The sequence below is a fragment of the Lathyrus oleraceus genome, chromosome 5 (genome assembly GCF_024323335.1).
Source record: "Lathyrus oleraceus cultivar Zhongwan6 chromosome 5, CAAS_Psat_ZW6_1.0, whole genome shotgun sequence".
NCBI lineage: Eukaryota > Viridiplantae > Streptophyta > Magnoliopsida > Fabales > Fabaceae > Lathyrus > Lathyrus oleraceus.
This window is the reverse complement of record NC_066583.1, coordinates 326,596,142-326,668,230: the sequence shown is the minus strand read 5'-3', so window position 1 is coordinate 326,668,230 and position 72,089 is coordinate 326,596,142. Positions and strand designations below refer to the sequence as shown.

The following is a 72,089-nucleotide window of genomic DNA, read 5'->3' as shown; positions in this document are numbered from 1 at the left end:
ATCGAGACGGTTGAAGGGAGACATGGATGTGAATGATGCGTCGAGGAAAGGTTGGAAAGATTGATGGGGTGTTTGGTAGAGATAGGGTTGTTGGAGGTTTCGGTTTTGTGAGGTTTGGGCTTCTTGGCTATGGTAGGAGGAGGGACGATTGGTATTGAATGATCGTTGTGTATTTTGGCTAAGGCGACTTTGGTAGGGTGATATGTTGGATGCGAAGCGATGTTGGGTCTCTGGTTGATGATCAATTTGTTGGTGGTGGTATGTGGTATGCTCTTGGTATTATGGTTGGGTGTATGGCATGTTTGGGTTGTATGTTTGTGTGTTTGTGGAACAAAAAGTTTGACGGACAGGGGGTTGTGTGTATCCGGTCTGACAATGTTGTTAGGGGTTAGATGTTGAGGCGTCTGGTGTGTAAGTTTGCTGGCGTGAGTCGTACAAGTACATATCCTCGGCGATAAACTGAAAACCAACCGATATGTACCAAGCCATATAAGTACGACTTGGTTTTTCTTCATTTGGCATCACTGCGTCAGTTAAGACATGGTCATGGCGGTGCTTCCATTTGCGACACTCAGATCTTGCGAAGCTTTGCCATGGATTGAAGTTCCATTGGTCGTTAACTTTGTGTAGATGCCATTCTCCTAGGCTTGTTGGGGGATCTGGGATGTGATGAAGCATACTGAACTGCAACTTCACACGATCACTATTGTGCATCTCCACAGTTGTGAATCTTATTATCGGTGTGCCTGCAGTCCATACGGCTGCGTCTTCTTCGTTGACTTCATGGTCATGATCCAAATTTAGGTATGGACGACAAATGAACTGAAATTTGAAAGTAACTTGGATTATAAACTTGGTAGAAGAAGTTAACAAATTATAACGAAATAATGAGGTTATTATCCATACGTCTGTCGGTCGAAGGTGATCCAAGAGATTGCGATACTGGGTAATACAGTGTCTAGGACATTTGTTATAACTCATACCATGTGTCGACCATCTGCACCAAAAAGGTAAAAATATTAGTTATAGATAATAATCGTTAAAGTAAGTAAATATATAACATTTTAAACAACTTACTTTTGTGCATACGTGAATGTGAAAGGGTTGTTGTTGACGGGCACTAGGGACGGTAGTCTTGACCAACCCCATGCTTGGAGCAAAACAACACATCCAGAAAAGGTAGATGTGTCTTTGTGTGAATTTTTACACAAAGAACTATAAAGATAGGCTAGACAAGCGGATCCCCAACTATAACTTCGTATTCTATCTACATGTCTTAGTAAAGGTAAATACATAACATGCATACTAGAACCACTACCTTCGAGAAATAAAAAAGAACAAATTAAAAGCATAATGTAACACCTAGTTTTTATTATTCAAGCCTCTTCGGAAGAATGCTCATCTAAATGTAAACTGTTATAATATGACTTAAGGCGTGAAAGGAGTATACCTTGACCTCTTGAGTTATCATCTAACAATTCAGTATCCAAAAGGTCCATGTAAATTGAATTCGCATAGTTGGTTTTACTATTTACAGCTTTACCTTCAATAGGCAGCCCCAAAAGCATGTAGACGTCTTCTAACGTCACGGTACACTCACCGGTTGGAAACCAAAATGTGTATGTCTCGGGACGCCATCTTTCGCATAAAGCAAGAATGAATTTATTATCCACCAACCAAGACATAATTTTGCTTATATGTCCAAAACCGACGAGTTCAACATAAGGTTGAATCATCGGGTCCATGTGGACATATTCGTGGACCCGAGTACGGAACCTTGAAACATCCTATAAAAGAAACAAGAAAATACTTTGCTAAGTTGATATGTTATTAAAAGGTACTCTATTAGAAGGTACTCTAGACAAATAACAAAAGAATAAAATGCTTACATAAGTTGTTATGTTTGCAACTGTTCCTCTGTGTGATTCGCTCATTGACAAACATGGATCTGCATGACGATGAAACATCCAACAGTGTTTTCTACAACCTGTATCCACGATCAGAAGGCGAGTTAAAGATGGGAGACATGTTCCGCACTAATGAAGAATGTGTGCGAGCTATCAAAAAATTCCACATGAACAACTCTGCTGGTTTTACAATGAAACACACTGATTCGAGAAGGTATGTCATCAAATGTCGTAACATCCTTTGTAAGTTTCGGTTGGTTGCGTCTTACAAAAAGAAAAAATACTCTTGGGAGATAGCTTCAATATACCCATTTCACAGTTGCATTGCAACTAACGTTGAACAAGATCACTGTAAATTAAGCGCTGCATTGATATGTCGAGACATTCTGTCGCTTGTTAACAAAGACCCATCAGTGAAGGTGAGTATAATTATATCACATATCAGAATAAGATATAATTATACTCCATCTTACAAGAAAGTGTGGATTGCGAGGACAAAGGCTGTTGAACAAGGATTCGGCAACTGGGAGGATTCATACAAAGAATTATCACGGTTTTTATGGGCACTAAAAACATATCTCCCAGGAACTGTGGCAATTATGGAGACATTGCCAACAATGACGCCAGGCGGAACCTGTGTTACAGGTAATAGAATCTTTTACCGTCTCTTTTGGGCGTTTGACCCATACATCAAAGGTTTTGCATTCTGCAAACCTATTATTCAAATTGATGACACTTGGCTATACGGCAAATACAAGGGTACTTTGCTTATGGAGGTTGCATAAGACGGCAACAACAATGTATTTCCCATTGCATTTTCTCTGGTTGAAGGTGAAACGGCTGGTGGATGGGGTTCCTTTCTTCGACATCTCAGAACACATGTGGCTCCACAAGCGAATCTCTGTTTGATTTCTGATAGACATGCTGCCATTGAGAGTGCCTATAACAACCATGACAACGGATGAAATGATCCTCCTTCTACCCATGTCTATTGCATTAGACATATTGCACAAAACTTCATGCGTGCAATAAAAGATAAGAATCTTTGCAAGAAGGTGGTGAATGTTGGGTATGCTCTAACTCAGTCGTCATTTCAATATTATCGTGATGAAATTAGACTGTCTAATGAAGACGCAAGAAGATGGCTGAATAACATACCAGTAGAGCAGTGGACAAGGGCATTTGACGGAGGTTGTCGATGGGGCCACATGACAACAAACCTTGTGGAATGCATGAACGGGGTATTCAAAGGCATTAGAAATCTGCCAATAACCGTCTTGGTCAGATCAACCTATTATAGGTTGGTTTCTATGTTCACAACCAGAGGTGAAAGATGGAGTGCGCTGTTAATATCTGGGCAAGTATTCAGTGTGTGTTGCATGAAAGTCATGAAAGAGGAGAGCATCAAAGCTATCACATACGCTGTAATAGTCTTTGACCGTCATGGGCAAAATTTTAGCGTCTAGGAAATAATGGATCACAACGAGGGGAGACCAAATTTAGCCTATGCTGTCATACTAAACAGAAGTTGGTGCGACTGTGGAAAATTCCAGGACTTCCGCATTCCTTGCTCCTATGTCATTGCAGCATGCACATATACTCGCCAAGACGCTTACAGCCATTTATCTGATGTGTACAAGGCCATCACTGTCATGAATGTATATAATAAAAGCTTCTCGGTGCTACCAATGGAGGAATACTGGCCTCCATACGAAGGTGACATAGTTTGGCACAACGACGAGATGCGCAGAAAGAAAAAAGGAAGACCAAACAACACACGTATCAGGACAGAAATGGATACGACAGATAAAATGATAAGACTATGTAGTATCTGTCGTCAACCAGGACACAACAAGAACAATTGTCCCAATCGAGAAGCATCATCTGGGTCATAATCTTTTTGTAACATTGTATTTTTGTAACCTTCAATTTTTATATATCATTAAGTTTCTGTTACAACGAGGTTCACAACAAACATCACTACAACATAAGCAAACTGAAAACAAAATATTTCTAACTGATCACAACAATCAAAGTGATGTCATCTCGTTCGAACATCATTTCCCTAACATCCTTATCAGTTTTCATTCGCACCCAACCAAAGATATTGTCGAGTCTCTCAATACTTCTAATTTTTGTCCTTTCTGGTATTTTCCCATCTAACCAACGAACCAGCTCCCTCTTCAGTTGATCGAAAGTAGTGATGTTCCAGAAGAGCATCAATTGAGGTTTGTCTCTCGCATAAATCACCTTTCCATAGCGGCGACGAACACCAAGCATGATTGCCAAATGATGAAATGAGATATGAAAAAATGATTCACACAACACCTCTATTTATAACAAAAAAATTTGCAAAATAGACTGAGGTGTCAATTCAATCGGCGCCTCCTTTGGAAAAATACACATGGACGCTAATTGAATTGGCTGCACCATGTGCCCTAGCCAATCCAATTGGCGTCTGCACTCTATTTTTAAAAGGAGTCGTCAATTGGATTGACGCATCCTCCTAAAAGTGGGGTACTTTGGGAATGTTTTTGAAAACGAGGTTATTTTGGGAATTTTCTTGAAAAATGAGTTATTTTAGTAAAATTTATTTTAAAAATTAAAACGGTACAATATTTTTTATAATAAATATGTGATCTTAAGGTTTGATTTGGAAATTACAATGCAACAAAATTTAATATTACATGATATATTTATAATTTTCTTACCTATAGATCACATCTCCGAGATTTAACTCATTACAATAGTTTATCCTTATTTATGTTTGCCACATTACAATTATTCTTATGTGGTACATTAAAATTCATTTTCGTTTTTCAATAGAACTAAGAACATGCTATTCTTTTGTTGATTTCATGAGTTCGAACCTAGGCAAAAGAAAAAATATATTAACATAATAATTATTTTGTAATTTTGAAATATACTATTTTCTTAAACTTTATTTTACATTATTTATTTATTTTGAAATAAATTTTAGATTATATATATAAAAAAAAAAAGAAAATAAACTTTGATATATTTTTTCAATATAATATCTTTAAAATAATTTTGGTTAATTTTTATTTTAAAATTTATAACGGTATGGTATTTTTTACCATACAACTTACAACAAAGAATATTACTATGATAAATAAACGTTTGATTTTGAAATCATAATGCAAAAATATTTAATATTATATGATACGTTTATAATTTCTTTTGCATATAGATGACATGTCCGAGATTCACCCTATTCCAGTAGTTTATGCTTATTTTAAGAAATATTTTAAAGAAGATAAATTCAATATCAATTTTGAATAACATAATCTAAGAACTCAACAATTACTCCAAAATAGTATATTCTTTTAATAAAAGTTGAAATCATAGCAAATGTAAAGTTGAAACAAATGTCTATAGTGAGAAATTAGCTTTGCACAAATTCTAAAATTATTTCTATAGTTTTAATGTTAAATATTTTATGTAAAGTTATTTTTTTAAAAATGTATCATATATATTTTACCCCTAATAAAAATAAAGTGTACTATATAATGTATAATGTATAATGTATTTTATACTTGACTCCCTAATAAAAAAAATATACTATATACATGATATTATAACTTTTGTTAATAATATTACTTAAAATTATATATATTATCTGACCTCTCAAAACTCATCTTCACGTTACAAAAAGGTCAAAACACATACTATTCTTTTGTTGAGATCATGAGTTTGAACCTTGACAAAAGCAAAATATATTAACACAACAATTATTTTATAATTTTTAAATATACTATTTACTTAAACCATATATCATATTATTATTTATTTTGAAATAAATTTTAAAATTATAAAACAAGAGAAAAGAAACTTTGATATATTTTTTACAATATAATATCTCTAAAATAATTTTATTAATTTTAATTTTAAAAACTTAAATGGTACAATATTTTTTTATCATACTACTTACAACAAAGAATACTATTATGACAAATAAATGGTTGATTTTAGCGTTTGACTTTAAAATCATAATGTAAAAAAATTTAATATCAATTTTAAATAAAATAATCTAAGAATCCAACAATTACTCTAAAATAGTATATTCACTTAATAAAATTTGAAATCATAGCAAAGATAAAGTTGAAAAACACACACATATAGGGAGAAATTAATTTTGCACAAATTTTATAATTATTTCTATAATTTAATCTTAAATATTTTATGTAAAGTACTTTTTCAAAAAATGTATTATATATTTGACCCCATAATAAAAAAAGTATATTATATATATATATATATATATATATATATATATATATATATATATATATATATATATATATATATATATATATATATATATATATATATATATATATATATATATATATATATATATATATATTATATATATATATATATATATATATATATATATATATATATATATATATATATATATATTAACTTTTATTAACTACGTACCTTACCTAAGTTTATATATACTACATGACTTACCGAGAGGTAGAATAAACAAAAATTAATATAGTAAGTAAAGGTAAAGATCCAATATCCATTTTTAAAATGTACGAGCTTTACAAAAATGTTTCTCATCTCCCAAAGTAAAAAAAATAAACTTGATTGGAACAACCATGGATAATACCAAATTTTTAGGGCTTAATATTTAGCATCCATCTCGACCACAAAAGCCACGCGTAAAATCCTCATTGGTATCTATTATCCACAACCATGGGTAATACCTTTTTAGCATAGTGAATCTTAGATTTAATATTTAGCATCAAATCTCGACATCAGCCAGCGTTGACTCTCAACATCAAAACTACTAGTTTCAGAAAATTTTACCTTGTACTCCTACGGTTAGTCCCATACCCTTATAAAATTTTAAAAATTCTCATTCTACCCTTAATTGGTTTTAACCAATTTACCATTTTATTTTTATCATTCAGTTGAAAATTTCAGAAATTACACTTTCACACCCCTCACATCGGAACTCCTGCAAAATGACTTCCGGTATGTATTTTTCCCAAACCGGAAGACTTAAAGAATGACTTCCGAAACACACAAAGAAGCAAACCGGAACACTTCATGAAAGAGTTCCGGTTCAATTAAAAAAAATTACAAAACCGGAACACTTCTTGAAAGAGTTCCGATGAACAAATTTTACATACCGGAACTCTTTGGAAAAGTGTTCCGGTATGTATTATATGTGTTCCGGAAGTCTTTCAAGAAGTCTTCCGGTTCGCTATTTTTTATTTTTTTTTTAAATTTTTTTTTAAATTTTTTAAATTTTTATTTTTATTTTGTAGGAATGGAAAATCTTCCCCAAATATGTGTAGATACTACTGATGCGTTTATGACGACGGAAAGATTTGGTACACGAGAAGAGGTTATCAGATGGATTAAAGAGGTTGGAATCAACAATAAAGTAACTGTTATTATCAGTCGTTCAGATACTGAAACGGGGAAGAGAGGGAGAAGTAACAAAATAATATTTGGTTGTGATAAAGGTGGGAAACACAAGATTAGTGATAGTGGTACCCAAAGTGCGTCGAAGAAATGTGGATGTCCATTTAAAATCAGGTCGACTCCGGCGAAAGATGGATCTGGTTGGAAGATTGATGTAAAATGTGGGTTACATAATCATGGTTTACCGGATAGATTAGAAGGTCATTCGTTTATTGGTAGGTTGACCACAGATGAGAAGCAACATGTCGCTGATTTGGCAAAGAGACATGTAGCACCTAGAAACATATTGCTTTCCTTGCAAGACAATTATCCTGAGAATGTCACTCGGATTACGCAAGTATACAAGCATAAGAGTGTGATACAAAAAGAGATAAGAGGTCCTAGGAGTGAGATACAACATCTGTTTAAGCTTATTGAGGATGCAGGATATGTGTATTGGAGTAGAAAAAAGGATGACTCGAAAGTGGTGAGAGAGATATTTTGGGCACATCCTGATTCAGTTAAGTTGTTGAATATATTTTCGATTGTGTTAGTTATGGATAGCACCTACAAGACAAACAAATATAGACAACCTTTGTTTGAAATTGTTGGCATGACATCGACCGAGTTGACTTTTGCTGTTGGATTTGCGTATATGGAGTCTGAGCAAACAGAGAATTTTTGCTGGGTATTGGAGAAATTAAAAGAGTTGTTTGTGAAGAAAGACATGTGTCCACAAGTGATTTTGACAGATAGAGATCTTGCTTTCATGAAAGCAATTGAAGTTGTGTTTCCCAGCTCGATTAATTTGCTATGTAGATTTCACATTAACAAAAACGTTGGTGCCAAATGCAAACAACATGTGGTGAATGACCTGCAAAAGACGATAGACACATTATGGATGGAAGTTGTCTGGGCTAGTGATGAGGTTGAGTATGGTCAGCGGTTGCATCAACTTGAGCAAGCATGTGTTGATTATAGTGGATTTATTAATTATGTGAAAGACACATGGTTGACTCCACATAGACATATATTTGTTGGAGCATGGATTAATCGAGTGCTACATTTGGGTAACACAACGACTAATCGGTACGTCTTATAATTTTGTATGTGTTATTTTTATATCTGATATTATTTCTATGTCTTTTTATGTGTTATTTTCAATATTTTTAGGGTTGAATCTGCTCATTGGAAGTTAAAGCAGATGTTAGGAAACAGTATAGGTGACATGGTCAAATGTTGGGAAGCAATGAATAACAACTTGAGGTTACAACTGGGAAACATTAGAGCTTCTTTTCAAAAGAGTTTTTACGAAGTTGAGCACGCGCACGTAAGTCCCTTTTATTGTTATTTGCGTGGTTCCGTATCTCGAGCTGCTTTGAGACGTATTGCTGAAGAGTTATTGAGAGTTGATTATGTTGGAACTAACAGACAAATATGTGGTTGTACTCTTAGAACATCTTATGGGTTACCTTGTGCTTGTGAGTTAGGAAGATACAGAGTAGGTGGTATACCGATACCCATTGATGCTGTTCATGTTCATTGGAGGAAACTAACTATGGAAGTTGAGTTAGAGGTAGGTGAAGACGATGGATCAGAGGTGGATATGACTTCTGCAATGGATAAGTTGTGGAGACGATTTAGGTCATTAGATGTTATTGGGAAAAGGGCATTAAAGAGTAGGGTATGTGAACTAGCATACCCAACAATGACAACATTGTGTCCACCACCTGAGAAAATAAAAACCAAAGGAGGAGTGAAGAAGAAAGGGAAAAACCAGCAGATTATGATGTTTATAGGGATCCTTCGTATCATGAGTATGTTGATAAGGCATCTCAATCTTCACAAAGGCAATCTCAATCTTCACAAAGGCAATCTCAACCATCATAGACTTCGAAGAAGATCAAATTATCAAAGAAGCAACCACAATTCATTCTTCAATTTCCTAATCATATTAGGTCATACATTGAAGATGTAGTTAATGTTGAATCAGATGGTAATTGTGGATTTAGAGTCATTGCATCATTGCATGGATATGGTGAGGATGGTTGGCCAATGGTTCGTAGAGAGTTGGGGTTGGAATTAATAGACAAGGATAGATCAACTCTGTATGACAAGTTATTTTCTAATCGGTTGTCAGTAGTAAGAGAATCTTTGATGATAGAAACCTTTGGGTCACGGCCACCTGAAAAATGGATGAGTCTACCAGATATGGGTTACTTGATAGCGAATCGCTATAATGTTGTACTTGTCTGTTTAGGCAATCCGTGCATGACTTTCTTTCCGATGACAAGTTCACATTCACCAAATGTCTTTATTTATTGCATTGGTTTTGTTAACCGCAATCATTGGGTTCAGGTACGTATTTATATTCCTAAATACAAACATTATTTTAGTTAATATTTTATGTTATATGACTTAATCTTTTAATTATTTTACTTTATCAGATTAACATGAAAGAGGGGTTTCCATTGCCACCGGTCACATTAGATTGGAAGAAATTCCGTTCTCATATAGCAACTACTTGGATGTTAAGATTTGCAGGACGTATGCAACATTGACAATTACTTACACCTGCATTAGCATGATTATGTACTCAAAACATAAATATGTAATCAAAACATGAATTTTATATTAATATGTCTATTATATTCAAAGCTTAATACATAAAATCAATGTGAACGAGAAATATGCAAAGCTTCAAATAAATCAGAAAACTGTGGATCTTCCTCTTCGGCATTAACCTGTCTCAGATAGCGATGAATCAATGTAGATACACGAGCCCAATCAGGATCAGATGGCCCAACGTCATATACAGGAACTGGTACCTCTCTAGGAGCGTCACGATGGGGAGGGACCAACCGTGGATGGGAAACACAATAATACCACTCCAGATAACCGTCTACTGCATCAGATGGAATGGTGGCCACGGTAGATGAACCGATCACAGCGATAACACTCTGATGGTAACTGATCCAATCAACATCAATATCCGTCGCCATCATACAATCCAGAGGTGGGGATGGAACATACTGCCTATACCCGAACTGACGTAAACATCTATCAGGCAAGTATGGGACAACTGTTTCACCCCACTTCAAACAGCCCCTGTAAAGACATATCTCATCAAATACACACCATGCTCTATGATCCTCGAATGGTCGCCATATGACGTCGGCAGGTGTGACTCCCTGCCTATACGACCATCTCATCGCTCGGGGAAGACCACAGTCATCAGCAGGTTTCCAATTCTCCCCTCTTTTTCCAACTGTTGGAAAGTACTCGTGAATCCAACACTGTTACAAAATACAAACATAATAAATAAAACAAATTAAGTTAACATATTTTATAAAATGAATCCAACACTTAATTAACATAATCAAATTATATACCTGTAGGAGAGTAGGATATCCACCGAGCTGTTTGCAACTGTACATGGACGCATCTCCAAGATATCGGTAGAGGGTAACTAGTGCAGCTGCTCCCCAACTATATCCTGAACATCCATCCAAGTCCCTAAACAGGAGGAGGTATCGTGCCTCTACAAGTGTAAAGGTCTTATCAGCAAATATTGTGGAACCCACCAACATCAATAGATATGCTCTAGTCGCATATGCCCAGCTGGAAGCAGCTCTATGATGTACGAATAAATCATATAACCACTCCAACTTGTAATACGACCCCCTACAACTACGAACATGTGACTGTGCCTGACCCTGTGACACTCCTAGGTAGTCAACAGCAAGTTCAACAGCTAGCTCTTCAGTCACATCCTGAGGACTCCAGAAGATACCCCTGATGGGCAAGTGAAGTAGACATGCGACATCATCTAAAGTAATGCTCATTTCACCAAACGGCATGTGAAATGAAGATGTCTCTAGATGCCATCTTTCCACAAATGCAGAGACAAGATTTGTGTCTATCTTGTTCAGACTCGTTCTCTGCAGTGAAGATAAACCGGATCTAGATACCCAACTCTCCATCTGTGGTGGAAGAGCCAATGGAACCCTAGAAGTCAACTTCAGTCCATGTCCGGCAACCTTCAACTCTTTCCTTGGACCTCTTTCCTAAAAACAATTAAAACACATATTAGAAAACAAATTATAAAATATTCAAATATTATTCAATTTCAAATATACGTTGTTTATTTACCTCACCGAACCATATATGTCGAGCAACATGATGCTCGTACTTCACCAAAAGAGACGTATCGTACGACCCTCCTGGATATCCAGCCGGCTCAGCTGCAGCTGCAGATGAAGATGCACCCCGGTCTAACGTGCGGACTGGAATCCGGCCATCTGCACCTCGTCTTCGAACCACTGCAAAAAAAAAAGTTAAAAAAAATAATTAAAAAAAAAAAATTACGTACCGGAACACTTTCTTAAAGAGTTCCGATATACATCACCCAAACCGGAAGTCTTTAAGAAAGACTTCCGGTATACAACTATACAAACCGGAAGACTTTCTAAAAGACTTCCGGTTCAGTGCCCCTTAAAGGCAACAAACCGGAACTCTTTAGAGAAGTGTTCCGGTATACAATCAATGAACCAGAAGAGTTACTCTGAGTGTTCCGGTTTACAATGCAAAAAAACCAAATTTTTCTCTTCTCCGGAAGTCTTCAGCGAAAATGGTAAAAAAAAATTGAAATGGAAAATATACCCTATTTATATGAGGGCATTTTGGTCAAAAAAATTTAAATGTAGGGGTATGGGTACAATTGTAGGGGTACAGGGTAAAATTTTCTTGTTTTTATTTTATTTTTCTAAAAAGTATTATCTCGGCCCAACCATCATTATGCATTCAATTTTCAAACATTATGTTAAAATAATAATAAATAAACTATTCCAATATGTATCATCAATTAAATTTAATGCCACAAATTTTTACTAGTCACAATAACAATAAATATCTCATGTGAGATTTAAATTTTAAAAATAAATCATAAATTCATATATATTATTGCAAAAAAATTGACTTTTATTGAACCAAAAAACATAGATAAATATTTATTTATCTTATGTATGGTGAAAAAAAACATATTCATAATCCACCATATTTATGGATTTTTACATCACTATAGGCAAGAGTTAAATATTTTTAAATTATGGTATAAAATATTTAATGATTTTTTTTATCAGAATAACCCAATTTTCAAACAAATTCTCAAAATAACTCTGTTTTAAAAAAAATCACAAATTATCCCACTTTTAGGCGGGGGCGCCAATCCAATTGGCGACTCCTCTTAAAAATAGAGTGCAGACGTCAATTGGATTGGCTAGGGCACATGGTGCAGCCAATTCAATTGGCGCCCCATGTGTATTTTTCCAAAGGAGGCGCTGATTGGATTGACACCTCAGTGTATTTTGTAAATTTTTTTGTTATAAATAGAGGTGTTGTGTGAATCATTTTTCCACATCTCATTTCATCATTTGGCAATCATGTTTGGTGTTCTTCGCCGCTATGGAAAGGTGATTTATGCGAGAGACAAACCTCAGATGTTGATGCTCTTCTGGAACATCACTACTTTCGATCAACTGAAGAGGGAGTTGGTTTGTTGGTTAGATGGGAAAATACCATAAGGGAAAAAAATTAGAAGTATTGAGAGACTCGACAGTATCTTTGGTTGGATGCGAATGAAAACTGATAAGGATGCTAGGGAAATGATGTTCGGACGAGATGACATCACTTTGATTGTTGTAATCAGTTAGAAATATTTTGTTTTCAGTTTGCTTATGTTGTAGTGACATCACTTATGTTTTCAGTTATAAATATTCTGTAATCGGTAACAAAAACTTAATGATATATAAAAATTGAAGGTTACAAAAATCCAATGTTACAAAAAGATTATGACCCAGATGATGCTCCTCGATTGGGACAGTTGTTCTTATTGTGTCCAGGTTGACGACAGATACTACATAGTCTTATCATTTTATTTGTCGTATCCATTTCTGTCCTGATACATGTGTTATTTGGCCGTCCTTTTTTCTTTCTACGCATCTCGTCGTTGTGCCAAACTATGTCACCTTCGTATAGAGGTCAATATTCCTCCATTGGTAGCACCGAGAATCTTTTATTATAGACATTCATGATGATGGCTTTGTACATATCAGATAGATGGTTGTAAGCATCCTGTCGAGTATGTGCGCATGCTGCAATGACATGGGAGTAAGGAATGCGGAAGGCCTAAAATTTTCCACAGTCGCACCAACTCCTGTTTAGTTTGATAGCATATGCTAAATTTGGTCTCCCCTCGTTGTGGTCCATTGTTTCCTGGACGATGAAATTTTTCCTATGACGGTCAAAGACTGTTACAGCATGTGTGCTAGCTTTGATGCTCTCCTCTTTTATGACTTTCATGCAACACTCAATGAATACATGCCCAGACATTAACACCGCACTCAATCTTTCATCTCTAGTTACGAACGTAGAAGCCAACCTATAATAGGTTGATATGACCAAGGTGGTTATTGGCAGATTTCTAATGCCTTTGAATACGCCGTTCATGCATTCCACGAGGTTTATTATCCTGTGGCCCCATCGACAGCCTCCGTCAAATGCCCTTGTCCACTGCTCTACTGGTATGCTATTCATCCATCTTCCTGCATCTTCATTAGATAGTCTAATCTCATCACAGTAATATTTAAATGACGGTTGTGTTAGAGCATACCCAACATTCACCACCTTCTTGCAAAATTCTTATCTTTTATTGCACGCATGAAGTTTTGTGCAATATGTCTAATGCAATAGACATGGGTAGAAGGAGGATCATGCCATCCGTTGTCATGGCTATTGTAGGCACTCTCAATGGCAACATGTCTATCAAAAATCAAATAGAGATTGTCTTGTGGAGCCACATGCGTTCTGAGATGTCGAAGAAAGAAACCCCAATCACCAGCAGTTTCACTTCTACTTCTACTTCTGGGTCGATGTCATCTGAGTATTGTGAATAGACATCATCAAATTCATCCTGACTAGTTATTTGAGATTACTGAGATGGTATACATGGCTGAAGAGTAATATACAACTCAATACAATTGCAGCCAGAATGTTCATGACTAACAAACATGTATTCAACATCTTCATGATCCTGTACCTTAAGCGGGAAAAACTTGCATTGACTGTTCTAAAAAAATATTGGATTTTGATACGTGATCTTTGACACAATACCAGATCCTATGCAGGATTGTATTCTTTTTTTCAAATGCAAGAAATTTGCATTTCTCTTGATCGTAAGTCGAATGGTATCAGTGTTTCGAAAACAAAATCTGTATAACTCAGACTCTTATGTCTCACCATTGTAGTGAACATTGACACTATATTTCGGTGAAGATGATATTGTAATATTTCTGGTGCAGATGAAAATTAATTTCTTGCTACAGATAAATGTGTGTCATGCATGAGCCTGTGGAGGCGCCAATTTGAATGGCGACACCATGTAAGAAATGCACATGGGCGCCAATTCATTTGGCTACCACATGCAAACACATTTTTCTATGCTCCACACTTTTGCCTATAAATAGGAAGGTAACTCTAACACTTCTTCCACACCATCACTCACTACTTCCTCTACAACATCAAATCTTTCATCTATAACAACCTCTTTCATTTACATCAACCTCTTTCATCTCCGACAAGATGTCTATCCTCACAATGGGCAAATCACACAGAGGAACAGTTGCAAATATAGCAACTTATGTAAGCGTTTTATTCTTTTGTTATTTGTCTAGAGTACCTTTTAATAACATATCAACTTAGTAAGGTACTTTCTTGTTTCTTTTATTGGATGTTTCAATGTTCCGTACTCGGGTCCAAGAATATGTCCACATGGACCCGATGATTCAACCGTATGTCGAACTCACCGGTTTTGGACATATAAGAAAAATTATGTCTTGGTCGGTGGATAATAAATTCATTCTTGCGTTATATGAAAGATGGCGTCCCGAGACACACACATTTTGGTTTCCAACTGGTGAGTGTACCGTGACGTTAGAAGATGTCTACATGCTATTGGGACTGCCTATTGAAGGTAAAGTTGTAAATGGTAAAACCAACTATGCGAATTCAATTTGCATGGACCTCTTGGATACTGGTTTGTTAGATGATAACTCAAGAGGTCAAGGTATACTCCTTTCACGCCTTAAGTCATATTATAACAGTTTACATTTAGATGAGCATTCTACCGAAGAGGCTCAAATAATAAAAACTAGGTGTTACATTATGCTTTTAATTGGTTCTTTTTTATTTCCCGAAGGTAGTGGTTCTAGTATGCATATTATGTATTTACCTTTACTAAGACATGTAGATAGATTAAGAAGTTATAGTTGGGAATCTGCTTGTCTGGCCTATCTTTATATCTCTTTGTGTAAAAATTCACACAAAGACACATCTACATTTTTTGGATGTGCTGTTTTGCTCCAAGCATGGGGTTGGTCAAGACTACCGTCCCTAGCGTCCGTCAACAACAACCCTTTCACATTCCCGTATGCACAAAAGTAAGTTGTTTAAAATGTTATATACTTACTTACTTTAACGTTTATTATCTCTAACTAATATTTTTACCGTTATGGTGCAGATGGTCGGCACGTGGTATGAGTTATAGCAGATGTCCTAGACATTGTATTACCGAGTATCACAATCTCTTGGATCACCTTCGACCGAAAGACATATGAATAATAACCTCATTATTTCGTTATAATTTATTAACTTCTTCTACCAAGTTTATAATCCAAGCTACTTTCACATTTCAGTTCATTTGACTTCCATACCTAAATTTGGATCATGACCATGAAGTCAACGAAGAAGACGCAACCGTATGGACTGCATGCACACCGATAATAAGATTCACAACTGTGGAGATGCACAACAATGATCGTATGAAGTTGCAGTTTGGTATGCTTCAACACATCCCAGATCCCCCAGCAAGCCTAGGAGAATGGCATTTGCGCAAAGTTAACGACAAATGGAACTTCAATCCATGGCAAAGCTTCGCAAGATCTTAGTGTCGCAAATGGAAGCAACGCCATGACCATGTCTTAACTGACGCAGTGATGCCAAATGAAGAAAAACCAAGTCGTACTTATATGGCTTGGTACAGATCGATTGGTTTTGAGTTCATCGCCGAGGATATCTACCTATACGACCCACACCAACAAACTTACACACCAGACACCTCAACATCTAACCCCTAACAACATTGTCAGACCGGATACACACAACACCCTGTCCGTCAAACTTTCTGTTCCACAAACACACAAACATACAACCCAGACATGCCATACACCCAATCACAATACAAAGAGCATACCCCATACCACCACCAACAAATTAATCATCAACCAGAGACCCAACATCACTTCGTACCCAACACACCACCCTACCAAAGCCGCCTTAGCCAGAACACTCAACGATCATTCAACACCAACTGTCCCTGTTGGTGTAAGCCCTAGAGGCCAATACTTTTGGTACTTGTATCGAATTATTTATTAATAATAAAAGCCTTTTTCTTTATTATGTTTGTCTAATAAAGTCCCTATAATAGATAGTCCGTTTAATGTATCAAGTGTGACTTAATCATGAGATCCCATTAAACATAAGGACACTATTCTTAAAATATCCGTAGTCGATCTTTGTTGTGAAGTGGGATAACATGAAAGCATTAAGACTATTATGTGTGTAGACTGACGATCACATCTCTTGGATCATGGATAAGGAGTTATCAAGTCTTAAACATAGGTATGAATATTAGGAGTAATATTTATACTGGATTGACCCACTATGAGAATACCATATAGAATGTTATGCAAAGTGTCATAAGTTATTCTCATGGTGATAGTCGTGTATACCACCCTTCGACCTGAAACCACTATGGACCCTAGATGTATAGTCGAGTGCTTTATTGCTGATCAAATATTGTCCGTAACTGAATGACCATAAAGACAGTTGATGGGTACTCCACGAAGCATGCTGAGGGACATGAGTGACCTAGATGGAATTTGCCCATCCTGCGTAACAGAATAAATGTCTACAGGCCCAATATTAAACTTGACAAGGATGACACGGTTTGTGCCTTGTGTTCAATAGAGATATAGGATCAAAAGGGTAATTATACACATAAGTATTATTACAAAAGGATTTGTCATATCACATGATATTTTCGTGTCTTGGGTAGCAGTGATGTGTTTCTAGATACTGCTCACTGTTTATTATGTTAAATATGTGATTTAATATAATTACTAATGTCGCGAAAACCTACAGGGTCACACACAAAAGGACGGATTGATAAGAGGTAGAGTAAATAAGGAACACTGTAAGGTACAATGCACTTAAGTGAATTATAGAACATTGTAAGGTACAATGCACTTAAGTAGAATATGAAATATGGTAAGGTACCACACGCTTAAGTGATTTTGGCATATCATAAGATATGGGCCACATACACTTAAGTGGGATTTTTAGCTTGCAACCCACGCAAGTGGTTCTATAAATAGAACCCTTGTGCAGAAGCATTTGTGCAGTTGAAATTTCGTCTCTCTCTCTCTCTCTCTCTCTCTCTCTCACTCACTCAAAGCCTTCATTCGTAGCAGCTAACACTGAGATTGAAGGAATCCGTTCGCGTGGACTGAGTAGAGGTGTTGTTACCATTTAACGTTCATGATCACTCCCTAGATCTGCATCAAAGGTTTCAATCGCCACAAGAGGTAATGATTCTATCACTGATCATGGCCATTCGTAAGGATCACTAAAGGAGAAAATTTTAATTTCCTCTGCATTTTGGATTATATTCTCCTTTGGTGGTATCAGAGCCACTTACGAAACCATGCATCTGATAACTGTTTATTTTCTATATTTTCTGTATTAATACGATTAAAAGACAGAATGAATCAAAGAATAAACGAGTAATTAAATTTGGCATCATGTGTGTACGATTTGGATTATTGATGTTGACTATGCTTTGGAATCCAATGTTAGTATGGTGAAGCAACGATACATCGATCGTCCATAGGCTACACAATTGAGATCGATCAAGTTATATATATGATATAAGTAATTCTGATGCAAAATACGGTATATATGATATATTGTTTCTCTTTCGTTCATTCAAACACTTAATGGTTGTTTTCCTTTGAGCGATCAATGGTCATTTGCTTCGAAATCCGACGAAAGTATGATGAAGCAATGATGTGTTGATCAATCATACTGAATTAACAATCGATGTGTGTTTGACGGTATGAAATTGGTGTATTAGGGTCCATGACGGTATAAGGGTTGTGCTATCAAAGAGTTATGCGATTAGGGTTGTGACTGCGCAAGAGTTGTGCTTTAAAGTATCAAGTGTTTATACAAAAATCAATGTCGATTTCAAATGAATTGTTCATTAAAATTTTGCGTCGAAGCGCTTTCCCAGTGATCGCTGTATTCGCAAGTGCACGAATCGCGTCAGAGTAATATAAAAGAATATTGATCCCACAGAGACCAAATCGTCAATCTATCGATTACTATTATTACGATGTTTATCTAAGGCGGTACAAATGAGATATTGATGTCACAAAATAATAGTAAATAAAGAAAATGATAAATACCGTGCAGATAAAGATAGGCTTAAATGTATTTCACGTCAGTTAAACGATGCTTTGATTGTCTAAATAGAACTACTTATGGGGCAATATTTTCTACTCTTGAAAAGAATCCATTTAACAGGAACTGTCGCTTCCGCGTATTCAGAACCGAGTTTACCCTTAAATTAAGACATTTTATTGTCACTTATAAAAGGTGCGGAGAACGCTAGTAAACCTATTTTTAAGAAATAAGACTCGTAAGCTTAGTTGAAAAGTGATTTTGATTCGAAAAGTTTTACCTAAGGAGTTTCCTAATTTTAAATCTATCAACGCGTCCGAAAACAGTTTCAAAAATCATTTTTCCTTAAAGTGATAAAAAATTCCTAGTTACTAAGCCAGGGTGCTTTCGCACTCTTTGAGTAATTAAAATTAACCAAGTTTGTTTTAGAAAACTTGAATTAAGAATCAAAACAGCCCCTAAAGAATTTCTACAGATGCAATATGTGAAACATCTCTTTAACCGCGATCCTTACATTCCAACCTTTGAAAGATTTAGCCAGACATGGTAATACAAACAAACACAACGATATTGATCATGATAAAAAGTTATTTAGAATGTAAGGCGTAAAGAACAAGTAAAGTGTGTAAAATAATTAAAATGAGCAATAAAGATAATGGCGAGAAATTAAATAAAGTAAAGACAATGACGAGAATTAAATAAAGTAAAGCATGGTAAGAAATTAAACAAAGTAAAGAATAACAAGGAATTAAATAAAGTAAAACATGCCAAGGAATTAAATAAAGTAAAGCATGGCAAGTAGAATAAAAAGGCGATTAAATTAGAACCTGCTCCAAACGGAGGCTTTAAATCTGGTACAAGGAAGTAAATAAACCTTTGACTTTGAAAATAAAGACGACAGCAAAATTAAAGTGCTCCAACTCAATCTCACTAAGATGCGATAAACCCTCGATGTGACGGATTACCGCTTTTACAGATGATAATATAGTCTTAGTGTTGTAAACTAAGTTGGATGATTTGGAAATGAACTAGAACGACCTATTTATAGAGGAACTCAACAACATGCAAATACTAGGATGCCCTTCAACTTCCCTTTAGTGGGAACGTGAAATGCAAAGGTGGCGCCAGCCACCCCTCTATGGCGCCCACCATATGAGTAAATGGGGAAGTTCATAGGATCGTGGCAGTTTCCTCCTGGTTGAGGGATGATGTGTCATGGCTTCTCCTATAGCGGCCGCCATGTAGAACGCCATGAGTACAATTTTTGCCGAAAACCCTAGTTTCATGGTCTTTTTGCTTCGTTTCTTCTAAAAAGGTTCTGAAAGAGCTAAACACTTGAAAACAACACAAAAGAAAGCATAACACAAGCACAATGATAATAAAGACCTAAAAAACATGTGAAATCCGAGTCAAATACATGGTGTGATTCAGTGTGATCAAATTCTCCCACACTTAAACCTTTGCTTGTCCTCAAGCAAAACTTTTTATAGCTCATGCAAGAAAAACAATATCAACCAGAGTTAATTCAAGGCAAAAAGGCTTATAAGTTCATTCAAGGAATGTATCGATAGGTACTAACGAATCGAACTAAGGATATTGTAGTGACACTTCCCGCAAATGCAGTCATAGGCTTCGTTCCTATACAAATCAATCCATATCACCCCACCATACCTAGGCCTTATTTTCATCTTCTTCAAGTCCTTTTCATTCAGGTGCAATCACATTAAGCCCGTTATCCGTACATACTCAAGTAAGGTGACCGATTAGTGACTATGATCTTAAGCATGAGGCTCTGGTACATAAGTTGGTGTAACCCCTTTATTCAACCCGATTGTAGTTGTGGGGGATTGGATCTTAATCCACCCTACCAAGTCCAGCACCAGATACCTCTGAACCAACCAACAATAGGCATATTATTATATATTTTTTATTTTTCTTCTGCATGTTTCGCAAATCTTTTTATTTTGCTGGGTTAAATGACTGTGTGAGAGTCACCTAGCCCGGAATTTTCATACAACCAGAGAACAAAGCAAAAAAATTTATGATCATTCACTTATTTTCATCGATCCCCTACGTAAAGCATGCTTAAGCCGAAGCTGACTGCAAGGATAAACTACTTAAGGACTTATTTAGAACAAAAGTCAGGGCCACAACATATAGGGTATCAGGATCGACTCTCATAATCATGAAGCCTACGGTGTCAAGACGATATTGATTTTTAGAAAAAGTTTTCCCAAGTCTTCTACATCCTGTCAGAAACCTGTCTTATAGCCTGAATATTCAAAATACACTGTTTTCTTTGCTTACAAAATTTTTGGTAAGGCTAAAGAAATGGGAGAAGTACGGACACACCACACAAATGACTCATCAAACACATGTTATTTTATTGAAAGAAAAGCAAACAACTAAAACACACAAAACATACTAAAAATAAAACATACTAAAAATAAAGGAAAGCGATAAAAATCTCCTCCCACACTTAAACCGAACATTGTCCTCAATGTTTCAAAATGAGACAGGGTAGGAGTAACCTGAAAGAGAGAACCATGGTTGATCACCGGTACCATCACCGCCCTGGTCAGGATGCCTGGGTCGACGACTCCTGCTACCATTACTAAGACCTTTCTGCAGTTGCCTAGAGTGACCTAAGAGAGACCCCTGGTTGGCCTCGATAAGTGCGAAGTGACGCTCAGTAACCTGTCGCTGGCGATGCTGCTCATTAGTGATCGCAAGCAAGGGCTCAATGATAATCTAATGTGCTTTCTCACTACGCTAATGGGAGGTTACCATAAAACTCATATTATCAGTCAATTGTTGGTTTATGGTATTCAGAAGGGCGTCACGCCTTTCCTCCCGAGCCAGGTGCTCGCGCTACATCTCCTCAGTGATGTAAAAACCGGGAGCGGTACCTGCAAAATGGTCAGAAGAAGAAGGTGCAGTGTGTACAGGTGATGCAGAGTATGTAGGAATATCATGAGCAGGGGACTGGTCGTGTCGGTCATACTCATCATCGGTTCCTTGCCCATCATCCATAGGGACATTAGGTGGCAAAGGACCGATAAAAGGTGGAGCATCGAGATCATACATCCAGTTCCTTGCATGTCGCACATATGCACGTTGAGAGCAAGGTAAAACAACACTTGGTATAGCTACACCATGGATCATGAGGTTATCACCACCCGCTCTCCGCACTTTGCATAATTTCATATCCTTCAAAAATTTCAAGTTAATGGTGCGGTGAGGGAGCGGTTCTAAGGTAGCTAACTCAGCGTTGAGATTAAGAGATCTAGCAGTAGAAGTAATTAATTCACCAAAAGAAATGGTTCCTCCTTTAAAAAGGAGTGGTTCGTCCCAATAGAAATGTCTTACATCTTTAAAGAACTTCTTCTTTTGTTGATAATTGAGGTCAGGTGGTATGATATCAGCGACTAGATAATTCACAAAATCAGCATACCATGGTACTCTACTAATCTCTAAAACGGTTCCAAAGTTGTCTCTATCAGGTTCAAGGGGAACGATATCTAACTTAGCTATCAATCTGTCATAAGCGAAATCATCATTTATAGGTAAATGACCTGGCTTCAAATGCTCTAGTCTGGAAAGATGGTCAGCAACTACGTTTTTTGTTCCTTTTTTGTCTCGGATATCTAAGTCGAACTCTTGTAGAAAAAGGATCCATTTGAGTAACATGGGTTTCGCATCATTTTTGCTTATAAGGTAACGGATAGTTGCATGCTCTGTATAGACTATAATCTTATATCCGACAAGATAAGACCTAAATTTATCAATTGCAAAAACTACAGCTAGGAGTTCCTTCTCTGTTGTCGTATAATTAAGTTGAGCAGCATCTAGGGTTCTACTAGCGTAATATATCACATGTAATTTCTTATTTTCTCTTTGTCCTAAAACAGCTCCTATAGCAAAATCGCTAGCATCACACATTATTTCAAATGGTTGAGTCCAATCCGGAGTTTGTAAAATGGGCGCTGAAATTAACGCTTATTTTAAATGATTAAAGGCTTCGATACATTTTTCATCAAAAATGAATTCAACGTCTTTCATCAGAAGGCCGGTCAGGGGTTTTGTTATTTAAGAGGAATCTTTGATAAAGCGTCGGTAAAAACCGGCGTGTCCAAGAAAACTTCGGATTTCTCTAACAGTCTTAGAAGGGTTAAGGTTTTCTATCACTTCTATCTTTGCTTTGTCGACCTCAATGCCTCTCTCAGATATTATATGTCCTAACACTATGCCTTCTTTAACCATAAAGTGGCACTTCTCCCAGTTTAATACAAGGTTAACTTCTACGCATCTTTCTAGGATTTTCTCAAGATTAACGAGGCAATTCTCAAAGTCAAACCCACATACCGAGAAATCATCCATGAATACTTCCATAATTTCGTCGAGATAATCTGCGAAGATTGACATCATACAACACTGGAAAGTAGCTGGCGCATTGCAGAGTCCAAATGGCATTCGCCTGTAGGTAAACATTCCGTAAGGACAGGTGAAGGTTGTTTTCTCTTGATCCTCGGGGTGTATGGGTGTTTGGAAAAATCCAGAATATGCATCCAGATAACAAAAGTAAGAGTGTCTGGCAAGACACTCAAGCATTTGATTTATGAATGGAAGGGGGAAATGGTCTTTCTTAGTTGCCTTATTGAGTTTCCTATAGTCTATGCACATACGCCCTCCTCCTTCTATACGTTTAGCCACATGCTCGCCCTTCTCGTTCTGCACGACTGTGATGCCTCCCTTTTTGGGTACCACATGTACAAGACTTACCCATTTACTATCGGAGATCTGATAGATTATACCAGCTTCTAGAAGTTTAAGGACTTCCTTCTTTACCACCTCACTCATTACAGGGTTGATTCTTCTCTGATGTTCTCTGGAAGGTTTTGAATCCTCCTCTAGCGAGATCATGTGCATGCACACATATGGGCTTATACCTTTTAAATCAGAGATGTTGTATCCTAAGGCAGAGGGGTATCTTCGTAAAACATTCAGGAGTTGGTTTGTCTCGTCTTGGTTTAAGGTGGCACTAACTATTACTAGGTGTAGCGGGAAATTCATGATCATCAAGCTATTGACAAGCTAGAGATCAATTAACAAGAGTCGCCACCACGCTTTTATTATTTCCAAGGGAAAAGGGAAAAAGTACGAACAAAACCCAAAAAGTAAGAAGATTTCAAATAAAAACTAATAAAAGTCAGAGATCACAGGTAAGAGGGTTGGTTACATAGAGGGAAGGTCTTAACACCCAAAGTGTCCTAGGTACTCATAGGGAGCCCTTTTTGTGTGCATATGTATTTTGTACAAAGTGATGTTTACAAACAAATAGAATGGGGGGATGAGAAAAGAATTCATTAATTGTATTTTTGCGTTTGACAAGACCTTCGGACTTGTGCCTACGTACCAACATAAAAATGAGGGATCAAAACCTCGTAGTTCTTGATACAAATTTCAAAATGGATGTGTTGATTTTAACAAAATTTAAGTTTGAAAGGCATTAAAGGCCTAAAAATGGTTTGAATGAGTTAGTTCTTTTTGGATTTTAGAAATTTTAAGTCAAGTATAGTTATGTTTATTTACAAGTTTGATTTAAGAAAAAGAAGTTTAAAAATGCAATGGCATAAGGCCAAAGTTTCTATCTTTTTGCAAAAGTGGTCAAAGTTTAGAACAAAAGTAGTTCACACAAAGAAGATTTTAAAAGTGGAGGGAGATATTTTGAAATTAAAGAAATGGGGAGAAGATGAAGGGACTATCCTATATACAAAATTAAAAGTTTAGAGTTGAAAAGATCTGACCAAATGGGTAGCAATCCAATAGACAAGTATGTCAATAGAAACCCAGAATTCCCTTGGACTTTTAGAATCAAACAACACACAAATGCACAATTATATCATCTTGAAGAGAAAGCATCAAATAAAGATGGCCTCATCCAAGCTTATCCATTTCATGATCTTCTTCAAAATAGCCCATGCAACAGATGAATTCCACAAGTCACAGGTTCAAAATAACAGCTACACCATGATCATGTTGTAGATGAATCTTAGAGAGATCTTTAAAGATGTATCAGATGAATTTCAAATTGCAAGTACTTGGTTCTTCAACAAGTTGGCATTGGCCAAGTCCATTAGCATATGAATGTTATCTAAGTTCTAAGTCCATTTATCCAAGATCAAGCCAACAGTCCACTCAAAAGTTTTTAGGGTTTTTGTTATTATTATGTGCATTAATGGTCAAAGACCACACAAACAAGCAAAGTATACATAAAAAAAATATATCACACAATATGGTCCAAATGGACAAAGTGAAAATTGCATTAACATAAACAATTAGAATGATATGAACAATGGCAAATGAAATAGAGTGCTAAAAGTAAATTGCATTAAAGTAAAAGCTTGAAATTAGAAGTTAATAGTTAGTAAGTTAGAAGTTAGTATTGTTTTTGTTTTTCATTTCAAGATATTCTTTGGAGAACACTCAACTCACTTATCACAAGCATGGATCCTTGAGCCAAGACATCTTCCAAAGGAAGGAAAAAAATCCAAGTTTCCACACAATACCATGAAAGTGGGGAGACTTACAATCTCACTAACTAGAATGTTATGCCTTTTATATCACAAATTTAGCACTATGTTAAGCAATCGTAATTGGACTTATGTAGAAGTCACAACTATTTGAGGTCAGGCAATAGAATTTTGGTGTTAATGCATGTTAGAGACATAGTATAATGAACTATGCTCATGAAACATACCACACACAAAAAATATGCAAAAGGTGTGGCCTAATCTCATCCATACTCATGTTAGTTTTTTCAATCAACTAGCATTAGGACTTTGAGATGTCATGGGCCAAAAGGAATGAATGAATTAAGAAGAGGAATGAGATAAAGTGGGAAGGGGATGAATGAGATCACAAATTGGTCAAAGGAGGACTTTTTCTAAATTAATATCATTCATTCATTTTGGGAAATGGAATGTACATTCCATCAATCCCCTAAATCCAATGATATTAACTTGACAAAGTCAAATCAACCTTGACCAAGGCCCAACAACAATAAGCAAGCTCAAACAAGTCAATACAAATGGTCAACAAAAATAATTGGCATTTATTCAATTAAAAATAATAAAATAGTGCATTTATATCAAATATGTTTTGTCCAATTCCTAAAATCTCATCAAAACACCAAAGAAATGGCCATGAGATTTATCATAGGTCAAACAAGGTTAAAGGACCTTGGAGAAAAAATTTCATAATTTTTGGACATTTAAAAATATTTTTAAACAATTAAAAACAAATACAAAATCAATTAATTCATGAAAAATATTAATAATGATCCAAAAAATAATTTTAATTCGGAATATGAAAGAGAAAAATATTTGAATTTTTTTGGTGAAAGTCCCATATTTTTTGGATCAATATTGAATTTAATATGAATGATTGAAAATAATGCAATAAAAATATAAATTCAGATAATCAAAATTACGTGGACCATCTGATCTCCTTCATTAATTGAGGTGGCAGATCAGACGGTCCCTAACGCGCGTTCCACATGGACTTGAGTCAACAGCGCTGCACAATTGGTAATTAAAACCGACGATCAAGATTAAAACGTAATGGATGGATCATGTGGTTCAGAGCCATGCCAACTCATCGCCGGAGCCAGAGCTCCGGTCATCTTCTCCGGTGGACCTCACCGGACTGGTCCGCCATGAACCATCACCAAAATGAAAAATAAGGGCATGATATTAAAGAAAAAATGGCACTAAGCTCGAATCCGACCTCCATTTACTCCAATTCCAAGTATATTGAGAGATACATGGAATTGAAATTTGAGGTACCTGAACTGAATTGCTTCGATTTGACCTCAAAGCAACTCAAACTTCTTGCCTACATTGGTAGGACTTCAGACAACCAAAGAATCAATAGAATTGAGCAAGAATTTAAGAGATTCGAAGAGTTCAAAATTTTTGGAAAATACCTTCAATGTAGGTCTGGATTCGATGGATCTTGATCTTGCTTGTGCTTGGTCTCACTCCACTTGCTTGCAGGAGAAGGATTGAATGGTTAAAAATCTATGGATTCCTGGAGAATTGAATTCCAAAACAGTGGAGATTCAAGCTCAAATTCAAGAGAATTTTTCAGGCTTATCCTTTGAGAAGTGAGGGTTTGAAATGGGGGATCAAAGCTGGTGCCAATGTGTATCAATTTCTAAGCAATTGAAGCCCTATTTATAGCTGAAAAGGTTGATAATTGCACACTCACATTCACTTTCCAATTTTGGAAAATGGTGATTCAATGGTGCATGGGCGTGCATAGGCCCATGAAATGATTGTTTGAGGTCCACAAATGCATATTAGATGCTCTGGAGTAAGCTTGGATTGCAAGGCAAATTCACATTGATGTTTGAAGCTTGATCCTTGTCAAGTGATGTCACCCTGCTTAAGCCATGCACATCCTATGCATTTCTTGTCCAAAATGAATGAATTTAAGCTCTTTGGAAAGGTGAGATCAAGAGAAACAACTTTTATGTTCAACACTTTTTCATTTGGAGCTTGTAACTTTGAGAAATTTGAGGTGGAAGTTTGGAAATTTTTGACATATCAATTTTTTTCTAAGTGTCAAGCCATATGTCTCAATATTCCACCTTGCTTAACTTTTCCTATGAGCTTCAAATAAAAAATGTGTCTTCATAAAAGTTGTATCTCTCTCAAAGAACTTCAAAATGGTCACAAATTTTATGTCATTTGGATTTGAAATGATAGAGTTATGCATTTTTCAAGTTTGGAAAAATCACTTGATCAATGGTATAGGTCAAAAGTGACCTATAATGTAACCTCATATCACATGCTCAAAAAAGTTGAATTAGCTCCCACTACAAACATCAAAGTTGAAGTATAAACATTGAATTTGATTATGCAACTTGTAAATCTTTCATCTCATAAAAATTGAGCAAGTTATGGCCTTGGGAAGTTTACTTTCATCTCATAAAAATTGAGCAAGTTATGGCCTTGGGAAGTTGACTTTCAAATTAGAGTTTAGACAAAATGACCTATAATGTTTCAACATAGAAAATGATTTTCCAAGCAAAACTAGATCTAGGTCTCAACATGAAAGTTGTTTGTAATATCATTTAGAGTAAATTTTCTATTGGAATCATTTTCATATGGTGAAAATTATAGGAGATAGGGTCTAGGGAGACCCAGTTTTGATTAGATGGATTCATCTGGCCAACCACCATCAACCAACTTGCTAATTTCCAATTCTCTTGACTTTATTGGCTCATGGTAGATAATATATGAATAAGATGATGAATTTTGAAGTGTCCCTTTATAAATTTGATCAATTGATGAGATAGCTTGTTGGAGAAATTACTCAAGATAGCCAGTCAAACTAGGGTTTCCAAGGCAAATCACCCACAAACTCTTGAAGAAAACTTGATCAATATAACATGTATAGATCATTAGGACTCATATATGATGTTCATAACCATTGATGAGTCAATTATTGGTTGCTCTTTGTTCATGGGGGTCTCAAACCCTAGATGTGATCTTGATGAATCAATGAGATCATGCCCTACCTACAAAAGAGTTAGGAAAATACAAAGACATATTTTTGGTATTTTGGTTAGTGAAATGATAAAATACAAGTATGATATAATCACAAAGTGCTTGGTGATCTCTTCCAAAACAAACCCAATGAAAAGGGGTAAGGAGGATGCCAAGGTATAATCCCAATGCTAATGCTTATGATGGAATTACATGAGGGATCTTAGGGTCAAAATTGGGGTCTTACACTGGGCGGTTCATTTCTTCATCCAAAAACTCGTATCTTAGGTTCTTGGGCAATTCCTTAAGTTCTTGAGCTGGTTTTTGAGAGTTTGGTGAAAGGTCTGGAGTAAGGGCCAAACATTCGTTAGTGTGAGGTTCTGTTTCCTTTAGCTCGTCATCCTTTTCATTCGGGTTTGAAAATGGTTCGATCATATGTTCTTCTTGATCAAATTCCCTTATGCATTCATCTATGATATTAATCACGTAACATGCGCCTCCTATGATTGGTGCCATCAGGAATTTTGAAAGAATAAACTCTATCTTTTCATCTCCTACTTCGAAAGTTAATTTTCCTCTTTTAACATCTATTATAGCTCCGGCTGTTGATAAAAATGGTCTACCTAAAAGGATAGGTATATCATCGTCTTCCTTGATATCCATGACCATAAAGTCTGTCAGGACATAAAGTTGACCGATCCTAACGGGGATGTCTTCTAATATGCCTACCTGATACTTAACAGATCTATCGACTAATTGGAGGGACATCTCAGTCGGTTGTAATTCTCCTAAGTTTAAACTTTTACACACAGCTAAGGGCATTAAACTCACACTAGCGCCTAAGTCTAGGAAAGCCTTGTCGATCACATGACTCCCTAGAATGCAAGGTATATAAAAACTCCCAGGGTCTTTCTCCTTCTTAGCAAGTTTATTCTCGGAAATAAAGTTGCATTCCAAGGGTTTGGGATCGTCAATCTTACGCTTATTGGTTAAGATGTCTTTGAGAAATTTGGCGTAAGATGGAATTTGGATGATGGCTTCGGTGAAAGGAATCTCTACATGAAGCTTCTCTATTACTTTTATAAACTTTTGGTATTGGTTATTGATTTTGGTTTGTTTAAGTCTTTGCGGATATGGGATTGGTGGTTTATACGAGGGTGGTGGTTTGTAAGTTTTATCCTTGGCTTCTCCTTCTTGGTCGGTTTGTTTTTCGGGTTCCACTGATTCCTCTTCTTGGCTGGTAGGTATATTTTCTTTAGAAGATTTGGACTCGCTCATTGCTGGGTTATGAGGCCCTTCGTAAGCGATCCCACTTTGTAATGTGATAGCGTTAGCTTGCCCTTGAGGGTTGAGTTGAGGTTGTCCAAGAAGTTGTCCTCCAGGTGTAGTTTGTGGGACTTGGTTTTGTGCTACCTGTGAGATCTGGGTTTCAAGCATCTTATTATGAGTAATTATCTGATCAACCTTAGTCCCTAATTGTGTTATCAGTTCGTTTACGTGAATGTTCTGGTTTAGGAATTCTTTATTTTGCTGAGTCTGGCCTGATATAAAGTTCTCCATGATGTTCTCAAGGTTAGACTGGGGCACAACTTGCATAGGTTGATTTGGTTTTTGAGCTTGAAAACCTTGTGGTCTTTAAGGTGCATAATTTTGGATAGGGTTTTGGTTTTTATAGGAAAAATTCGGGTGATTCTTCCATCCAGGGTTGTAAGTGTTTGAAAATGGGTTACCTTGGGCGTAATTCACTTGATCGGTGTTCAGGTCGTTTAAAAGGTTACATTCCGCCGATTCGTGTCCTTTAGATCCACAAAGTTCACACTCTGTGTGGACTACCGCTGTGGTGTTAGAGTTTGTAGAAATATGTTCGACCTTAAGGGCTAAAGCGTCTATTTTCGCTTGCATAATGTCCATAGAACTTATCTCATGTATTCCACCTTGGGTCTCCTTTTTCTCTACTGATGCTAGTTCAGTTCCCCATTGGTAATGGTTTTGGGCCATATCCTCAATTAGGTCACAAGCTTCAGGGTAAGGTTTGTTCATCAGCGCGCCACCAGCGGCAGCGTCGATGCTTATCTTTGTGTTATAATGGAGTCAATTGTAGAAGGTATGAACGATCAGCCATTGTTCTAGGCCATGGTGTGGACAGAATCTTAACAGCTCTTTGTATCTCTCTTAAGCTTCAAAAAGTGTTTCTCCTTGGTTTTGAGTAAATATAGTTATTTGGTTTCGAAGAACATCAGTCTTACTGGGGGGAAAATATCTAGCAAGGAATACTCTCCTAAGGTCTTCTCAGGTAGTAATTGAGTTAGCTGGAAGTATATCCAACCATGAACGTGCTCTATCTCTGAGGGAGAAAGGAAATAATCTTAAACGAATCGCATCAGGTGAAGCACCGTTGGATTTAAAGGTGTCGTCCAGTTGGATAAAGACTTTTAAATGTTGATTTGGGTTCTCAGTAGCGAGACCCGCGAATTGGTTATGTTGCACTAATTGCAGTAAAGATGGTTTTAGTTCGAAATTGTTGGAAGGAATGAGGGGGTTTACTATACTAGAACTAGGTTCCTCGTCAGAGGGTTGGGCAAATTCCTTAAGAGGTCTTCGGTCGCAATTCTCGGCCATAACTTTCTTAATTCGGATGAGTAAGAGGCGTGTACGAGTGTAACGTTCGGGTTCCGCTAAAGGATCTACTAAATTTCCGGTACTACGGGTTCTTCACATTTACCGGCTAATAATGCCTTAGTCTAGACGGTGTAACAACAGGGTACGAAATTTGACGAAGTTGGTCCCCGACAACGGTGCCAAAAACTTGATCGTTGTATTCACAAGTGCACGAATCGCGTCAGAGTAATATAAAAGAATATCGATCCCACAGAGACCAAATCGTCAATCTATCGATTACTATTGTTATGATGTTTATCTAAGGCAGTACAAATGAGATATTGATGTCACAAAATAACAGTAAATAAAGAAAATGATAAATGCAGTGCAAATAAAGATAGGCTTGAATGTATTTCACGTCAGTTAAACGATGCTTCGATTGTCTAAATAGAACTACTTATGGGGCAATATTTTCTACTCTTGAAAAGAATCCATTTAACAGGAACTGTCGCTTTCGTGTATTCAGAAATAAGACCTTAAATTAAGGCCTTTTATTGTCACTTATAAAAGGTGCGTAGAACGCTAAAGTAGTAAACCTATTTTTAAGAAATAAGACTCGTAAGCTTAGTGGAAAAGTGATTTTGATTCGGAAAGTTTTACCTAAGGAGTTTCCTAATTTTAAATCTATCAACGCGTCCGAAAACAGTTTCAAAAATCATTTTTCCTTAAAGTGATAAAAAAATCCTAGTTACTAAGCCAGGGTGCTTTCGCACTCCTTGAGTAGTTAAAATTAACCAAGTTTGTTTTAGAAAACTCGAATTAAGAATCAAAACAGCCCCTAAAGCATTTCTACAGATGCAATATGTGACTTATCTCTTTAACCGCAATCCTTACATTCCAACCTTTGAAAGATTTATCCAGACATGGTAATACAAACAAACACAACGATATTGATCATGATGAAAAATTATTTAGAATGTAAGGCATAAAGAACAAGTAAAGCGTGTAAAATAATTAAAACGATCAATAAAGATATTGGCGAGAAATTAAATAAAGTAAAGACAGTGACATGAATTAAATAAAGTTAAGCATGGCAAGAAATTAAACAAAGTAAAGCATAGCAAGGAATTAAATAAAGTAAAGCATGACAAGGAATTAAATAAAGTAAAGCATGGCAAGTAGAATAAAAAGGCGATTAAATTAGAACCTGCTCCAAACGGAGGCTTTAAATCTGGTACAAGGAAGTAAATAAATATTTGATTTTGAAAATAAAGAAGACAGCAAAATCAAAGTGCTGCAACTCAATCTCACTAAGGTGTGATAACCCCTCGATGTGACGGATTACCGCTTTTACAAATGATAATATAGTCTTAGTGTTGTAAACTAAGTTGGATGATTTGGAATTGAACTAGAACGACCTATTTATAGAGGAACTCGGAAACATGCAAAGACCAGGATGCCTTTCAACTTCTCTTTAATGGGAACGTGAAATGCAAAGGTGGCGCCCGCCACCTCTCTATGGCGCCCGCCACCCCTCTATGGCGCCCGCCATGTGAGTAAATGGGGAAGTTCATGTGATCGTGGAAGTTTCCTTCTGGTTGAGGGCTGATGTGTCATGGCTTCTCCTATAGTGGCCGCCATGTAGAACGCCATGAGTACAATTTTTGCCGAAAACCCTAGTTTCATGGTCTTTTTGCTTCGTTTCTTCTAAAAATGTCCTGAAAGAGCTAAATACCTGAAAATAACACAAAAGAAAGCATAACACAAGCAAAATGATTATAAAGACCTAAAAAACATGTGAAATCCGAGTCAAATACACGGTGTGATTCAGTGTGATCACCCTGCCACCCTGCAGGGGGCGCTGCCCCTAGAACCCCCGTCCACTGACCGGGCAGTGGAACCCCCGGCTAACTCTACGTAGTGTGATCGGTAGCCGAAATTTAATTTGGTTTATTTAATTTACATAATTTAAATTAATAATAATAATGTGTTTATTACTATTGTCTTGTGGTGATCAGTTATGACCTTAGTTTTCCTTTATTTTGTTTTGGGATTTTAAAATACGACCTGCGTGTTGTGCCTCTCTTTTAATCTCTTAATGTAACTTCTTTTCTCATCTCACTCCCTCGTATGTAAAACGAGTTTCTTTTATGTAATGTAATGTTATGAAGAAAGAGAAGAATATAATATCAAAGGAGGACAACCTTGAAGATCTTGCTTGGAGAAGCTTAAATCGTTATTAGGTTAGCTTAGGTTCTCTCATTGGCTTGGAAGAACAATTGCATTAGGGGTCATAACTATTTCATTTTACATGTATGTTAATGCATGTGAATGTATGTTGATGCATGTGAGAGACGATTTATATGAGAAATAAGTCGGTGAGATCATAATAATTGCAAATTCCCTCAAATTAAATATTAAGTTTATGCTTTCCAAGTTTTAGCACTCATCAAGACTAGTATCGAATAATGTAGGTCTCGCCTACGCGAGGTGCATATTCTATATTAGTAAGGTGTGATGGGGTAATTGTAATATCCAATTGCTAAAACAATAGGTCAAACTTAACTAAACAATTATAATAAGATTATATATGTTTAGAAGCAAGAGTTGGAAATGATCCATGTGATGGATTGGAATAAGGAGTTATTCACCCAACTAAAATATTTGAGAGTTGTATTAGATACAATTGGAAGGAGTTCCTACCTAAATAACCTAGTTTTGTGTAATCCGCCTACGCGGACTTAAAGCAAAGTGAAATGTGGATCTCGACCCACTAGAAAATCTTCCAACGGGATTTTCCGAATCAAATGGTGAGGGTCATTTTTTTTGAGTAAAATAGTGGGAGCATATTTAATTAAAGGCCTAATTAAATATGTTATTGATACTTATATTTTCATTATTTTTATGTAGATTACCATGAAAACAAACACCTCTAAAAACATTTTACGATCAATCCTTGATAAGGAAAAATTGTCTGGGACAAATTTTCTGGATTGACACCGAAATCTGAGGATTGTCCTCAAACATGATAGAAAGCTGTATGTCTTGGAGAAACTTGTTCCTGAAAAGGAACCTCCTAGTTATGCATCTTAGGCAGAAAGAGATGCTTATAAGAAGCATGTCGATGATGCCAATGAAACTTCTTGCCTCATGCTAGCTACCATGAACTCAGACTTGCAAAAGCAACACGAGAGCATGGCAGCGTTCAATATGATTGAACACCTGAAGATGCTCTATCAAGAGCAGGCAAGGCATGAAAGGTTTGAAGTTTCAAAAGCCCTTTTTCAAGGCAAGTTAGCTGAGGGAGCACCTGTAGGTCCCCATGTGCTTAAGATGATTGGGTATATGGAGAACCTTGAGAGGTTGGGTTTTCCCCTCGGAAAGGAACTTGCGACTGATTTGATCTTGCAATCGTTTCCAGATAGATTCAATCAATTTGTCCTTAATTTCAATATGAATGATATGGACAAATCTCTTTCTGAACTGCTAGCCATGTTAAGAACTGCTGAGCAGAATCTGAAGTCAAAAGGGAAGTCTATTCTGATGATCAGAAATGGAAAGAGACAGAACAAAAGACCCACCGAGCAGGGTGATAAAGGGAAAGGCAAAGAAGTTGCGAAACCCAAACCCATTTCTCGTGCTTTGAAGCCTAGTGGAGGCATAGCAAAGGAAGGCACCTGTTTCCATTGCGGTAAGACCGGACACTGGAAGAGAAACTGCCCAAAGTACCTGGAAGATAAGAAGAATGGAGTAGAGACTTCAACTTCAGGTATTTTTGTTATTGAAATTAATTTATCTACTTCTACATCATGGGTATTAGATACAGGACGCGGTTCTCACATTTGTACCAATGTGCAAGGGCTAAAAAGGATTGGAGATTTGGCAACAGGTGAAGTTGACCTACGAGTTGGCAATGGAGCAAAGGTTGCTACTTTGGCTGTAGGAACTTATGTATTGACTTTACCTAGTGGTTTAATAATTCAGTTAGAGAACTGTTATTATGTACTTGGAATTAGCAGGAATATTATTTTCGTTTCTTGTTTGGACAAGTTTGGTTTTTCATTTATAATAAAGAACAATTGTTGCTCCATTTATTTGAATGATATATTCTATGCTACTGCACAAATGAACAATGGATTATATGTCCTTGATCTTGAAATGCATATTTATAACATTAATACTAAAAGGATGAAACCTAATGAGTTAAATCCAACTTACCTTTGGCATTGTCGATTAGGCCACATAAATGAGAAACGCATTTCCAAACTTCATAAAGATGGCTCTTGGACTCTTTTGATTATGAATCATATGAGACACGAGATCTTGTTTAATTGGAAAGATGACAAAGTCTCCATTCACAGGAAAAGGTGAAAGAGCTAATGGTCTTTTGGCCCTCATACATACTGATGTATGTGAACCACTGAACATACCAGTCAGAGGAGGTTTTCAGTACTTCATCACATTTACTGATGATTTCAGTAGATATGGTTATGTGCATTTAATGAAACACAAATCAGAGTCCTTTGAAAAGTTCAAGGAATTCAAGAATGAAGTACAAAACTAACTAGGTAAGAATATTAAAACTCTTCGATCAGATTAAGGTGGTGAGTATTTAAGCCTAGAGTTTGATGACCATCTGAAAGAGTGTGGGATCCTATCCCAACTTACTTCTCCTGGAACAACCCAATGGAACAGTGTATCTGAGAGAAGAAATCGAACCTTGTTAGACATGATCTGATCCATGATGAGTCACGCTGATCTTCCAAACTCCTTTTGGGGACATGCACTGTTGACTGCAGCTTACACACTTAACCGTGTTCCATCCAAAAAGGTTGAGAAGACACCATATGAGATATGGAGTGGTAAGAAACCATATATGTATTACATGAAGATTTGGGGTTGCGAAGTTTATGTGAAACAAAAAATTTCAACTAAGCTTGAGCCCAAATCTGAAAAATGTTTATTTGTGGGATATCCTAAAGAAACGAGAGGGTATTACTTCTACAATCCTTCTGAGGGAAAAGTGTTTGTCACTCGAACTGGAGTTTTCATAGAAAAGGATTTTATTTGCAAAGGAATCAGTGGGAGGAATGTAGAGCTTGAAGAAATTCAAGAATCACAAAGCATTGATACACCTATGGAGGAATTAGAGCAGGAAACACAAGTAGTTGTGGAAGAGCAACCTACTAAAGTAGAACAAGACCAGCATAGGTTAAGCAGGATACATCACCTACCTGAGAGATATGGATATCTCATAACTGATCAAGATGATGTATTACTCATGGATCAAGATGTGCCTGTGACCTACCAAGAGGCCCTAACTGGTCCCGAGTCTGAGAAGTGGCTAGAAGCCATGAAATCTGAAATGGATTCCATGTACACAAACTAGGTTTGGACCTTGGTAGAGCCTTCTGTAGGAGTTAACCCTATAGGATGCAAGAGGGTCTTCAAAAAGAAAACTGACATGGATGGTAAGGTACATACCTATTAGGCAAGACTAGTTGCAAAAGGATATAAACAAATTCACGGAGTTAACTATGATGAAACCTTTTCACCAGTTGGAATGCTTAAATCTGTTTAGATTTTACTTGCTATCGTTGCATATCATGATTATGAAATATGGCAGATGGATGTCAAAACTTCGTTCTTTAATGGGAATCTTCTTGAGGATGTGTACATGACACAACCTGAAGGATTTGACATACCAGAAGAAGCCCAAAAGATATGTAAGTTACAAAGATCAATCTATGGATTGAAACAAGCTTCCAGAAGCTGGAATCTTCGTTTTGATGAAACAGTAAAACAATATGGATTCATTAAGAATAAAGATAAGCCTTGTGTCTACAATAAGGTTAGTGGGATCATGATCGTCTTCCTAGTATTATATGTAGATGACATATTACTCATTGGAAACGATGTCCCTACCCTACAACAAGTAAAGTCTTGGTTGGGGAAATGCTTTTCTATGAAGGACTTGGGTGAAGAAGCCTATATATTAGGAATCAAAATCTATAGAGATAGATCACAAAAACTGCTTGGCCTAAGTCAGAGTACATACGTAGACAGAGTGCTGAGACGCTTTAATATGCATGATTCCAAGAAAGGATTCATACCTATGCAACATGGCATGTGTCTATCAAAAACACAATCCCCTTCAACTAAGGAAGAAAGGGATCGCATGAATAAGATTCCATATGCATATGCAATAGGATCTATCATGTATTCCATGTTATGTACTCGACCAGATGTCTCGTATGCTTTAAGTGCAACGAGTAGGTACCAATCTGATCCCGGTGATGCTTATTGGGTAGCTGTCAAGAATATCCTTAAGTATTTGAGAAGGACTAAGGACTCATTCTTGATATATGGAGGTCAGGAAGAGCTTGCTGTAATTGGATACACCGATGCTAGCTTCCAGATAGATAAGGATGACTTTAGATCGCAATCTGGTTATGTGTTTTGCTTAAACGGTGGCGCTGTGAGATGGAAAAGTTCAAAGCAAGATACAAGTGCTGATTCTACAACCGAGGCTGAGTATATTGCTACCTCAAGTGCAGCAAAGGAAGTTGTTTGGATCAAAAAAGTTCATTAATGAACTTGGCATAGTTCCTATTGTGATAACAATGGTGCTATCGCACAAGCTAAGGAGCCTAGATCTCACCAACGATCCAAATACATACTTAGGCGTTATCACCTCATTCGAGAGATAATAGATAGAGGAGATGTGAAAATATGCAGAGTACCTACACCTGACAATATTGTTGACCCACTGACAAAGCCTCTTTCACAGCAGAAGCATGATGGTCATACTAGATCTATGGGCAATAGGGGTATGCCTGATTGGCTCTAGTGCTAGTGGGAGATTGTTGGTGTAAGCCCTAGATGCTAATACTTTTGATACTTGTATCATATTATTTATTAATAATAAAAGGATTTTTCTTCATTATGTTTGTTTAATAAAGTCCCTAGAATAGATAGTCCGTTTAATGTATCAAGTGTGACTTAATCATGAGATCCCATTAAACATAAGGTCACTATTCTTAAAGTATCCGTAGTCTAGCTTTGTTGTGAAGTGGGATAACATTAAAGTATTAAGACTATTATGTGTATAGGCTGATGATCACATCTCATGGATCATGGATAGGGAGTTATCAAGTCTTAAACACAGGTATGAATATTAGGAGTAATATTTATATTGGATTGACCCGCTATGAGAATGCCATATAGAATGTTATGCAAAGTGTCATAAGTTATTCTCATGGTGATAGTGGTGTATACCACCCTTCGACCTGAAACCACTATGGATCCTAGATGTATAGTCGAGTGCTTTATTGTTGATCAAACGTTGTCCGTAACTGGATGACCATAAGGACAGTTGATGGGTACTCCACGAAGCATGCTGAGGGACATGAATGACCTAGATGGAATTTTCCGATCCTGCGTAACAGGATAAATGTCTACGGGCCCAATATTGAACTGGACAAGGATGACACGGTCTATGCCTTGTGTTCAATATAGACATAGGGGCAAAAGGGTAATTATACACATAAGTGTTATCACAAAAGGATTTGTCAGATCACATGTCATTTTCGTGTCTTGGGTAGCAGTGATGTGTTACTAGATACCGCTCACTGTTTATTATGTTAAATATGTGATTTAGTATAATTTCTAATGTCGCGAAAACCTACAGGGTCACACACAAAAGGACGGATTGATGAGAGATAGAGTAAATAAGAAACATCGTAAGGTACCATGCACTTAAGTGAATTATGGAACATCATAAGGTACAATGTACTTAAGTAGAATACAAAATATGGTAAGGTACCACGCGCTTAAGTGATTTTGGCATATCATAAGATATGGGCCACATACACTTAAGTGGGCTTTTTAGCTTGCAACCCACACAAGTGGTTCTATAAATAGAATCCTTATATAGAAGCATTTGTGCAGTTGAAATTTCATTTATATCTCTCTCACTCAAAGCCTTCATTTGTAGCAGCTAGCACTGAGATTGAAGGAATCCGTTCGTGTGGACTAAGTAGAGGCGTTGTTACCATTCAACGTTCGTGATCACTCCTTAGATCTGCATCAAAGATTTCAATCGCCACAAGAAGTAACAATTCTATCACTGATCATGCCCATTCGTAAGGATCACTAAAGGAGAAAATTTTAATTTTTGTTGCATTTTGGATCGCTATTCTCCTTCAGTCCCTCCTTCTACCATAGCCAAGAAGCCCAAACCTCACAAAACTGAAACCTCCAACAACCCTATCTCTACCAAACACCCCAACAATATTTCCAACCTTTCCTCAACGTATCATTCACACCCATGTCTCCCTTCAACCGTCTCGGTCGCCCACCAATGAGTCAAACACAACCCAACTACTCTGGCATGGGTCATGAACTCAGCTATGGCGGTACACCTTCGATGCATACTGAAGACTATGCTAATTTGTATGACTATCTCAACATGTCATCTCCTGTAGTTGGTAGTGATGTTCCTGGCCCCTCAGATGCTCAAACACCATTGGTGAATCATCAATGTGGGTTAAGGCCACGGGTTCAGGTAGCTATGGGATGTGGGACCGAAGGTCGGTTAGGTGATCCTGGTCATCAACATTAGGCTTTTTTGTGTAAACGGGAATTTATATTAATATGAATTGGTTCTATTTCGAAATTATGCATCACATAGACTGTTTAACAAAAAACTTTGCAAAATACACTGAGGTGCCAATCCAATTGGAGCCTCCTTTGGAAAAATTCACATGGGCGCCAATTGAATTGGCTGCACCATGTGTCCTAGCCAATCCAATTGGCGTCTGCATTCTAATTTTGAGAGGAGGCGCCAATTGGATTGGCGCCTCCACCTAAAAGTGGGGTAGTTTGGGATTTTTTTTGAAAACAGGGTTATTTTTGTAAAAGAATCACATTTAGTTATATCTACGGCTTTTGACCGTATATATAGATGTTCGACTCACTTCCGTCACTATATAGTTTCACCAAGTTTTATTTTGGTATAGATCTTGATATTGATTTTTTTTGTAATATCACTTATTATGCCTAAACCACGACTAATGGGAAATACGTGAGATATTTATAGCAACCCTTAGAGTTTCAAAATTTTATATACATATAACTAATGTCACCTTAGTAATTGTTGAATTGTAATTCCTTGTTTCGAAGCAGGTTGATCGACAGAGTAAGAAAGTGTCGAACCACCTAGTGTGTTGAGTTGTGTTAGTGAGTCGAAGTGTCGAAGCATGTTGCTTCACACAGGATTTTGACTTAGGCCTATTTTAGTAGTGTTAGCTATTTTGGGCTTTTTTAGTTTTGGGCTTGCCTTGAGGTCCAAGTTAACCTAAATCTATAAATAGAGGGAGTAACCCTTATTTTTGTAATGAAGTGAATATAGAATTCATAACACTTGTAATTCACAGTATTTTGCAGTTGCAAAGTGAATAAGAAGTTTTCCACAGTTTGTGGGCAGAGAGAAACTCTGCAGAATTCTAATTCTTCTTCTCCTTCATCGTTCTTTACACTCTTTCTTTCTCCATTGTTCTTCTATTTTCGTTATTATTGTGTGAGTGATAATAATATTGTTCATCAAGATTGATTGAAATTCTCCATAGATTTTGGGGGATTTCCAACATCTGGTATCAAGAGCTCCAGTTTAATTTATTCATGGGAAGAAAATCACCATGGCAACGAATCATACAAACAGGCATTTTCCAGCAAATCTTCTGATTCTCAAGAACAACAATTATGAGAATTGGTGGAAGCAGATAAAGGTTGTGTTCTGTTATCAAGATCTTTGGGATCTTCTGAAGGAAGGAGTAACAGCGCTTGCAGAAGTCGCGACAGATCAAGAAAAGGCTACACATAAAGAATTGAAGAAGAAAAATTATAAAGCTCTCTTTATAATCCATCAATGTGTTGATGCAGATAACTTTGAAAAGGTTAGTGATGCAGAGTCAGCGAAAGAAGCATGGGAAACTATGGAGAAATCGTATGAAGGCGCGGATAAGGTGAAAGAGGTGAGGTTACAAACTCACAAAAGGACGTATGAATCGCTTCAGATGGAAGACAATGAAAGTATAACTGATTTCTTCACCAAGGTTACGAAACTGGTGAATCAAATCAAGGTATGTGGAAAAGTGTTGACATCAAGATTTGTTGTTGGAAAGATCTCGAGGTCGTTGGCTCCAAAGTTTGACCACGTGGTAGTAGCCATAGAAGAGTCGAAAGATTTGTCAAAATTGACAAAGGAAGAGCTTCAAGGGACGCTTGAATTTCATGAACAAAGAATGGTTGAAAGAGCTGCAGGAAAGTCGAAGAGTGATATGGCTTTGCATGCTCAATAAGAAAAAGAAAGAAAAGGCAAAGGAAGATGGAATGGAAACAGTGGTAGAGAAGGTTACAGCAATTCGACTGGTCGAAATCAGCAAGAAGGAAATTAGTCGAATCAGAGAAAACCCTGGAACCAAGGCAACCAAAGAGGTGGTGTTGCAGGAAGAGGAAAAGGTGGTGGTCAAAATCCAAACGAGAGTCACATTCAGTGTTACAATTGTCAAAGGTATGGTCACTATTCTAGTAATTGTCCAGAAAAGCAGAAGAATCAAGAAACTTATGTAAAGCTGGCGAAACATGAAGAAGAAGAGACGTTGTTGATGGTTACAACAAGAGAAGAAGAGAGATTCAAGGACCAGTGGTACTTGGACTCATGATGCTCATCACACATGTCTGGAAGGAAAGATTGGTTTGTCAACATAAAGTCCTCAATGAAGAACATGGGAAATTTGCAAATGACAACACTCTAGAAGCTGAAGGTGTTGGTGATGTTTTTATTATGAGGAAAGATGGCAAGAGGTTAGTAATTTTAAATGTGTTGTACATAGCAGGCATGAAGAGTAATTTTCTTAGCATAGGGAAGTTAGTCGAAAAGAACTACAAGGTGTCGATCAAAGACAAGATGTTGAGAGTTCTCGACTCAAATGGAAGGTTGATCTTGAAGGCTCCAATGTCTCAAAATAGAACCTTCAAGATTTTACTAAATGTGATGGAGCATAAGTGCCTTGCAACAGCAGCCAATGGAGATGAATGGATATGGCATTACAGACTTGGCCATCTCAATTTCAAAGACATCAGAGATTTGAAGAGAAGAAATATGGTTTCAGGATTACCAAAAATCGACATTCCAAACGAAGTATGTGAAGAATGTGTGCAAGTGAAGCATCATAAGAACAACTTCAGTAAGGATGCAGGAAGCAGGTTGAAGGCAATTCTTGAAGTCATATACTCTGATGTATGTGGTCCTCTCCAGGTATACTCGATTGGAGGTAACAAATACTTTGTTACATTCATAGATGATTTCAGTCGAAAACTGTGGTCTTACCTGATCCAGAAGAAAAGCGAAGTGATTGAGGTCTTTTCCAAGTTTAAATCTATGGTCGAAAGACAGAGCGGTCGAAAGATCAAGATTTTGAGAACTGATGGTGGTGAAGAATATGTGTCGAAAAACTTCGATGCATTATGTGTGAAAGAAGGGATTGTGCATAAGGTGGTGCCACCCTACACTTCACAGCAGAATGGAGTCGCAGAAAGGAAGAATAGAACCATTATGAATATGGTTAAAAGTATGTTGAAAGGCAAGCATATACCCAAAGAATTATGGGGAGAAGCTGTGTCGACTGCGACATATATCCTGAACAGATGTCTGACGAAGAAGCTAGAAGGAATCCCGCCAGAAGAATGTTGGTATGGTGTCAAGCCTAACTTGAGTCATCTGAGGGTGTTTTGATCTATAACACATAGACATGTGCCAGATCAGTTGAGAAGAAAACTTGATGGCAAGTCGAGTCAGATGATCCTGATATGATATCATTCGATTGGAGGATACAAGTTGTTTGACCCAGTGAATATGCAAGTGGTGATCAGTAGGGACCCATGAACAACTGGCAGATGTGTCAGATGGATGTGAAATTTGCATTCCTTAATGGCCCCCTAGAAGAAGTAGTTTATGTTGCACAACCAACTGGATTTGTGAAACATGGAAAAGAAAGAAAATTATACAGGCTGCATAAAGCCCTGTACGGACTTAAACAAGCTCCAAGAGCTTGGAACAAGAAGATAAACGACTTTCTAAGGGAGAAGGAATTTGTGAAGTGCAAATCTGAACATGGAGTATATGTAAGAAGAAGCAATAGTGAATTGCTTATACTATATCTCTATGTCGTGACCTGTTGATAACAGGTAGCTGCAAGAAGGAGATCGAAGACTTCAAAGGTGATCTCAACGAGGAATTTGAAATGTCAGATCTGGGTAACATTTCATATTTTCTTGGCATCAAATTCTACAAGAGTGGTAGAGGTTTGATGATGCATCAAAGAAGGGAGTGCATGTCGAAGTGTTCAGAAGACTAAGAGCTATGATAAATGTAGATAGCTTAGACACAATGAATTAGGTGGTGTATTGAATTATAATTCCTTGTGTCGAAACAGGTTGCTCTATAGAAGCAAGGAAATGTCGAACCACCTAGTGTGTTGAGTAGTGTTAGCTATTTTGGGCTTTTATAATTTTGGGCTTTTATAGTTTTGGGCTTTGACTTGAGGTCCAAGTTAACCTAAATCTATAAATAGAGGGAGTAACCCTTATTTTTGTAATAGAGTTGATTAGAGTATTCATAACATTGTATTCACAGTATTTTACAGTTGCAAAGTGAATAAGAAGTTTTCCACAGTTTGTCGGCAGAGAGAAACTCTGCAGAATTTTATTACTCTTCTCCTTCATTGTTCTTTACTTTATTTCTTTTCATTGTTATTGTGTGCGTAATAACAATATTGTTCATCAAGATTGATTGAAATTCTCCATAGGTATTGAGGGATTTCCAACATCAGAATATCGTAGGATTTTGTTAGTCATAAAGCATTAAAAACATAACAAGGAAAAGAGGCTAAAAGGATTGAGGAAGTAGCAAAAGGAAACTAAGAATGTAACTCATCATAACTTGGAAAAAGATTTTAAAATGAAAACAATACGCAAGGTTTAAAGTTGTTGAGCTTGGTCTCTTATGAGACGTGGGAGCGGTCCTATTTATAATAGAATAAACCTTACATTAATGTTCAAGTGTTATTTTCTACCTTACTTAATTTTTTAGAGGTTAATAAAAGTTGAGATTACAACTCGTTTGCAAAATAAAATTTTGATTTTAATAAGTGTTAGAAACATGAATTTATTATATTATCTTTGAATTTTTTTCATTTATTTTCAAAATCTATTTAACATTTATGCAAATTTCACAAAAATCAAAGCGATATCGGAAATTTCCAAATCTCTACCGGAAATTCTGAAAAACGATAAGTTTTTTTTTTTGGAAATTTCAAATTCTCTATCGGAAATTCAGAAAAACGATAAAGTTTTTCTTTGGAAATTTCAAAATTTCTGTCAAAATCCTTTGAATTTGTACTGAAAATTTAAGAAATTTCGATATTTTTATATTCATTTTTTTGGAAATTTCTAAATTTCCAACAGTTAAAAAAGAGAGGATATTTTTCGGAAATTTCAGAATTTTCGGTGAAATATGGAAAATTTCAAAAAAATTGTAAATGTTGATTTTTTTTGTAGTAAAATACAGGGGAAAGGATGACATAATTACAGGCATGCCCATAGAAAGAGCGGTAACTCGGGTTAGGGATGTTGAGATTGAGTTTTCCCAGCTATGAGTTAGACGAGTAATTCTAACCAACTCACACCGGAAACAGTTGGTTGAGCAGGGGAAGTTTTGCGCACCTTGTAACACCCGACACCGAGCGATGAGATCAGACAAGCAACCCAGAGATGATGTTGAGGTTGTTCATGCTCAGGAGGTGCAAGTTCATGATGTTCATGACTCAACGGTTGAGACAGATGCAATACATATTGCTATTGCGGTTGTTGATGAGGTAGCATATGAGGTGGTCCATCCAAATGCCCTTGTTGCAGATGATGTGGTTCAACCAGATGCCTTTGTTGCTAATGAGGTGGCTACCACAGATCCGGTCCCTTCTGCTACTACTGATACAGAGGTTACAACTCCATCGACGAAGCCATTTGTGCATACTGATAGAGCGCTCCCAGAAGAACCCATTGACCGGTCAATGATTACCGAGTATGCTGACCATATGACATACCGACTATGACACGGAGAGGTATATATATTTTAGGTTTAACTTTAATTTATTTATTATTGTTCCATAATGTGTTGAAATCTAACTTATAACTTTTTTTAAAGTTTGGTTGTTACAGAACCGTGTCCCACTAAAGGTGACATTCCATGGGTCGAAGATGAAGAACTTCCCCCAAGCTCCGATGTCTGAGCAGGTCAGGAGAATTGTACATGATTTTGGTCTCCTCTCATTTTTCCATTGCTCCCTAACCATGCTCGACGCTCCACTTCTTACTGCTTCCTTTCATCTTCCATTTGGGGAGATGACTATCACTCTAGATGATGTCTCATCATTGTCCCGTCTCTCAATCACCAGTAGATTCTTCACGACTCCTGTTATTAGCCAGTCGCTTGCATGTATGGTGGTTGTACGAGATTTAGGAGTTATTGAGGACATTGTGCTGGAGGAGTTTGAGATTAATAGGGGAGCTCACCTTCGTATATCTTGGCTTCAGGATAGTTATGACGAGCTCGGCGGGGCACATATGTATGAGACTTCCACTAGGGTGTATATGTTACATCTAGTAGCATGTACTCTATTTGCAGATAAGTCTCATATTTATATTGATGCTCAGTACATGTGGTTGTTCACTAGCCTTGATGATACCAGTTAGGCTTAGGGGTGCACTGCATTGACCATCCTATATACAACACTTGGAGTTGCTACTGCCTTTTGAGACCAGATAGCTTGTTGGATATTTGAGTCTATTCCAGGTATACTTGAAATTATTATTTGTATATTAGTTCTTATTTAATTGTTACGAATCAAATTTCTTAATTATTATTTGTTGTGCCTGTGTTCTTATATCAGTGTTGGATATACGAGCATTTCCCTACCATTTATGATAGAAGGGTGCAGCATTCCCCTACGGGCGCCCTACGGGCGAGGAAATGGATGGCCAGGCAGACACATGGTGATGTGGAGTACAATATAAGGCTTGATATGTTAACTGTAGGTGATGTCATATGGACACCATACACAGGTCACAGAGTCCACTATGAGTTTGATGAATCTTTTTTATATTCTAGTTATATGTGGTGGGAGACCTTAACGGCTAGACACTTTCATGAGAGGTGTCTGCGACATTATGGTTATGTCTAGGAAATCTAATGACTAGTTTCAGATATTCCATCTATAGGGCATTGACAAGTGACTTTAGAGTAACATCAGTTGCTCTGGTTGTGCCATTAGAGATAGCACAGTGACGGTTCAACATGACTCACTATGTGAGGATGGTTATTTGGAGTGGTGCCTCACCGTATCACACCCTCACATCATCCCACACGTTGAGCATATGGATGATGTTAGGCCTTATGATATTGGGGTACCTGTCGATGATGTATCGTCACCGCTGCCACCTCTAGCTGATGTCGATGACCAGTAACGCCTGCAGACGATTGTAGTTATTATGGATAACCTCATGGGTTTGGTAAACCCAGATGGTGGGGTTTTTACTGGATTATCACGGGCAACACACATAGCTTGTGGGTGACCTATTTAGACATTATTTTTATTTTCTATGTATTATTTCTATATTATGTATAACATTACTCAGAAATTTGCACAATACTTTTTATTAGATAACATTTTGGATGTTCCGTTGATGCATGATAAACATAATTTAATATTTGATAAAGGGATACATAACTTAGACAGACAACTATATAACTTAAGAAAAAATAATAAATAATAAAACCTAAACACTACCAGATGATTCTGGATGTTTCATCCTCTTAGTTATGTCATCGAAAGATCTTGAAATCTTCGCATCTAACTCGATCGGCCCCTTAGTTAGCCTATGGTGAAATGATCTCCACATAAGCATCAAATATCCCTCGATCTTCAACTTAATAAGGTTGTATTTCACCCTTACATTAGTATCAATCCAATATTCACGAAACTCGATCTTTCTCACCTTTATGTTAACGATATCAGGCAAAAATTCATTCAACTTGGATGTCAAGGCGGTGAGAGATGTGGTGCCATCTGGAAGTCGAAACTCTATAGTAGGTGTTACTTCGTTGAAGTACAGTTTTTCCTTAATAAAAAATTAAGTAATAGTCATTTTGAGATGTTTTTCTAAACAACAGGTGAACCCTATTTATACATCTTTGAATTCATTATGGATCACACAAAGTGGTTGGTGCAATCACAATCGCCCGAAACTGTCGAAAAAATCCTAAACGTTTGAAACCTTATAAAATTGAACTATCGAAAATTTTACTTTAGTTGAAATTTCTAGTAAAACATGTTAATTTTTAAATAACTGGTAAAATTGCAAACTTCGGAAATTTTAAAAATTCCAATATACCTGAAATTATGAATACACTATCGGAAATTTTGAATTCACTACCAGAATTTTTGAATAGCCTACTAGAAATTTTGTACGTAGATTTGATTCAAATTTTCAGCAGAGGAACTTTTGGAATTATGAAATTATGAGGGGGTGTCAGGTATAAAAGAGGGGGTAGCAAGTTAAATGCTCAAGGACCTAAACTCTAGCCAACAACCCACGTTGAAAGACCTAATGATGATCATTTGGAGAAAACTTACGAGTCGATGCTTTTAATTATAATATGAATATTTATTATGGAATTTAAATTTGTGTATGTGTGTGTGTTATTTATGATTCCGCTGTCTGATATCAAATGAGTTGGATGTCGTTTAAACATCTCAAGTACTGATCAGATGAATTGATATCGTAACTGCAATTATGTGCATTAAAATATTGTGCTGTATGTTTATTTAAATTAAGTGTTACATGATAAACAAATGTGTATGTTCTGAGAGACTTAACATCCTATGTGAATATGTTGTGAAAAATATATGGCTTTACTATAATTTTGCATTAGGAAATTATGGTGTTACATTAGTGGTATCACGGTCTGCTCGATACGTCCAGCCAGGTTGTTATAATGTGTTTGCTCCTTGTATGCGACATGTGTGTGAAAACACTATCGGTACTCGTTGTTTTTTCTAACAGTGGTTAGCAAGAACATGTTTGAAACATGTGAGGGAGAAGCTTTTGCTCCTCTGAGATGTTTTAGGTGTGGGGAGTTGGTTAGTATGCCATTATTGTTAGGATACATGTGTGGTCTCGAAGCTTGGGGGCCAAATGAGAGAGTCATATTCGACTCTGTTGCTTAAAAAATTTTCGAGGGCAGAATTTTTTTTTAATGGGGGAGAGTTGTAACACCCCAAATTCGATTAATTAATTTGACTGAATTATTTAGATTATTATTTAATTTTTTGGTGATTGATGTGTCTTGAAAATAAATTTTGTGATTATATGTGTTGTTGGGGTGTAATGGTAATGGTAGGGTGTGGTGAGAATATAAGAGTTTGGTAGAATAATTAGAAAATAACTAAAATATTAATATTTTTACTCAATATTAGAAATAAATAGAAATATAAATTTTTGGATTTGTATTAGAAATTATTTAATTAATTATATAATAGAGAAAATAGGAGTTAGTAGAGAAGTAAGGGACAATGAGGATATTTAGGAGAGTGAGTAAGAGGTAGTAAGAGAAATACCTAAATGGAGAATTATGTTCTTTTTATAAATGGTAGATTGGGTGGAAAATTAAATTTATTAGTAATATGAGTTTAATAATTAAATTAGAAAAATAGAATTATGTGAGTTTGGGGTGATAGTATGAATTAAAAGTGTTGAGGGATAATGAGTTAATTGAAAAGAATTGTGTAGAAAACCCTAAGTATATATCCTAAAATTTGAGGGAGATTTAGATTTCATCCAATTCTTTGAGAACTTGAGAAAGAGCCAAGAGGAGAACCCTAGAGGTAGGGGAGGAGGGGAAAATCATTGGAGAAGAACTTTCTTGCTGGAATTCTAAGATAAGTAGGAGATTAGCTTTCAATATGGCTTATGCATGAGGGTTGGGGTAGACGAGTCCTTAACCTCTAATAGGGTATTGGGTTTTTCATGAAATTTTGATTTTTTATGATATTATGATGTTGATTGGCTGAATTGATGTATATTTTTGGTATAATTTGGTATGTGATTACTGTTTTGAAATTGTTAATATTTTCCACCATTGTCGAATGTTTGAAGCTTTGGGGTTATTATGTTTTCGAGAAAATTGAGACTGATATGTGTTAAATTATGGTTTTAATCATTAGATAATTGTACTACGTCAAATTTTGAGATCGGGGTTTTTTACGGAATCAAAATCGGAGGTCTGGAAGGGTTTATATAGTGGAAAACATAGAAAAGTAAAGTCATGGTATTAACACACGGATTCTGGGATTTAGTGATGAACACACCGTGGGAAAAAACATGGTTCTGGGTGACGTCCGTCAATCCTCATGCGTTCCGCTATGCCTGATGAAATATATCATAACTTAATATCCGTGATTCTGTTTGGGACACGGTTAGAAGCGCTGGAAAGCTAACACATAAAACTATATCATGGATATGACTTAAGAGGCTGAATGTGCACTTAATGACGTGAGTATACTATTTTACTTAAGGTGTAATGTCGGTGGTTGTGTTTCTAGCTGCTGAGTTGGGTTTTATGTGTTATGTTGTCATGTGATTCATGCTAACTGCTGTTGGAGATATTTTGGGTGACTTAAATTAATTAATTTCCTGATTACATTAGGTTGTTGAGTTTTAATAATTGATTTACAAAAATTATTTAATTGTTATAATAAAATCGATAATGTTATTTGGTGTTGTTATGTGATTAACGAAAGATGATGTTTTGTATTCTTAAATTCGGTTGTATATCATGTATGAATATTTGAGTTGTGTGATACTTGTATGTGAATATGCATAATAGTTGTTATGGTGGTGGTAGATCGAATGGGGAACTACGTTGTTGTATGCTATTTATGTTTTGATGTTGTTTATGGAATATTGTATGATTAATTGTTGTGATCCTTATGTTTTCACATTGAGTTGATCAAATTGATGTGCTATTTGAAAATAATTTTGTTGAGATGAATTATTAGCATGCTTGTGTTGCACTGTTGTCAATGCATTACATACAAATCAGAAAAGGTGTCTTAACTAATTGATTTGATGATATAACCATGCATCATAAGAAATGTGTCAAGAGGCATGTCTGCTAGTTCAGAATAGGAGACTAGTGACTTGTCTCAAGCTCTGAAGAGGGGGCTTGGAGCTCGGAAGAAGGAGCTCATGGGTTCAGAAGAGTGGACCCGGTTCCAAAGAGAACCAAATATTGAGTTTGTACCACATGCATATGCATAAAGTTACGTAGTTGTGTTGTATTGCATAATGGGTTATATGTATAATTATTGAGTTGAGATTGATTGTTGAATTTGGTAGAGATTTTGATGAGATATACATTGAATGAAATTGTGTAGAGGATGTTGTGTTATTATCCTACCTTGAACTATATGCCTTATATACTTGTTTGTAATTTCTCACCCCATCTGTTTGATTATTGTCTTTATTTGGGCATCTTGCACATACTGAAGAGTAGAGACGCTGTTGTGAGTGGAATCTAGCTCCTAGAGCTATTTTCTTTAGTTTCGTTGTTTTAGTTCTAGTTATGCTCTGATATGTAACACTTGAGAGCGATTTTCTTTGTTTTATGTTGAGATTTTTTGTGAGAAAATGAACGCTCTCGTATGTTTATATTTTGGTGTGATGAGCTTTTGGAGAAAAGTTACGAGTCACTGCTTTTAATTATAATATGAAGTTTTATTATGGGATTTCAATTTGAGTGTGTATGTGTGTGTGTTATTTATGATTCTGTTGTCTGATATCATATGAGTTGGATGTCGTATAAACATTCCAGGTATAGATCAGATGAATTGATATCGTGTAAACATCCTAAGTGCAATTAAGTGCATTAAAATATTGTGTTGCATGTTTATTTAAATTAAGTGTTACATGATAAGCAGGTGTTTATGTTTTAAGAGGCTTAACATTCTATGTAAAAATGTTGTGCAAAAATCTATGATTTTATTATAATTATACGTTGGGGTATTAGGGTGTTATTAGTGGTATCAGAGCCTGCTCGGTCCTATCATCCAGATTTTTATAATGGGTTTGCTCCCTTGTATGCGACATGTCTGTGAAAACACTATCGATACTCGTTTGTTTCATTAACCAATGGTTTGCAGGAATGTGTTTGAAACATGTGAGGGAGAAGCTTCTGCTTCTCTGAGATGTTTTAAGTGTGGAGAGTTGGTTAACGTGTCATTATTGTAAGGTTACATATGTGGTCTCTAAGCTAGGGCACGAAATGAGAGAGTCGTATCCGACTCTATTGCTTAAGAAATTTTCGAGGGCGGAATTTTTTTAAGTGGGGGAGAGTTGTAACACCTCAAATTCAAAGTATGAATTATGTGAGTTTGGGGTGATAGTATGAATTAAAAGTGTTGAGGGATAATGAGTTAATTGAAAAGAATTGTGTAGAAAACCCTAAGTATATATCCTAAAATGTGAGGGAGATTTAGATTTCATCCAATTCTTAGAGAACTTGAAAAAGAGCCAAGAGGAGAACCCTAGAGGTAGAGAAGGAAGGGAAAACCATTGGAGAAGAACTTTCTTGCTGGAATTCTAAGATAAGAAGCAGAATAACTTTCAATACGGCTTATGCAAGAGGGTTGGGGTAGACGATTCTTTAGCCTCCAATAGGGAATTGGGTTTTTCATGAAATTTTAGAGGACTCCTTCCATCCAGGTTTTTATAATGGGTTTGCTTCCTTGTATGCGACATGTGTGTGAAAACATTATCGGTACTCATTTATTTTATTAACAAGTGGTTTGCAGGAACGTGTTTGAAACATGTGAGGGAGAAGCTTCTGCTTCTCTGAGATGTTTTAGGTGTGGGGAGTTGGTTAACGTGTCATTATTGTAAGGGTACATGTGTGGTCTGGAAGCTTGTGGGCGAAATGAGATAGTCATATCCAACTCTGTTGCTTAAGAAATTTTCGAGGACGGATTTTTTTTAAGTGAGGGAGAGTTGTAATACCCAAAATTCGATAAATTAATTTAAATGAATTATTTAGATTTTTATTTAATTATTTGGTGAATGAAGTGTCTTTAAAAGACATTTGGTGGTTATATATGTTGTTGGGGTGTAATGGTATTGGTAAGGTGTGATGAGAATATAGGAATTGGAAGAATAATTAGAGAATAACTAGAATATCAGTATTTTTACTTAATATTAGAAATAAATAAAAATAGAAATGTGTGGATTTGAATTAGAAATTATTTTATTAATTATATAATAGAGAAATTAGGAGTTAGTAGAGAAGTAATGGGCAATGAGGATATTTATGAGAATAAGTTAATGGTAGTAAAAGAAATACCTAAATGGATAACTAAGTTTTATTTATAAAAGGTAGAATGGATGGAAAATTAAAATGATTAATAATGTGAGTGTAATAATTAAATTAGAAATATAGAATTATGTGAGTTTGGGGTGATAGTATGAATTAATAGTGTTGAAGGCTAATGAGGTAATTGAAAAGAATTGTGTTGAAAATCCTAAGTATATATTATAAAATATGATGGAGAGTTAGATTAAATCCAAATCTTAGAGAACATGAGAAAGAGGCAAGAGAAGAACCCAAGAGCCAGAAGAGGAGGGGAAAACCATTGGAAAAGAACTTGCTTGTTGGAATTCTAAGGTAAGGAGGAGAATACCTTTCAATAGGGTTTATGCATGAGGGTTAGGGTAGAGGAGTCCTTAACCTACAATAGAGAATTGGGTTTTTTATTAAATTTTAGAGGAGTCCTTCCATCCAGGTTGTTATAATGGGTTTTCTCTCTCGTATGCGACATGTATGTGAAAACACTATCGTTACTCGTTTGTTTTATTAACTAGTGGTTTGCAGGAACGTTTTTGAAACATGTGAGGGAGAAGCTTATGCTTCTCTGAGATGTTTTAGGTGTGGGGAGTTGGTTAACATGTCCTTATTGTAAGGGTACATGTGTTGTCTTGAATATAGGGTGCGAAATGAGAGAGTCGTATCCGACTCTTTTACTTAAAAAAATTTCGAGGGCGGAATTTTTTTGATGTGGGGGAGAGTTGTAATACCCCAAATTCGATAAATTAATTTAAATTAATTATTTAGATTTTTATTTAATTATTTGGTGAATTAAGCATCTTTAAAAGAAATTTGGTGATTATATGTGTTCTTGGGATGTAATGGTATTGGTAGGGTGTGGTGAGAATATAGGAGTTTGGTAGAATAATTAGAAAATAACTAGAATATTAGTATTTTTACTCAATATTAGAAATAAATAAAAATAGAAATTTGTGGATTTGAATTAGACATTATTTTATTAATTATATAATAGAGAAAATATGAGTTAGTAGAGAAGTAAGGGGCAATGAGGATATTTAGGGGAATAAGTTAGTGGTAGTAAGAGAAATACATAAATGGAGAATTAAGTTTTATTTATAAATGGTAGATTGGGTGGAAAATAAAATTTATTAGTAATATGAGTTTAATAATTAAATTAGAAAAATAGAATGATGTGAGTTTGGGGTGATAGTATGAATTAATAGTGTTGAAGGCTAATGCGGTAATTGAAAAGAATTGTGTAGAAAATCCTAAGTATATATTCTAAAATGTGATGGAGAGTTAGATTTCATCCAATTCCTAGTGAACTTGAAAAACAGACAAGAGGAGAACCCTAGAGATATAGGAGGAGGGAAAAACCATTGGAGAAGAACTTGCTTGCTGGAATTCTAAGGTAAGGAGGAGAATAACTTTCAATATGGTTTATGCATGAGGTTAGCGTAGAGGAGTCCTTAACCTCCAATAGGGAATTGGGTTTTTCATGAAATTTTAGAGGAGTCCTTCCATCCAGGTTGTTATAATGGGTTTTCTCTCTTGTATGCGACATGTGTATGAAAACACTATCGGTACTCGTTTGTTTTATTAACTAGTGGTTTGCAGGAATGTGTTTCAAACATGTGAGGGAGAAGCTTCTGCTTCTCTGAGATATTTTAGGTGTGGGGAGTTGGTTAATGTGTTATTATTGTAAGTTTAGATGTGTTGTTTGGAAGCTAGGGTGCGAAATTAGAGAGTCGTATCCGATTCTTTTGCTTAAGAAATTTTTGAGGGCGAAATTTGTTTTAAGTAGGGGAGAGTTGTAACACCCCAAATCCGATAAATTAATTTAAATGAATTATTTAGATTTTTATTTAATTATTTGATGAATGAAGTATCTTTAAAATAAATTTGGTGATTATATGTGTTGTTGGGATGTAATGAAATTGGTAGGGTGTGGTGAGAATATAGGAGTTTGGTAGAATAATTATAAAATAACTAAAATATTAGTATTTTTTCTTAATATTAAAAATACATAAAAACATAAATTAGTGGATTTTATTTATAAATTATTTTATTAATTATATAATAGAGAAAAAAGGAGGTAGTAGAGAAGTAAGGGGCAACGAGGATATTTAGGGGAATAAGTTAGTGGTAGTAAGAGAAATGCCTAAATGGAGAATTAAGTTTTATTAATAAATGGTCGATTGGCTGGAAAATTAAATTTATTAGTAATATGAGTTTAATAATTAAATTAGAAAAATAGAATTATGTGAGTTTGTGGTGATAGTATGAATTAACAGTGTTGAAGGCTAATGAGGTAATTGAAAAGAATTGTGTAGAAAATCCTAAGTATATATTCTAAAATGTGATGGAGAGTTAGATTTCATCCAATTCTTAGACAACTTGAGAAAGAGGCAAGAGGAGAACCCTTGAGCCATATGAGGAGGGAAAACCATTGGAGAAGAATTTGATTGCTGGAATTCTAAGGTAAGGAGGAGAATACTTTCAATAGGGTTTATGCATGAGGGTTTGGGTAGAGGAGTCCTTAACCTTCGATAGGGAATTGGGTTTTTCATTAAATTTTAGAGGAGTCCTTCCATCCAGGTTATTATAATGGGTTCCTCCCTTGTATGCGACATGTGTGTGAAACACTATCGATACTCGTTCGTTTTATTAACCAGTGGTTTGCAGGAACATGTGAGGGATAAGCTTCTGCTTCTCTGAGATGTTTTAGGTGTGGGGAGTTGGTTAACGTGTCATTATTATAAGGGTACATGTGTAGTTTGGAAGCTTGGGGGAGAAATGAGAGAGTCATATCCGACCGACACTAATGCTTAAGAAATTTTCGGGGGCTGAATTTTTTTTAAGTGGGTGGGAGTTGTAACACCCCAAATTCGATAAATTAATTTAAATGAATTATTTAGACTTTTATTTAATTATTTGGTGAATGAAGTGTCTTTAAAAGAAATTTGGTGATTATATATGTTGTTGGGGTGTAATGGTATTGGTAGGATGTGGTGAAAATATAGAAGTTTGGTAGAATAATTAGAAAATAACTAGAATATTAGTATTTTATACTCAAGATTAGAAATAAATAAAAATAGAAATTTGTGGATTTGAATTAGAATTTTTTTTTTAATTATATAATAGAGAAAATGGGAGTTAATAGAGAAGTAAGGGGCAACGAGGATATTAAGTAGAATAAGTTAGTGGTAGGAAGAGAAATACCTAAATGGAGAATTAAGCTTTATTTATAAATGGTAGATTGGGTGGGAAATTAAATTTATTAGTAATGTGAGTTTAATAATTAAATTAGAAAAATAGAATTATGTGAGTTTGGGGTGATAGGATGGATTAATAGTGTTGAAGGCTGATAAGGTAATTGAAAAGAATTGTGTAGAAAATCTTAAATATATATTCTAAAATGTGATGGAGAGTGAGATTTCATCCGATTCTTCGAGAACTTGAGAAAGAGGCAAGAGGAGAACCCTAGAGCCAGAGGAGAAGAGGAAAACTATTGGAGAAGAACTTGCTTGCTGGAATTCTAAGGTAATGAGGAGAATAGCTTTCCATAGGGTTTATGCATGAGGGATATGGTAGAGGAGTCCTTAACCTCCAATAGTGAATTGAGTTTGTCATAAATCTTTAGAGGAGTCCGTCCATCTAGGTTGTTATAATGTACTTGCTCCCTTGTATGCGACATGTGTGGGAAAACACAATCGATACTTGTTTGTTTTATTAACCAGTTGTTTGCAAGAACGTGTTTGAAACATGTGAGGGAGAAGCTTCGCTTCTCTGAGATATTTTAGATGTGGGAAGTTGGTTAACATGTCATTATTTTTAGGGTACATGTCTGGTCTGGAAGCTTGGGGGAGTAATGAGATAGTTATATCCAACTTTGTTGCTTAAGAAATTTTTTATGGAGGAAATTTTTTTAAGCGGGGGAGAGTTGCAACTCCCCAAATTCGATAAATTAATTTAAATTAATTATTTAGATTTTCTTTTAATTATTTGGTGAATGAAGTGTCTTTAAAAGAAATTTGGTGATTTTATATGTTGTTGGGGGTGTAATGGTATTGACAGGGTGTGATGAGAATATATTAGTTTGATAAAATAATTAGAAGATAACTAGAATATTAGTATTTTTACTCAATATTCGAAATAAATAAAAATAGAAATTTGTGGATTTGAATTAGAAATTATTTTATTAATTATATAATAGAGAAAATAGGAGTTAGTAGAGAAGTAAGGGGCAATGAGGATATTTAGGAGAATAAGTTAGTGGTAGTAAGAGAAATACATAAATGGAGAATTAAGTTTTATTTATAAATGGTAGATTGGGTGGAAAATAAAATTTATTAGTAATATGAGTTTAATAATTAAATTAGAAAAATAGAATGATGTGAGTTTGGGGTGATAGTATGAATTAATAGTGTTGAAGGCTAATGCGGTAATTGAAAAGAATTGTGTAGAAAATCCTAAGTATATATTCTAAAATGTGATGGAGAGTTAGATTTCATCCAATTCCTAGTGAACTTGAAAAACAGACAAGAGGAGAACCCTAGAGATATAGGAGGAGGGAAAAACCATTGGAGAAGAACTTGCTTGCTGGAATTCTAAGGTAAGGAGGAGAATAACTTTCAATATGGTTTATGCATGAGGTTAGCGTAGAGGAGTCCTTAACCTCCAATAGGGAATTGGGTTTTTCATGAAATTTTAGAGGAGTCCTTCCATCCAGGTTGTTATAATGGGTTTTCTCTCTTGTATGCGACATGTGTATGAAAACACTATCGGTACTCGTTTGTTTTATTAACTAGTGGTTTGCAGGAATGTGTTTCAAACATGTGAGGGAGAAGCTTCTGCTTCTCTGAGATATTTTAGGTGTGGGGAGTTGGTTAATGTGTTATTATTGTAAGTTTAGATGTGTTGTTTGGAAGCTAGGGTGCGAAATTAGAGAGTCGTATCCGATTCTTTTGCTTAAGAAATTTTTGAGGGCGAAATTTGTTTTAAGTAGGGGAGAGTTGTAACACCCCAAATCCGATAAATTAATTTAAATGAATTATTTAGATTTTTATTTAATTATTTGATGAATGAAGTATCTTTAAAATAAATTTGGTGATTATATGTGTTGTTGGGATGTAATGAAATTGGTAGGGTGTGGTGAGAATATAGGAGTTTGGTAGAATAATTATAAAATAACTAAAATATTAGTATTTTTTCTTAATATTAAAAATACATAAAAACATAAATTAGTGGATTTTATTTATAAATTATTTTATTAATTATATAATAGAGAAAAAAGGAGGTAGTAGAGAAGTAAGGGGCAACGAGGATATTTAGGGGAATAAGTTAGTGGTAGTAAGAGAAATGCCTAAATGGAGAATTAAGTTTTATTAATAAATGGTCGATTGGCTGGAAAATTAAATTTATTAGTAATATGAGTTTAATAATTAAATTAGAAAAATAGAATTATGTGAGTTTGTGGTGATAGTATGAATTAACAGTGTTGAAGGCTAATGAGGTAATTGAAAAGAATTGTGTAGAAAATCCTAAGTATATATTCTAAAATGTGATGGAGAGTTAGATTTCATCCAATTCTTAGACAACTTGAGAAAGAGGCAAGAGGAGAACCCTTGAGCCATATGAGGAGGGAAAACCATTGGAGAAGAATTTGATTGCTGGAATTCTAAGGTAAGGAGGAGAATACTTTCAATAGGGTTTATGCATGAGGGTTTGGGTAGAGGAGTCCTTAACCTTCGATAGGGAATTGGGTTTTTCATTAAATTTTAGAGGAGTCCTTCCATCCAGGTTATTATAATGGGTTCCTCCCTTGTATGCGACATGTGTGTGAAACACTATCGATACTCGTTCGTTTTATTAACCAGTGGTTTGCAGGAACATGTGAGGGATAAGCTTCTGCTTCTCTGAGATGTTTTAGGTGTGAGGAGTTGGTTAACGTGTCATTATTATAAGGGTACATGTGTAGTTTGGAAGCTTGGGGGAGAAATGAGAGAGTCATATCCGACCGACACTAATGCTTAAGAAATTTTCGGGGGCTGAATTTTTTTTAAGTGGGTGGGAGTTGTAACACCCCAAATTCGATAAATTAATTTAAATGAATTATTTAGACTTTTATTTAATTATTTGGTGAATGAAGTGTCTTTAAAAGAAATTTGGTGATTATATATGTTGTTGGGGTGTAATGGTATTGGTAGGATGTGGTGAAAATATAGAAGTTTGGTAGAATAATTAGAAAATAACTAGAATATTAGTATTTTATACTCAAGATTAGAAATAAATAAAAATAGAAATTTGTGGATTTGAATTAGAATTTTTTTTTTAATTATATAATAGAGAAAATGGGAGTTAATAGAGAAGTAAGGGGCAACGAGGATATTAAGTAGAATAAGTTAGTGGTAGGAAGAGAAATACCTAAATGGAGAATTAAGCTTTATTTATAAATGGTAGATTGGGTGGGAAATTAAATTTATTAGTAATGTGAGTTTAATAATTAAATTAGAAAAATAGAATTATGTGAGTTTGGGGTGATAGGATGGATTAATAGTGTTGAAGGCTGATAAGGTAATTGAAAAGAATTGTGTAGAAAATCTTAAATATATATTCTAAAATGTGATGGAGAGTGAGATTTCATCCGATTCTTCGAGAACTTGAGAAAGAGGCAAGAGGAGAACCCTAGAGCCAGAGGAGAAGAGGAAAACTATTGGAGAAGAACTTGCTTGCTGGAATTCTAAGGTAATGAGGAGAATAGCTTTCCATAGGGTTTATGCATGAGGGATATGGTAGAGGAGTCCTTAACCTCCAATAGTGAATTGAGTTTGTCATAAATCTTTAGAGGAGTCCGTCCATCTAGGTTGTTATAATGTACTTGCTCCCTTGTATGCGACATGTGTGGGAAAACACAATCGATACTTGTTTGTTTTATTAACCAGTTGTTTGCAAGAACGTGTTTGAAACATGTGAGGGAGAAGCTTCGCTTCTCTGAGATATTTTAGATGTGGGAAGTTGGTTAACATGTCATTATTTTTAGGGTACATGTCTGGTCTGGAAGCTTGGGGGAGTAATGAGATAGTTATATCCAACTTTGTTGCTTAAGAAATTTTTTATGGAGGAAATTTTTTTAAGCGGGGGAGAGTTGCAACTCCCCAAATTCGATAAATTAATTTAAATTAATTATTTAGATTTTCTTTTAATTATTTGGTGAATGAAGTGTCTTTAAAAGAAATTTGGTGATTTTATATGTTGTTGGGGGTGTAATGGTATTGACAGGGTGTGATGAGAATATATTAGTTTGATAAAATAATTAGAAGATAACTAGAATATTAGTATTTTTACTCAATATTCGAAATAAATAAAAATAGAAATTTGTGGATTTGAATTAGAAATTATTTTATTAATTATATAATAGAGAAAATAGGAGTTAGTAGAGAAGTAAGGGGCAATGAGGATATTTAGGAGAATAAGTTAGTGGTAGTAAGAGAAATACATAAATGGAGAATTAAGTTTTATTTATAAATGGTAGATTGGGTGGAAAATAAAATTTATTAGTAATATGAGTTTAATAATTAAATTAGAAAAATAGAATGATGTGAGTTTGGGGTGATAGTATGAATTAATAGTGTTGAAGGCTAATGCGGTAATTGAAAAGAATTGTGTAGAAAATCCTAAGTATATATTCTAAAATGTGATGGAGAGTTAGATTTCATCCAATTCCTAGTGAACTTGAAAAACAGACAAGAGGAGAACCCTAGAGATATAGGAGGAGGGAAAAACCATTGGAGAAGAACTTGCTTGCTGGAATTCTAAGGTAAGGAGGAGAATAACTTTCAATATGGTTTATGCATGAGGTTAGCGTAGAGGAGTCCTTAACCTCCAATAGGGAATTGGGTTTTTCATGAAATTTTAGAGGAGTCCTTCCATCCAGGTTGTTATAATGGGTTTTCTCTCTTGTATGCGACATGTGTATGAAAACACTATCGGTACTCGTTTGTTTTATTAACTAGTGGTTTGCAGGAATGTGTTTCAAACATGTGAGGGAGAAGCTTCTGCTTCTCTGAGATATTTTAGGTGTGGGGAGTTGGTTAATGTGTTATTATTGTAAGTTTAGATGTGTTGTTTGGAAGCTAGGGTGCGAAATTAGAGAGTCGTATCCGATTCTTTTGCTTAAGAAATTTTTGAGGGCGAAATTTGTTTTAAGTAGGGGAGAGTTGTAACACCCCAAATCCGATAAATTAATTTAAATGAATTATTTAGATTTTTATTTAATTATTTGATGAATGAAGTATCTTTAAAATAAATTTGGTGATTATATGTGTTGTTGGGATGTAATGAAATTGGTAGGGTGTGGTGAGAATATAGGAGTTTGGTAGAATAATTATAAAATAACTAAAATATTAGTATTTTTTCTTAATATTAAAAATACATAAAAACATAAATTAGTGGATTTTATTTATAAATTATTTTATTAATTATATAATAGAGAAAAAAGGAGGTAGTAGAGAAGTAAGGGGCAACGAGGATATTTAGGGGAATAAGTTAGTGGTAGTAAGAGAAATGCCTAAATGGAGAATTAAGTTTTATTAATAAATGGTCGATTGGCTGGAAAATTAAATTTATTAGTAATATGAGTTTAATAATTAAATTAGAAAAATAGAATTATGTGAGTTTGTGGTGATAGTATGAATTAACAGTGTTGAAGGCTAATGAGGTAATTGAAAAGAATTGTGTAGAAAATCCTAAGTATATATTCTAAAATGTGATGGAGAGTTAGATTTCATCCAATTCTTAGACAACTTGAGAAAGAGGCAAGAGGAGAACCCTTGAGCCATATGAGGAGGGAAAACCATTGGAGAAGAATTTGATTGCTGGAATTCTAAGGTAAGGAGGAGAATACTTTCAATAGGGTTTATGCATGAGGGTTTGGGTAGAGGAGTCCTTAACCTTCGATAGGGAATTGGGTTTTTCATTAAATTTTAGAGGAGTCCTTCCATCCAGGTTATTATAATGGGTTCCTCCCTTGTATGCGACATGTGTGTGAAACACTATCGATACTCGTTCGTTTTATTAACCAGTGGTTTGCAGGAACATGTGAGGGATAAGCTTCTGCTTCTCTGAGATGTTTTAGGTGTGGGGAGTTGGTTAACGTGTCATTATTATAAGGGTACATGTGTAGTTTGGAAGCTTGGGGGAGAAATGAGAGAGTCATATCCGACCGACACTAATGCTTAAGAAATTTTCGGGGGCTGAATTTTTTTTAAGTGGGTGGGAGTTGTAACACCCCAAATTCGATAAATTAATTTAAATGAATTATTTAGACTTTTATTTAATTATTTGGTGAATGAAGTGTCTTTAAAAGAAATTTGGTGATTATATATGTTGTTGGGGTGTAATGGTATTGGTAGGATGTGGTGAAATATAGAAGTTTGGTAGAATAATTAGAAAATAACTAGAATATTAGTATTTTATACTCAAGATTAGAAATAAATAAAAATAGAAATTTGTGGATTTGAATTAGAATTTTTTTTTAATTATATAATAGAGAAAATGGGAGTTAATAGAGAAGTAAGGGGCAACGAGGATATTAAGTAGAATAAGTTAGTGGTAGGAAGAGAAATACCTAAATGGAGAATTAAGCTTTATTTATAAATGGTAGATTGGGTGGGAAATTAAATTTATTAGTAATGTGAGTTTAATAATTAAATTAGAAAAATAGAATTATGTGAGTTTGGGGTGATAGGATGGATTAATAGTGTTGAAGGCTGATAAGGTAATTGAAAAGAATTGTGTAGAAAATCTTAAATATATATTCTAAAATGTGATGGAGAGTGAGATTTCATCCGATTCTTCGAGAACTTGAGAAAGAGGCAAGAGGAGAACCCTAGAGCCAGAGGAGAAGAGGAAAACTATTGGAGAAGAACTTGCTTGCTGGAATTCTAAGGTAATGAGGAGAATAGCTTTCCATAGGGTTTATGCATGAGGGATATGGTAGAGGAGTCCTTAACCTCCAATAGTGAATTGAGTTTATCATAAATCTTTAGAGGAGTCCGTCCATCTAGGTTGTTATAATGTACTTGCTCCCTTGTATGCGACATGTGTGGGAAAACACAATCGATACTTGTTTGTTTTATTAACCAGTTGTTTGCAAGAACGTGTTTGAAACATGTGAGGGAGAAGCTTCGCTTCTCTGAGATATTTTAGATGTGGGAAGTTGGTTAACATGTCATTATTTTTAGGGTACATGTCTGGTCTGGAAGCTTGGGGGAGTAATGAGATAGTTATATCCAACTTTGTTGCTTAAGAAATTTTTTATGGAGGAAATTTTTTTAAGCGGGGGAGAGTTGCAACTCCCCAAATTCGATAAATTAATTTAAATTAATTATTTAGATTTTCTTTTAATTATTTGGTGAATGAAGTGTCTTTAAAAGAAATTTGGTGATTTTATATGTTGTTGGGGGTGTAATGGTATTGACAGGGTGTGATGAGAATATATTAGTTTGATAAAATAATTAGAAGATAACTAGAATATTAGTATTTTTACTCAATATTCGAAATAAATAAAAATAGAAATTTGTGGATTTGAATTAGAAATTATTTTATTAATTATATAATAGAGAAAATAGGAGTTAGTAGAGAAGTAAGGGGCAATGAGGATATTTAGGAGAATAAGTTAGTGGTAGTAAGAGAAATACCTAAATGGAGAATTAATTTTTATTTATAAATGGTAGATTGGATGGAAAATAAAATTTATTCGTAATATGAGTTTTATAATTAAATTAGAAAAATATAATTGTGTAAGTTTGGGGTGATAGTATGAATTAATGGTGTTGAAGGCTTCTGCTTCTCTGAGATGTTTTAGGTGTGGGTAGTTGGTTAGCGTGTCATTATTGTAAGGGTACATGTGTCATCTGGAAGCTAGGGTGCGAGATGAGAGGGTCGTATCCGACTCTGTTGCTTAAGAAATTTTCGAGGGCGTAAGTTTTTTTTAAGTGGGGGAGAGTTGTAACACCCCAAATTCGATAAATTAATTTAAATGAATTATTTAGATATTTATTTAATTATTTGGTGAATGAAGTATCTTTAAAAGAAATTTGGTGATTATATGTGTTGTTGAGATGTAATGGTATTGGTAGGGTGTGGTGAGAATATAGGAGTTTGGTAGAATAATTAGAAAAAACTAGAATATTATGATTTTTACCCAATATTAGAAATAAATAAAAATAGAAATTTGTGGATTTGAATTAGAAATTATTTTATTAATGATATAATAGAGAAAATAAGAGTTAGTAGAGAAGTAAGCGGCAATGAGGATATTTAGGGGAATAAGTTAGTGGTAGTAAGAGAAATACCTAAATGGAGAATTAAGTTTTATTGATAGATGGTAGATTGGGTGGAAAATTAAATTTATTGGTAATATGAGTTTAATAATTAAATTAGAAAAATAGAATTATGTGAGTTTGGGGTGATAGTATGAATTAATAATGTTGATGGCTAATGGGGTAATTGAAAAGAATTGTGTAGAAAATCCTAACTATATATTCTAAAATGTGATGGAGAGTTAGATTTCATCCAAGTCTTAGAGAACTTGGGAAACACGCAAGAGGAGAACCCTAGAGCCATAGGAGGAGGGGAAAACCATTGGAGAAGAACTTGCTTGCTGGAATTCTAATGTAAGGAGGAGAATAACTTTCAATAGGGTTTACGCATGAGGGTTAGGGTAGAAGAGTCATTAACCTTCAATAGGAAATTGGGTTTTTAATGAAATATTAGAGTCCTTCCATCCAGGTTGTTATCACTGGTTTGCTCTCTTGTATGCGACATGTGTGTGAAAATACTATCGGTACACGTTTGTTTTATTAACCAATGGTTTGCAGGAACGTGTTTGGAACATGTGAGGGATATGCTTCTGCTTCTCTGAGATGTTTTAGGTGTGGGGAGTTGGTTAACGTGTCATAATTATAAGGATACATGTGTGGTCTGGAAGCTTAGGGGAGAAATGAGAGAGTCATATCCGACTCTATTTCTTAAGAAATTTTCGAGGGCGGAATTTTTTTTAAGTGGGTGAGAGTTGTAACACCCCTAATTCGATAATTAATTTAAATGAATTATTTAGACTTTTATTTAATTATTTGGTGAATGAAGTGTCTTTAAAATAAATTTGGTTATTATATATGTTGTTGGGGTGTAATGGTATTGGTAGGGTGTGGTAAGAATATAGAAGTTTGATAGAATAATTAGAAAATAATTAGAATATTAGTATTTTTACTCAATATTAGAAATAAATAAAAATAGTAATTTTTGGATTTGAATTATAAATTGTATTATTAATTACAGAATAGAGAAAATAGGAGTTAGTAAAGAAGTAAGGGGCAATAAGGATATATAGGAGAATCAGTTAGTGGTAGTAAGAGAAATACCTAAATGGAGAATTAAGTTTTATTTATAAATGGTATATTGGATGGAAAATTAAATTTATTGGTAATGTGAGTTTAATAAGTAAATTAGAAAAATATAATTATCTAAGTTTGAGGTCATAGTATGAATTAATAATGTTGAAGGCTAATGAGGTAATTGAAAAAAATTGTGTAGAAAATCCTAAGTATATATTCTAAAATGGAATGGAGAGTTAGATTTCATCCAATTCTTAGAGAACTTGAGAAAGAGGCAAGAGGAGAACCCTAAAGCTAGAGGAGGAGGGGAAAACCATTTGAGAAGAACTTGATTGCTGGAATTCTAAGGTAAGGAGGAGAATAGTTTTCAATAAGGCTTATGCATGAGGGATAGGGTAGAGGAGTCCTTGATCTCCAATAGTGAATTGGGTTTTTCATGAAATTTTAGTGGAGTCCTTCCATCTAGGTTGTTATAATGGATTTGCTCCATTTTATGCAACTTGTGTGTGAAAATACTATCGATACTCGTTTGTTTTATTAACTAGTGGTTTGCAGGAACGTGTTTGAAACATGTGAGGGAGAAGCATCCGCTTCTCTGAGATGTTTTAGGTGTGGGGAGTTGGTTAACGTGTCGTTATTGTAAGGGTATATATGTGGTCTGGAATCTTGTGGGAGAAATGAGATAGTCATATCCAACTCTGTTGCTTAAGAAATTTTTTAGAGCGGATTTTTTTTAAAGTGGGGGAGAGTTGTAACACCCCAAATTCGATAAACTAATTTAAATTAATTATTTATATATTTTTTGAATGAAGTATCTTTAAAAGAATTTTGGTGATTATATATGTTGTTGGGGTGTAATGGTATTGGTAGGGTGTGGTGAGAATATAGGAGTTTGGTAGAATAATTAGAAAATAACTAGAATATTAGTATTTTTACTCAATATTAGAAATAAATAAAAATAGAAATTTATGGATTTGAATTAGAAGTTATTTTATTAATTATATGATAGAGAAAATAAGAGTTAGTAGAGAAGTAAGGGCAATGAGGATACTTAGGAGAATAAGTTAGTGGTAGTAAGAGAAATAGGTAAACGGAGAATTAAGTTTTATTTATAACTGATAGATTGGGTTGAAAATTAAATTTGATTTTAATAATTAAATTAGAAAAATAGAATTATGTGAGTTTGGGGTGATAGAATGAATTAATAGTGTTGAATGCTGATGAGGTAATTGAAAAGAAATGTGTAGAAAATCCTAAGTATATATTTTAAAATGTGATGGAGAGTTAGATTTCATCCAATTCTTAGAAAAATCGAGAAAGAGGCAAGAGGAGAACCCTAGAGCCAGAGGAGAACGGGAAAACCATTGGAGAAAATATTGTTTGTTGGAATTCTAAGGTAAAGAGGAGAAAATCTTTCATTATAGTTTATGCTTGAGGGATAGGGTAGAGGAGTTCTTAACCTCCAATAGTAAATTGGGTTTTTCATGAAATTTTAGAGGAGTCCTTCCATCTAGGTTGCTATAATTAATTTCCTCCAATGTATGCGACATGTGTGTGAAAATACAATCGATACTTGTTTGTTTTATTAACCAGTGGTTTGTAAGAACTTGTTTGAAAAATGTGAGGGAGAAGCTTCTGCTTCTCTGATATGTTTTCGGTGTGGGGAGTTGGTTAATGTGTCATTATTGTAAGGGTACGTGTGTGGTCTGGAAGCTTGGTGGCGAAATGAGATAGTCTTATCCAACTCTGTTACTTAAGAAATTTTTTAGGGAGGAAATTTTTTTAAGTGGGTGAGAGTTGTAACTCCCCAAATTCGATAAATTAATTTAAATAAATTATTTAGAATTTCATTTAATTATTTGGTGAATGAAGTGTCTTTAAAATAAATTTGGTGATTATAGACGTTGTTGGGGTGTAATGGTATTAGTAGTGTGTGGTGAGAATATAGGAGTTTGGTAAAATAATTGGAAAATAACTAGAGTATTAGTATTTTTACTCAATATTAGAAATAAATAAAAATAGAAATTTGTGGATTTGAATTTGATATTATTTTATTAATTATATAATAGAGAAAATAGGAGTTAGTAGAGAAGTAAGGGGCAACGAGGATATTTATGAGAATAAGTTAGTGGTAGTAAGAGAAATACCTAAATGGAGAATTAAGTTTTATTTATAAATGGTAGATTGGGTGGAAAATTAAATTTATTAGTAATATGAGTTTAATAATTAAATTATAAAAATAGAATTATGTGAGTTTGGGGTGATAGTATGAATTAATAGTGTTGAAGGCTAATGAGGTAATCGAAAAGAATTGTGTAGAAAATCCTAAGTATATATTCTAAAATGTGACGGAGAGTTAGATTTCATTCAATTCTTAGAGAACTTGAGAAAGAGGCAAGACGAGAACCCTAGAGCCATAGGAGGAGGGGAAAACCATTGGAGAAGAACTTGCTTGCTGGAATTCTTAGGTAAGGAGGAGAATAACTTTCAATAGGGTTTATGCATAAGAGTTAGGGTAGAGGAGTCATTACCCTTCAATAGGGAATTGGGTATTTCATGAAATTTTAGAGGAGTCCTTGCATCTAGGTTGTAATAATGTATTTGCTCCCTTGTATGCGATATGTGTGTGAAAATACTATCGATACTAGTTTATTTTATTAACTTGTGGTTTGTAGGAACGCGTTTGAAACATGTGAGGGAGAAGCTTCTGCTTCTCTGAGATGTTTTAGGTGTGGTGAGTTGGTTAACGTGTCATTATTGTAAGGGTACATGTGTGGTCTAGAAGCATGAGGGCGAAATGAGATAGTCATATTAGACTTTGTTGCTTAAGAAATTTTCGACGGCTGAATTTTTTTTAAGTGGGTGATAGTTGTAACACCCCAAGTTCGATATATTAATTTAAATAAATTATTTTGATTTTTATATTATTATTTTTTGTATGAGGTGTCTTAAAAAGAAATTTGGTCATTATATATATTGTTGGGGTGTAATGGAATTGGTAGGGTGTGGTGAGAATCTATGAGTTTGGTAGAATAATTAGAAAATAACTAGAATGTTAGTATTTTTACTCAATATTAGAATTAAATATTAAATAAAAATACAAAATTGTGGATTTGAATTAGAAATTATTTTATTAATTATATAATAGAGAAAATAGGAGTTAGTAGAGAAGTAAGGGGCTACGAGGATATTTATGAGAATAAGTTAGTGGTAGTAAGAGAAATACCTAAATGGAGAATTAAGTTTTATTTATAAATGGTAGATTTGGGCGGAAATTTAAATTTATTAGTAATATGAGTTTATTAATTAAATTAGAAAAATAGAATTATATGAGTTTGGGGTATTAGGATGGATTAATAGTGTTGAAGGCTAATGAGGTAATTGAAAAGAATTGTGTAGAAAATCGTAAGTATATATTTTAAATATGATGGAGAGTTAGATTTCATCCAATTCTTAGAGAACTTGAGAAAGAAGCAAGAGGAGAACCCTAGAGCCATAGGAGGAGGGGAAAACCATTGGAGAAGAACTTGCTTGCTGGAATTCTTAGGTAAGGAGGAGAATAGCTTTCAATAGGGTTTATGCATGAGGGTTAGGGTAGAGGAGTCATTAACCTTCAATAGGGAATTGGGTTTTTCATGAAATTTTAGAGGAGTCCTTCCATCTAGGTTGTTATAATGGATTTGCTCCCTTGTATGCGACATGTGTGTGAAAACACAATCGATACTTCTTTGTTTTATTAACTAGTGGTTTGCAAGAACGTGTTTGAACCATGTGAGGGAGAAGCTTCTGCTTCTCTGAGATTTTTTAGGTGTTGGGAGTTGGTTAACGTGTCATTATTGTAAGGGAACATGTGTGGTTTGGAAGCTTGGGGGCGAAATGTGTTAGACGGTGTGACTAGTGATCGAGTGGGGGGGTGAATAGATCACCTCTTTAAAATAAACGGATTTAAAGATTTTATCAGAGTTATTGAATCTTAGCGGAAAATTACAGTCCCGAATCGACTTCCGTCTATTCTGAACCGCTACTGGAAAACCGGACACGCGAATTTATTGCTGGATTTGAATTAGAACGATGAAGATTATTAACACCAGAATCTAACTAAGTCAAATGCACTTATCACTAAATTCTATTTCCAATGAATAAAACTCAGCTAACAGTTTTGTCAAACAATTGGTGTGTATGTGATCAATGATGAACAATGGTGGAGTTTAGTTAAAGAATTTTTCTTGCCACTTTTGTATCACGAAAAGTGCAGTCACAACACGCCAACTGAAATCACAAACCTGTTGAAAACGTAAAGAGAGATAAGGAAAGAATACGATACGCAGAGATTTGGTAAGGAAGTTCCCCACGTCGTCCTCGCGTGTGGGTACGTCTCCCTCTCAATTTCAACTGAAATTGAGAACTGTAAGTATCAATAATGCCGAATTCGTTGATACAAGGTTACAATACACAGACAAAATTCTAAATCCCAAGAACTTATTCTTGTATAAAACCTCCACTTGATCTGAGCTCGATCAAGAATTTCCTGCAAGAAATTGCAAACAATTCACCGGTTCCACGACCTGTTTGCGAAATCACCCGATTCCCAAACCCTACGCTACGGCTGAATCTGTTCTGCAAACGTGACTGACAAACCCGCAAGAACACTCCGGTTCTTGAAGGATAAACCGTTTGGTTTTTCCTCGAAACCCCCTTCAACCTTCAACTCAGCTAGATCCTCGATCGTTCCACTGAACACCTCAGCTAGATCCTTGATCGTACCACTAAACGTTATGTCGTTGATCCTTTAATCCAAAGAACAAGAATGATTATGTGTTGATGTTCTTGAAGAAAAGTGATTGAGAAGATGAAGAAGATGAAGTCTCTTTCAGGTTTCTATCTGATCCAACAATTGCTGCTACACACCCCTTTGATTTGTGTTCAACTGTTTTTCTCTTCAGAATTCTTACTTGTAGCACTGCTGTCACAACACTTCTTATATATGAAGGACAGAAGCTGTTAGTAGACAAAACAGACTTATGCATTGATACAAAAGGTTATGCATCGATGCATACTGTAACTTTGATTAATTTTAGAGAATTAATGTAAGCATGTATCGATGCAAAGCTCGTATGTATCGATACATAGAGCATTTTAACTAGGCATGTATCGATACAAGACTCGTATGGATCGATACATAGAGCATTTTAACTGACCATGTATCGATACAAGACTCGAATGGATCGATTCATACTGAAGCAAAAATGTTTTGTGATTTACAACAAATGTATGGATCGATGCATATGAACATGTATTGATACATACTGACACAAAATGGTTTTTATGAGTTCTTTTAAGAGATGTATCAATGTGGATCTTTGTGTATAGACATGAACCAATAGTATAGGCTAAAAACAGAAATGAATCATGTAAAATAATGCACAACCAACAATTAGACAATGATCACACAATTTGCTATCATTCAAAACTTATTCAAAGTAAAGAATTTTCTCACAAAATGATATAGTCATATCCAACTCTGTTGCTTAAAAAAAATTTTAGGGAGGAAATGTTTTTAAGTGGGGGAGAGTTGTAACTCCCCAAATTCGTTAAATTAATTTAAATAAATTATTTAGATTTTCATTTAATTAGCAGGATGTGTGATTCTCCCCCTGAGTTTGTGCATATTTGTCAACATCTGCATTTCTCCCCCTTTGTCAACATCAAAAAGAAGAAAACAACAGTTTTATCAAGGCAACATGTTGTAGCAGGGCACAACAAAAATGATAAAGAAGCTAACAATCACAAAGAAGGAAGCTTAAAAAGTAAAGAATCACTCACAAAGAATGACAAATGTGGGCAATAACATCAGAAGTAAACAGAAAGTAATAAGCATTTAAGTAGTAAGAAGTGTTTGAAAACAAGTGACATGTACCACTCGTGCTTTTCCTATCTGATTTGCAGCCAGCAAAATCAGAATCGGAGTACCCTACTAAGCTACAATCACATCCTTTGGAATACCAAAGCCCGTATTTAGATGTTCCATGAAGATATCTAAATATACGCTTAACAACTTTTAGGTGTGATTCCTTAGGATTTGATTGATATCGTGCCACATACAAACACTAAACATGATGTCAGGTCTAGAAGCAAAAAGATACATAAGAGATCCAATCATACCTCTGAACTTTTTGACATCTACACTCTTACCATGCTCATCTTTATCTAAATTTCCGTTGGTAGGCATAGGGGTGTCAATTGATTTTGAGTCGTTCATTCCAAAGCGCTTGAGCAGTTCTCTGCAGTACTTTGTTTGACATACTGCTGTACCCTCATCAAGTTGCTTTATCTGAAGACCTAGGAAGTAATTCAGCTCCCCCATAAGACTCATCTCAAATTCACCCTGCATAACCTTAGAAAATTCTTCGACCAAGTGTATGTTAGTTGAACCAAAAATTATATCGTCTACATAAACTTGAACTAAAAGAATGTGCTTTCCCTTGTGTGTAATAAAGAGAGTATTATCCATTTTTCCTCTTGAATATCCATGATCAATTAGAAATTTGTTGAGCCTTTCATACCAAACCCGAGGGGCTTGTTTAAGACCATACAAAGCTCGTTTTAATTTGTAAACATGATCTGGATTTTCAGCATTCTCAAAACCAGGAGGTTGTGAGACATATACTTCTTCATTTATGACACCATTTAGAAACGCACTCTTTACGTCCATTTGGTAAAGCTTAAAATTATTAGAACACGCATAGGCAAGCAAGAGACGTATAGCTTCAAGGCGAGCAATTGGAGCATAAGTTTCCTCATAGTCTATGCCCTCCTCTTGGTTATACCCTTGTGCTACTAAATGTGCCTTGTTCCTAGTTATCACTCCGTTTTCATCAAGCTTATTTCTAAAAACCCATGTAGTACCTATGATATGATGATCTCGCGGACGAGGGACAAGTTCCCAAACGTCATTTCTTTTAAATTGATTAAGCTCTTCTTGCATGGCCATTAGCCAACATTCATCAATCAAGGCCTCTTTGGCATTTTTAGGTTCTACTTGTGAAACAAACGCGAAGTGAGAACAAAAATTACTTATCTTAGAACGAGTCATTACTCCCTTTGAAATATC

The 72,089-nt window shown here is 35.4% G+C and overlaps 1 protein-coding gene and 1 non-coding gene across 2 annotated transcripts; both read left to right on the top strand.

Moving 5' to 3' along the window:
• Positions 1-30,614: 30,614 nt before the first annotated feature.
• LOC127089057 (small nucleolar RNA R71) lies at positions 30,615-30,721 on the top strand. The gene has a single exon (XR_007790836.1). It is a non-coding gene; the product is annotated as a small nucleolar RNA R71 (small nucleolar RNA).
• A 14,171-nt stretch (positions 30,722-44,892) lies between these two features.
• LOC127080445 (serine/threonine-protein phosphatase 7 long form homolog) lies at positions 44,893-45,898 on the top strand. The gene is made up of 2 exons (XM_051020765.1): positions 44,893-45,144; positions 45,365-45,898. Exons 1-2 carry the CDS (start codon positions 44,893-44,895, stop codon positions 45,896-45,898), a joined length of 786 nt encoding a protein of 261 aa, XP_050876722.1.
• The last annotated feature ends 26,191 nt before the right edge of the window (positions 45,899-72,089 follow it).

What these genes read in the sequence shown, in the direction of transcription:
- LOC127080445 (XM_051020765.1), top strand. Translation starts at nt 44,893, where the DNA reads ATGAGATCAGACAAGCAACCCAGAGATGATGTTGAGGTTGTTCATGCT. An exon ending in CTGCTACTACTGATACAGAG is followed by an intron (nt 45,145 to 45,364) that starts GTTACAACTCCA and finishes TGGTTGTTACAG; the next exon opens with AACCGTGTCCCACTAAAGGT.